This window comes from Simochromis diagramma, unplaced genomic scaffold (genome assembly GCF_900408965.1).
Source record: "Simochromis diagramma unplaced genomic scaffold, fSimDia1.1 OVJJ01000344.1, whole genome shotgun sequence".
Taxonomy (NCBI): Eukaryota; Metazoa; Chordata; class Actinopteri; order Cichliformes; family Cichlidae; genus Simochromis; species Simochromis diagramma.
This window is the reverse complement of record NW_024387375.1, coordinates 5,297,682-5,369,086: the sequence shown is the minus strand read 5'-3', so window position 1 is coordinate 5,369,086 and position 71,405 is coordinate 5,297,682. Positions and strand designations below refer to the sequence as shown.

The 71,405-nt window shown below is 39.4% G+C and overlaps 5 protein-coding genes across 7 annotated transcripts; 4 read left to right on the top strand and 1 right to left on the bottom strand.

The window, feature by feature from the left end:
• Positions 1-5,570: 5,570 nt before the first annotated feature.
• On the top strand, positions 5,571-13,226 carry LOC120719835 (galaxin-like). 2 transcript variants are annotated; one of them, XM_040009354.1, is made up of 9 exons: positions 5,571-5,760; positions 5,847-5,879; positions 8,055-8,085; positions 8,687-8,841; positions 10,412-10,546; positions 11,405-11,602; positions 11,894-11,995; positions 12,167-12,340; positions 12,627-13,226. In XM_040009354.1, exons 1-9 carry the CDS (start codon positions 5,733-5,735, stop codon positions 12,674-12,676), a joined length of 906 nt encoding a protein of 301 aa, XP_039865288.1. In that variant the 5' UTR covers positions 5,571-5,732; the 3' UTR covers positions 12,677-13,226. The 2 variants fall into 2 exon arrangements, with proteins under 2 accessions (XP_039865288.1, XP_039865289.1); XM_040009355.1 differs by lacking the exons at positions 11,405-11,602; positions 11,894-11,995.
• A 2,176-nt stretch (positions 13,227-15,402) lies between these two features.
• Positions 15,403-22,664, top strand: LOC120719830 (galaxin-2-like). The gene is made up of 8 exons (XM_040009347.1): positions 15,403-16,499; positions 16,592-16,692; positions 17,657-17,748; positions 18,277-18,503; positions 19,746-19,905; positions 20,750-20,912; positions 21,034-21,087; positions 21,163-22,664. Exons 1-8 carry the CDS (start codon positions 16,480-16,482, stop codon positions 21,408-21,410), a joined length of 1,065 nt encoding a protein of 354 aa, XP_039865281.1. The 5' UTR covers positions 15,403-16,479; the 3' UTR covers positions 21,411-22,664.
• Positions 22,665-39,472: 16,808 nt separating this feature from the next.
• LOC120719804 lies at positions 39,473-57,050 on the bottom strand. Of its 2 annotated transcripts, none has more exons than XM_040009294.1 (16): positions 56,651-57,050; positions 56,519-56,551; positions 55,794-55,839; positions 53,684-53,838; positions 51,718-51,852; positions 51,290-51,484; positions 50,949-51,011; positions 50,426-50,439; positions 50,046-50,068; positions 49,100-49,200; positions 48,149-48,240; positions 46,874-47,100; positions 42,888-43,047; positions 41,303-41,465; positions 41,124-41,177; positions 39,473-41,029 (listed from the first exon to the last, which is right to left on the bottom strand). In XM_040009294.1, exons 1-16 carry the CDS (start codon positions 56,676-56,678, stop codon positions 40,779-40,781), a joined length of 1,740 nt encoding a protein of 579 aa, XP_039865228.1. In that variant the 5' UTR covers positions 56,679-57,050; the 3' UTR covers positions 39,473-40,778. The 2 variants fall into 2 exon arrangements, with proteins under 2 accessions (XP_039865228.1, XP_039865229.1); XM_040009295.1 differs by having other exon boundaries at positions 46,874-46,953.
• A 6,174-nt stretch (positions 57,051-63,224) lies between these two features.
• LOC120719849 (caspase recruitment domain-containing protein 18-like) lies at positions 63,225-64,654 on the top strand. The gene is made up of 2 exons (XM_040009387.1): positions 63,225-63,355; positions 64,369-64,654. The coding sequence occupies exons 1-2, from the start codon at positions 63,349-63,351 to the stop codon at positions 64,644-64,646; spliced, it is 285 nt and encodes a 94-aa protein (XP_039865321.1). The 5' UTR covers positions 63,225-63,348; the 3' UTR covers positions 64,647-64,654.
• A 943-nt stretch (positions 64,655-65,597) lies between these two features.
• Positions 65,598-70,041, top strand: LOC120719817 (caspase a-like). The gene is made up of 8 exons (XM_040009328.1): positions 65,598-65,725; positions 67,260-67,544; positions 67,662-67,756; positions 67,890-68,066; positions 68,168-68,417; positions 68,513-68,683; positions 68,828-68,937; positions 69,352-70,041. The coding sequence occupies exons 1-8, from the start codon at positions 65,719-65,721 to the stop codon at positions 69,454-69,456; spliced, it is 1,200 nt and encodes a 399-aa protein (XP_039865262.1). The 5' UTR covers positions 65,598-65,718; the 3' UTR covers positions 69,457-70,041.
• The last annotated feature ends 1,364 nt before the right edge of the window (positions 70,042-71,405 follow it).

Below are 71,405 nucleotides of genomic sequence, written 5' to 3'. Positions count from 1 at the left end.
CTAAGGAGAAGGGGGGAGGAAATGTAATGGAGACCAGGGGTTCCATTACCTGGTTGGTATTGTTAATAATAAACTGTTGGATTGGGAATTTAAAATAGGGTAATAAAGAAAACACATTAGTTCTTTTGGAGTCTTTTATTAGGTTATTTGACATATGATTAAATTGACAGCTTGGAACGGAAAAGGGACAGTGGGACTGGCCATCCTACCTGTGTCGGAGAAGAGCCAAAGTTAGAGCTGCTTGCAGTTAATCATGTATCAATAACCTAAACATATGTGGAATGAGAACTTGTAAAGGTACTCACCTGTCGTAGTTGCTTCTTGCAGGATGTGGAGCAAAAGAGTGAAAGCGGCTCAATCACCTGTTTAAGAGCTCTTGGAGCAGACCAGTGTGCCAGGTTAGGTAGTATGGATAAAGAGGGTTTTAATTTAGATAGAAATGGGTGAAGCTTATGTTATTGGTTTGTTTATAGTATGTGTTGGAAATATGTATATGTTTGTGATGTGCTTTAATGTTATTGTATGTTTGTTTGTGTGGAGGGTTATGTGTTCATTTTGATTAGTTAACCCCCATACTTGGGCTATTCCGGATACTCACCTGAAGAGGTAGAGTATAAAAGGAAGCCATTTTGTTTAGTTGTAGTTAGTGTTTGTGCTGTTATCATGCTCCTTCTTTAATAAAGTGCCAATCCATGGATGTCTTTTACGCCATTCTCGCGTCATATTATTGGACAGAACCTATGACCGCCGGCCAAAACTGACACAGGGTAAGACTGTACCACCATGATAAAAGACACCAATAATGGAAAGATAGCAGAGAATTTAATACAATACAATACAATAGGTCAATAGGTCACTGCAAGCAAGCCAGCATTTAACTGGTAGAAAAGGCAAGTTTAAAAAGATATGTTTTTAGCCGTGATTTAAAAGAATGAATAGAATCAGACGCCCGGATGCCAATCAGGAGATTGTTCCACAGCTCCGGTGCAACTAGAGCAAACGATCGATCACCTCTAGATTTCAGTCGAGATCTGGGCTGAACCAACAGTAACTGTGAGGATGACCTTAAAGCCCTAGCAGGAGCATATGGGTTTAAAAGTTCCTTAAGATAGCTTGGTGCAGTGTTATTGGTAATTTTAAAAGTAAACAACAAAATTTTAAATTGAATACGATATTTGACAGGCAACCAGTGCAGATCAGCAAGGACAGGAGTAATGTGGGCAAACTTCTTGGTTTTAGTTAGAATGCGTGCTGCAGCATTCTGAACTGTCTGTAATCTATGTAAAAGGGAAGAGTGGAGACCACAATAAAGTGAATTGCAGTAATCAAGCCTTGACATTACAAAGGCGTGGATGAGCTTTTCTAGGTCTTTATACGGGATATAGTGCCTGGTCTTAGAAATAAGGCGAAGCTGGTAAAAACTGGATCTGACAACAGCAGACACTTGTTTATCAAGTTTAAATGAGCTGTCAAATAAGACACCCAGATTCCTAACAGTGTCAGAGAAAGAACTAGTGAGAAAACCAAAGGCATCCCGAAGTTTGGCACGAAGGGCATTACTACCAAAAATCATAATTTCAGTTTTCTTATCATTGAGGATAAGAGTATTTGCCAAAAGCCATTTCTTGACCTCACACATGCATTCTCGAAAGCTATTCAAAGACAGAGCAAGATCATCGTTTAACTCAAAATAGATCTGGATATCATCCGCATAATAGTGAAAAGCAATGTGGTATTTCTCAAAGATAGCACTTAAGGGAAGCATGTACAATGAGAAAAGGGTAGGGCCTAACACAGATCCCTGGGGGACACCACAGCAAACAGGTACAGCCGAAGAAGAGGATGTGGCCAAATGTACCGAAGAGAGCCGATTGGAGAGGTAAGATTTAAACCAATCCAAGGCAGCGCCCTTAATGCCTACAGTGTGCTCTAGTCTCGCCAATAGGATGTTGTGGTCAACCATGTCAAATGCCGATGAAAGATCCAATAGCACTAGGACAGAGGGGCGTCCATTGTCAGCCATTAGTAAAAGATCATTGAAAACACGAAGCAGCGCTGATTCAGTGCTGTGATGTTGTTTGAAGGCCGATTGAAATTTATCATTTATATTATTCTCATCCAGGAAGGTCTGCAATTGAAGCAGAACCACCTTCTCAAGAATTTTAGCCAGGAAGGGAAGCTTAGAAATCGGCCTATAGTTGGCAAAATCACTATGATCAAGGTTCCTTTTTTTTTAGAACAGGTTGAATTATAGCATGTTTGAGAGCTGAAGGTACATAGCCAGAAAGCAAGGAAAAGTTCAATATGGACAATAAACAAGGTCCAATTGCATTAAAACAATCCTTGACTATACGGGATGGAAGAACATCATGTACAGAATTAGTATTGTTCAGTTTATCAATTAGACGCTTCAGGGTAGAGAGTGAAACGGGTTCAAATTGATAAAGAGTAGCAGAACAATCAGGAATAGACATACTATCAGTCACCAAAGGAAGAGTAGATTTAAGAGATAAAACTTTATCTAAAAAATAGTTTGAAAATTTTTCACAAAGACCCGGGGAGCACGGCAGTGGCATAGAGGGACGGGGGTTCACCACAGAGTTGAAAATTTTAAATAGAATTCGAGGGTTATCACCATTAGTGGTAATAATTTTAGAGAGAAAAGCTGCTTTAGCCATTCTGGCAGCAGTTTGGAACTTCGAGCGGCTAATACGTAAAATGTCATATGATGACTGGAGTCTATCATTCCTCCACTTCCTCTCATCCCGCCGACATATACGTCGTAAAGCACAAACAGAATCATTTAACCAACATTGTGAGTAAGTTCTGGGGCGTTTCATTTTGATAGGTGCAACAATGCTAAGAATCGAGGAACAGGTAGTTAAAAGAGTATTAGTAAAATTCTCAAGCGTGTGTGGAGTAAAACAATCCAGCATAATAAATGGGGAGTTCACAAAAGACGTAGAAAAGTTGACCACAGTATCAGCATTAATAGTACGCATAGGGTAAAGAGGAGCCTCTAAGTATTGTCCAGTGTTGCCCAGGTCAACATCGAAGATAACCGGGGAATGATCAGAAAGTCCAGTATTTCTAATTTCCTTAATGCAAATATCCACATTAAATGAAAAAACCAAATCAAGGGTGTGGCCTTTAACATGGGTAGGCTCATTCACCCACTGAATAAGATTAAAAGAGTCAGTCAGTGCAAGAAAATCTTTAGCCAATTGGTCATCCATACAGCAGACATGAATGTTAAAATCACCAGAAATAATAACAGAACCATATTTAAAAAGAATGGATCCCAAAAAGTCAGCAAATTCAGAGATAAACATCTTATGTTATTTAGGCAGACGATAAGCCACAACACACAGAGTAGTCCGAGAGCCAGTCAATTCCAATAGCTGAGCTTCAAAGCTGGAATAGGTTGGGGAGGGTAGCAGCCGTGCTTCATGTTTATTTTTAAAAACCGAGGCTAAGCCACCACCTCTACCATTTAGCCTAGGTGAGCTAAAGAAGGCACAGTCAGGAGGGAGAAGCTCAGAGAAGGGGATGAACTCACCCGGAGAAGTTCATGTCTCCGTCAGGAATAGAACATCCAGTCCCGTGGTGAGAAAAAAGTCATTTAGGAGGAAGGCCTTATTTGAAAGAGACCTAACATTAAATAAGGCCATCCGAGTCCGAGGAGCCAAGTCCTTAGTAGTAGCCCGTCGCAAGGTGCTAAGGTTGTTATGTTGAACACCACGGCCAGGCGGTGTTATCCAAGATCGAGCAGAGTGGTAAGCCACTGGGCAGGCAGAGTAGGTTTGAAGGCCGACGGAGCATATCCAACGGTGGGTTAGCAATCTAGCCGCAAAGCGGCTACTGAGATAGTGGATGAAACGAGATAGCTCACGGCTTGTAGAAGGGTAATCCGTAGCCATGGCTCTGATATAAGCCTTGAAGCGGACACGGACACCACTCCTTCTACCCCGTTTCCTGAAACGTTTCCTGCGGAGCATGGGAAGGGGTAAGTAGGTCACATTGGTGGGGGAGACAGGCATCAGGGGGATAGCAGCACCCGCGGTCCCAAGGCTGTCCAGTCGTTGAGAACAGGAGAACCGAAGATTCAGGAGCGTGTCTCTATCATAAGTTATTAGCGTACAATCACCTAGAGAACATAAAACCAAAGATAAAACAACAAGGAGTACTACGCCGATGCGCAGACGAGGTCGAGGACGGTCAGCCATGCACACCGGCGCCATCTTGCAGTTTAAGAGATTAGTTCATTACCAGGTCTCTGGAGAACCTCAAGACATGTTGAGAAGGTCATTTAGCCATTTAAATCAGGTTGGATCAAGGGCACATCTAAAACCTGCAGGACACCGGCCCTCGAGGCCTGGAGTTGCCCACCCCTGACCTAAAACTACCAACCAACCAACCACCCAACCAACCATGGAGCACAGAGTTTAAAAAAACACTAACACACATCAAACAATTTATGGTTGGGGGGAGTGAGTTCCTTAGTGTAAACATGTGAAAATCCCCCTTCTTGGTCTATTTTTGCCTCTTTCTCTAAAATATTTGAATTGACTTGTGTCACCTTTAAACAATCAGTATGCTTGATAGGGAATTTAAGGATATTGGCTTGTACAATTGATCCATCCATCCATCCTCTTCCACTTATCCTTGTCAGGGTCATGCAGGGGCTGGAGCCTATCCCAGCTGTCTTAGGGCGAGAGGCATGGTACACCCTAAACATTTCCCCAGTCTAACCAGGCTAACACATAGAGACAGACAACCATTCACATTCACACCTATGGGCACACACACTATGATCTCTTTAAAGAAAAAAAGTATGTGCTAATTGTTTTGTGTCTTCTTGTACACATATGCTACACGACTGGTGTATTGGCGAGTAGTCTTTCAGTCATTAAGTGTGCAGATGGGTTTGTTGGTCATTCCAAAACTTTTGTATTTTATAATTTAGATCGCTTTCTACCCAGATGAACATAATGGACAATTTTAAAACTTGTCTTCATCATATATTTTTTAAAATCAGAGGTAAGTTAGTTACCCTGCTTTGATATTTATTTATTTATTTTTATTTTTTTGTGTCCCGTTTGGATCTTTAGCCATCAGAATTGTTGTCTTAAGGCCAAGAAAGATGCCAAGCGGATTTATTTTACCAAGTGGATCATCATGGCCTTGCCATATTGGTCCATTTGATTGACCTTTAATTTATTTTATTTTCAGTTGCTACAAACGGGACAGACATGACTGCATGACTGGGGGATAGGACAGGGAGAAAGAATGAAAGAAAGAGAGGGAGAGAAAGAAAACCAAAGGGGAGAAGAGACGGTGAGAAGGGGGGGGGGGGGGGAGAAAGAAAAAAAAAACAAAAACAAACAAAACACCTGGATCACCTGTATGGAGAAAACCCTGCTTTGATATTACTGAACCCGTGTTGTAAATGAAGGTTTATGATGGCTGTACATTTTTAAGCAAACGTGTGTGTGTGTGTGTGTGTGTGTGTGTGTGTGTGTGTGTGTGTGTGTGTGTGTGTGTGTGTGTGTGTGTGTGTGTGTGTGTGTGTCTGCATAAGCCACCTTGATTCTGTGTTGACTAATTGCCCATTTTTGGGCAATATCACAGGGGAGGTGTGGTTTTAAAACAGTTTAGACTGAGCTGTTTGCTTCTTTTGCATCTCACTTTTAGAGACAACGTGCGGTCGGAATTTCCTAAAACATTTACAGATGTTCTCGCTTTGGGCTCTAGGCTTTGGTAGGCTACTTCATTCCTTTGCCAAAATTGAATATTTTGAATTAAACATTGTTACGTTAATAATGCTTCCATCTCCCGTCTTTCAGTTTTGCTGATTTTTGGCATCACCACTGTCTGTGGTAAGTAAGGTTTTTTTTTTTCCTGAAAATTAGGGACCACTTGTTCTATACAGCTTATACTGTGCAGATATTGTGTTTCCTGAACTCTGTATGTGTGTGCGTGTGTGTGGACGCAGAGGATGCATGTATTTATTTGTTATTCATTTTTTATCTATCTATCTATCTATCTATCTATATATCTATCTATCGAAAATAGTGTTTATATGTGTGTGTGTCCACTTTAGGCTTTTTCACGTCAATAATTTTAAAATGGGCTTTATGTGAAAAGACAACAGCAGAAGAACTACAGTGGGGCAAAAAAGTATTTAGTCAGCCACCGATTGTGCAAGTTCCCCCACTTAAAATGATGACAGAGGTCAGTAATTTGCACCAGAGGTACACTTCAACTGTGAGAGACAGAATGTGAAAAAAAAATCCATGAATCCACATGGTAGGATTTGTAAAGAATTTATTCGTAAATCAGGGTGGAAAATAAGTATTTGGTCAATAACAAAAATACAACTCAATACTTTGTAACATAACCTTTGTTGGCAATAACAGAGGTCAAACGTTTACTATAGGTCTTTACCAGGTTTGCACACACAGTAGCTGGTATTTTGGCCCATTCCTCCATGCAGATCTTCTCGAGAGCAGTGATGTTTTGGGGCTGTCGCCGAGCAACACGGACTTTCAACTCCCGCCACAGATTTTCTATGGGGTTGAGGTCTGGAGACTGGCTAGGCCACTCCAGGACTTTCAAATGCTTCTTACGGAGCCACTCCTTTGTTGCCCGGGCGGTGTGTTTTGGATCATTGTCATGTTGGAAGACCCAGCCTCGTTTCATCTTCAAAGTTCTCACTGATGGAAGGAGGTTTTGGCTCAAAATCTCACGATACATGGCCCCATTCATTCTGTCCTTAACACGGATCAGTCGCCCTGTCCCCTTGGCAGAAAAACAGCCCCATAGCATGATGTTTCCACCCCCATGCTTCACAGTAGGTATAGTGTTCTTGGGATGCAACTCAGTATTCTTCTTCCTCCAAACACGACGAGTTGAGTTTATACCAAAAAGTTCTACTTTGGTTTCATCTGACCACATGACATTCTCCCAATCCTCTGCTGTATCATCCATGTGCTCTCTGGCAAACTTCAGACGGGCCTGGACATGCACTGGCTTCAGCAGCGGAACACGTCTGGCACTGCGGGATTTGATTCCCTGCCGTTGTAGTGTGTTACTGATGGTGACCTTTGTTACTTTGGTCCCAGCTCTCTGCAGGTCATTCACCAGGTCCCCTCGTGTGGTTCTGGGATCTTTGCTCACCGTTCTCATGATCATTTTGACCCCACGGGATGAGATCTTGCGTGGAGCCCCAGATCGAGGGAGATTATCAGTGGTCTTGTATGTCTTCCATTTTCTGATGATTGCTCCCACAGTTGATTTTTTCACACCAAGCTGCTTGCCTATTGTAGATTCACTCTTCCCAGTCTGGTGCAGGTCTACAATACTTTTCCTGGTGTCCTTCGAAAGCTCTTTGGTCTTGGCCATGGCGGCGTTTGGAGTCTGACTGTTTGAGGCTGTGGACAGGTGTCTTTTATACAGATGATGAGTTCAAACAGGTGCCATTCATACAGGTAACGAGTGGGGGGACAGAAAAGCGTCTTACAGAAGACGTTACAGGTCTGTGACAGCCAGAGATTTTCCTTGTTTGAGGTGACCAAATACTTATTTTCCACCCTGATTTACGAATAAATTCTTTACAAATCCTACCATGTGAATTCATGGATTTTTTTTTCACATTCTGTCTCTCACAGTTGAAGTGTACCTCTGGTGCAAATTACTGACCTCTGTCATCATTTTAAGTGGGGGAACTTGCACAATCGGTGGCTGACTAAATACTTTTTTGCCCCACTGTAGGTTTCTGTTTCCATCTGTACCCTTTCCCCTCCTCTCTCTCTCTGTCTGTGCACTATTCTGTGGTTTTGTCGTGACTAATGTACAGTGGAAAAAGGCAGTCGATTGTTGCTTTTGAACAGATACTTTTGTAATATTTATCAAATTGTATCACGCTAGACAATGACATGGCATAACCTTTGAATTAGGAAATATTGAATCTATTTATTCAGAAAAATAGATTTAACGGGTTTTAGTTTGTTAATACAAATTACTCACAGCTTTGAATGTTTGCTTGTCCACAGAGCCTGCAGGCTCCAATAATAATTGTCATCGGTGAGTCACCTCTGCCTTACTGTGAAAATGTGTGATGCTTATTTTTTACCATTTGATCATCATTGCAAGTTAAGTGCTGTTCAGTGAGTGTCACTGAGGTTCCCTACAAGAAAAGAATTAACAAATGAGGCTGTCATGCCTGTTCAAACAAAAGGCACGAGTTGGATTTGTTGAAATTGGTGTTGCATGCTTGTCCACCTTTGTTTTTTAATGGCTGCATAATGACTAAACATTTGTCCATTCTCTGGTCTCTTGCTGCTTAAGTGTGCATTAACGATTTGACCACATCTGTCAGTTCAGGGTTAACCTCTGCTTTAACCAGTTGATTGGCCGTAGTACCTTCACCATCCACTTCATTAAAGTAATTTATCTTTCCACTTCTGATCATCATATTCACTTCACTCATTAGAGCCCACACTTCTGACACCACTTGTCAGTTTGACCGGCAGTATCTTTTAGGTTCAAACAAAAGGCATCTTCCACAAACTAATAAAATACAATAAAGGTAATGAAACCACTTGTTTTCCCTGCAGAGGAAGATATACTTTTATATCTGACTGCCAGCAATAATGTCCAGGCTTTGGTCATCTATGCTTTTCAGAAAAGACTGTAATGGAACATGGTATGACATCAAAGAGGCTACATGCTGTGAAAACAGACTTCACCCTGGTGCAAGCCTGTCTTGTTGTGGAAATGAGCCTTACAGTCCTGGAACAGCCACTTGTTGTAAACAGCAACACAGACACACTGTCACAGGTAATGAATTTATAAGATAGAAAACTGGAATGTAAAAAAAAAAAGAAAATGAATAGAATAGTAATATTAAAAAGTCATCAGCTGGTATTAAAATAGGTTATATGTTTCCATATATTCAGATCTATACTTGAAGGTCTTTTTCTCACTTCTGAGAACATTTGTGTATCACTCAACCTTGCATTATGGGTATTAAGCAGATAAAGGTTTTTCTTTTTTAGCAAACAAAAAATGCTAGACACCTACAGTGCTGATGTGATGGTTGAGAGGGAAAGCTTACACTATTTTGTTGCAACCATCATAAAGTACGGGGAGATGTGAGGAAACAGAAGTACAGTGCATCAGGAAAGTATTCATAGCGCTTCACTTGTTCCACATTTTGTCATATTGCAATCTTTACCAATAGATTAAATTCATTTTCACCCCAACATTCTACAGCTAACACCCCAAAGTGACAAAGTAGAAAAATAGTTTGCCTGAAATTCTTGCAAATTCATTAAAAATAAATAAAATAAATGATAACATATACATGTACAAGTATTCACATCCTTCACTCAATACATTTGAAGCTCCGTATTGAGTCTTATTGAGTATGATTTTTAGACAGTTTGTCATATTATTCTTCCCAGAAACTCTTAAGCTCCATTGGGTTGGACAGGGACCATATGTACACAGTCATTTTCAGATATGTACAATTAGATTTAAATCTGGTTTCTGACTTTCCTAATTAAAGATATTCACATACTGGTCCCAAAGCCACTCCTTTGCTGTCTTGGCTGTGTGCTTAAGATTGTTGTCCTGTTGGAAAATTAACCATTGCCCCTTCTCCAGTCTCTGCTGCCGAAAAACATCCACACAACGTGATACTGCCACCTCCATGCTTTTCTGTAGTGATGGTGTTAACCAAGTAATTAGTGGTGCCTAGTTTCCTCCAGATATGATGTTTGGCATTCAGGCCAAAGAGGCAAATCTTTGTTTCATCAGACCAGGGAATGGTTTCTCGTGGTCTGAGAGTCCTTCAGGGGACAGCCACTCCAGGCAGGCTGTCATGTGCCTTTTGCTGAGGAGTGGCTTCTGTCTGGTCATTCTACCAGACAGACCCAATCAGTGGAGTGCTGCGGAAATGTTTGTCCTTCTAGAAGGTTCTCCTCTCTCCACACTGCAACACTGGAGCTCTGTGAAAGTGATTATCAGGTTCTTGGTCACCTCCCTAACTAAGGTCCTGACCACTCAGATTGGTGGGGCGGCCAACTTTAAGAAGAGCCCTGGTGATTCCAAACTTCTTCCATTAATGTGCTCATTGGGACCTTCAATGCTGAAGAAATTTTTCTGTACTCTTCCCCATATCTGTGTCTTGATACAATCTTGTTTCATAGGTGTGAATATTTTCCAGATGCACTGTGGCTGTCTCGATGCTGCTCAAGTAAAAGAAGCAAAAGAAAACAAAACAGTTTTTAGATTGAACTGAGTTTCTTTGAAGTTGTGAACTTTCTAATCGTGATTTGATGCACTTGTAATAACACTCTTTCAGCAGTTACATTAAGGTACTGGTGTCTGCATCCTGTTTTTACAGCCAGAGTTACACAGGGTCTTAGTGAAAAGGTATCCAGCTGCTGTGAACTGAAGGCTTACAATCCAGTGAATGAAATATGTTGCCAGTCAACCATCATAGCAAAACCTTCACCAATGGCTGAGTGTTGTGGTAAAGGTGAGTAGATGCACTGATGGAAAGCATTAAATCAATTCTAAAGTATACAATGTAAATATGGAATTATGTTTTCTCCATCACTAAGTTTTGAGTGTCTGTGAATTTGTAGTTGTTTGAGTATTAAATCGTGAGATTCAGTTAAGGTGCAAACTGAAAGACATAGGAAACTGCAAGGTGGTGTCAAGCGAGAATATAACTAGCCACCATCAGATGGCTTTGGAAATCAAGAGAAATGACTGAAGGCAGAGAAAATGATTAAGTGGTGGCTTGATGCATGCTCAATCATTCAGGTAAGGGAATGCCAACATTTTCATTGGGAGAAACTTTTTGTCACTCATCCAAGTGATTTCTTCAGTCTCAGCTGACTGCTGGTTTCCCCAACCTTATAAGTAATACATCTGCATAATGACAGGCACTATCACCACTGACTAACAATGGGTCATGAGGGCGGTTTCATGATCATTATTATGCAAATTGTCATGACCATTAAGTCAAAGGAGCTTGCAAAGAAAAGCGTCTGGACAAGAACCCTAGCAAGTATAAAGCTAATATAACGGTGGAAGTATTACTAAGGGACATAACTAGATTGAATTGAAATCAGTGATTGTCTCTTGAAACAGTCATAATGAGATGCATCAGGGCACTCGTTTGGGAAGTTATTATGAGGCACTTTCTAAATGAACTTTAATTTAAAAGGTCAACAAGACATAAAAACTGAATGTACAGAATATACAGTAAAACATGATTAGAAAACACACACACACTTAAAGGTTTACCAACATTGCAGCAGCTTGACAGCTTAGCTATGGTTAAGGTAAATTAAGAAAGCAAAAAACAAAACATATTTTCTTTTCACAGATGTTTTTGATAGGGTCAAGCAGTTGTGTTGTGGTTCACCTGATATTAAGATGATTCTGATGAGAGATTCCAGTCACCATCAGTGCTGTGGTCACAGCCAGTATGACACCGAGACTCAGTGCTGTTGTTCAAATGAGGAGAAGAGGCTGGAAGTATACCCAAAGATTTCATCCTGCTGTCTCAGGGACTCCACTTCAGGTCAACACAGCATATCGCACTGTGTAGAATAGATTTAATAAAATCTAAATCTGAAATCTGAAAGTTTTTGCAGTTTGCATCATACTTTACATGTTAGACCAAGACAAGAAAGTCATTTGATGGACTAGAAATTTAAAAAAAAAGTCTTATCCCTCAAGACTATCTGCACTAGATATGCCATGTCTTTAATGTTGCATATACTTAAAAAAATCTTTGTGGAAGTATGATAGCTGAAGCCAATGTTAATTACTGTGAGTAATGAAAGCGTGTTGACTGTCTTTTCAACTACAGCTCATTTATGTGGAAATGAGACCTATGACAAAAACACACAACTATGCTGTCAGTCAACTGTTATTGACAAACGTTCACCGAATCACAGATGCTGTGACAAAAGTAAGTGAAGCTGAAAAAACAGAAAAGTATTTCACTGAATATACAGTAGATGATTAGGAAGATTATTCACCAAATGAAGAACATACAGACATCTTTAAAAAGCTCCATATTAGTTTAGCTATGATTAAAGTTCAAGTGTTTCAGTTTTTGATATCTGTATCTTTTCCACAGGGGTGTATGATGTGGAAAAGGAGCTGTGTTGTGGTCCAATTAGTGATAAGAAGATCCTGACAAGGAACTCCCCAGATCACGTGTGCTGTCATCAAGGCCAGTTCAACAGCAAGGCTGAGTGTTGCTGCTGGAAGGATGATGGTGCTGAAATACAACCGAGGAATTCATCTTGCTGTAAGTCGTGTATATTTGAATGGCATAACTTGCCAAAGGCAGCTTAATGCACATCTTAAAATTCGATTTAAAAGTATGCTCTTCATTTTATATTTTATATTTAAATCATGAAAACTGAATACAGTTTTATTTTAGTGTTGGGAACAGTTCCATCATATTTGTAATGAAATCAACTCATAGACCACATCGCTTATCGCATTACATACTTATAATCAGATTAAATGCAATAAAAAATTGTTAATATATTATCATTTTAATCAAAATCCTTTGTGCTTCATGTTCACAGGTATGCAACAAGAGGTAAGTGTTATGTTTTCCAAGGAAGGAAGTTATTAATAATTAAACTGAAAATAACAGACAAGTGCCACTCAAGGGCAAAAAAAGCAAAGAAACACAACAAAACCAAAAAGATGTTCACAAAAAAATGTCTGTTAACCAAAAACATGCTTTTATCCACAGTATGTGGCTATAGAAGGGCTCCCAAAAGTTCTCTTTTGCCTTTGCCTATAGAGTCAGCTTGGCAGTACCCAAGTCCAAAGTCCATACTATTTTATTTAGTGTGTGTGTGTGTGTGTGTGTGTGTGTGTGTGTGTGTGTGTGTGTGTGTGTGTGTGTGTGTGTGTGTGTCCAGGCACCTGTGCTCCAACCCAACTGGTAAGTTAACTGTGGCTTTGACCTATTATTGTCCACTTATCTGTACATACACACATACAAACATTATATACATACATTATATATACAAACATTTTCTTAACCAACCATCCACTGCTTTGTTGACAGCACTACAAATCTTTGGACTTCTCTCAATGAGCTTCATGATGTAGTCACCTGAAATGGTTCTCACTTCACAGTTGTGCCTTGTCAGGGTTCATTTGTGAAATTTCTTGCCTTCTTAATGGGGTTAGGACCATTAGTTATGCTGTGCAGAAGTCAGGTTGGTACACAGCTGACAGCCCTAATTTAAAAACTGTTAGAATTCATATTATGGCAAGAACCAATCAGCTAAGTAAAGAGAAACAACAGTCCATCATTACTTTAAGAACAGAAGGTCAGTCAGTCTGGAAAACTGATAAAACTTTGACTGTGTCCCCAAGTGCAGTCAAAAACCCATCAAATTAGATTACATGAAGACCGCCCCAGGAAAAGAAGACCAAGGGTCACCTCTGCTGCTGAGGAAAAATTCATCCAAGTCGCCAACCTAAGAAATTACAAGTTAACAGCACCTCAGATCAGAGCCCAGATAAATGCCACACAGAGCTCGAGACCCATCTTTACATCACCTGTTCAGAGGACACTGTGCAAATCAGGTCTTTATGGTCAAATAGCTGCTAAAAAACACTACTAAGGAAAGGCAATAAGCAGAAGAGATTTGTGTGGGAAAAGAAAAACAATCAATGGGCATTAGACCAGTGGAAATCTGTGCTTTGGTCTGATGAGTCCAAATTTGAGAGCTTTGGTTCCACTCACCATGTCTTTGTACAATGCGGAAAAGGTCAAAGGCTCCCACCTTGAAGCATGGAGGAGGTATGACGGTGTGGGGGTGCTTTGCTGGTGACACTGTTGGGGATTTATTCAAAGTTGAAGGAACATTGAACCAGCACGGCTACCACAGCATCCTGCAGCGACATGCCATCCCATCCGGTTTGCGTTTAGTTGGGCCATCATTTATTTATCAACAGGACATTGAGTCCAAACACACCTGCATGCTGTGTAAGGGCTATTTGACCAAGAAGGAGAGTGATGTAGTGCTGCAACAGATGGTGTGCCCTCCACAATCACCTGACCTAAACCCAATCGAGATGGTTTAGGCCGAGGTGAACCTCAGAGTCAAGGAAAAAGGGCCAACAAGTGCTCAGCATCTGTGGGAACTCTGTCAAGAATGTTGGAAAACCATTTCAGATGACTACCTCATGAAGCTCATCGAAAGAATGCAATGAGTGTGCAAAGCAGTAATCAAAGTAAAGGGTGGCTATTTTGAAGAATCTAAAATATAAAACATGTTTTGAGTTATTTCACAGTTTTTTGTTTACGACATAATTCCATATGTGTTGATACCACTGTTGGGCAAGTTACTTTGAAAAAGTAATTAATTATAGTTACTAGTTACTTCTTCAAAAAAGTAACTGAGTTAGTAACTGAGTTACAAGATTCTAAAAGTAATTAATTACTTGAAAAGTAATTATTGCGTTACTTTTAAAAATATGTTTAACCCTCTGGGGTCCAGGGTATAACTGGCCATTTTTAACTACTTTTGATGTTTTCTCAACATTTCACCTTTAAAAACTATTTACTTTGCCTTGTTTGGTATCATTGTTTTCAGCACAACCTCACGTGTCTGAATTTACAGTTCTATTTTCATTTGACATACTGTATTAACACAATTGATCTAAAATCAGACAAAAAACATAAAATTCGAGTAGAAAAAAAGTTATCATTTTTACTGTAACAACCACAAACATGTTTAATGAATCATATTTCATAACTTTACATGCAAATATAAATTGTCAAGTTTAAAATCATATGCACAAGTTTTGCAAACAACAAACTTATTTGCAGCCATTTACCTTTTACCCCTTTTTTAAATAACCATTTCAAACTATTTACATAACAATCGGGTGTTCTGCATTCAGTAAGATGCCACAAATTATTTGTGCCACTTCAAAAATTTCTGTCCACTATAAAGGAGAACATCACAGCCTGATACCTGCAGGTCTGACAGCAGCAGGTGTACCACTCCTGTTCTCTACCTGGAGACAGCAATCGCCTTACTGTTCTGACGCACAACACAAAGCAATCCACAACACCACACACTAACTACACACTCCAACCACGCTAAACGTCGCAAATCTCTCACATCTCAAAACTCACTCTCTGTCTTTTTCTGCTGCCTCTCTCTCTCTCTCTCTCGGTCTAAAACTTCCCCCTCTTCCTAAACAACCAAATGTCATGTTGCCATATCATTTTTGATTGGTCGTTTTTTGGGGTCATAAGCAGAGAGTGCTTGCTAGCGCTGACCTTACACAGTAAACATGACAACACAATTTAAAAACTGCTATATATCACCTTTTTGCTTTGTCATCTTGAAGTGATCATGTGATTGGCTTACCACGACTACTTTATTCTTCCTCAGTCAAACAGCAGCACTCATGCGATTGTCTTGCCCCCTAGCTACAGGTGTTGTGCCAGAAAGTGACTGTGGCCCGCGGGAGCCCGCAGAGCTGCTTAAAGCTGTAGAGCCCAGCTTATTTACAGCTACTTCCTTACAACTGATATAAGACGCGATAAGCTGAACACAGCTTCAGCCGTCTGTTTGTTGAAAAATAGTAACGCGACCGCACCGTATTTTCTTGTTAGTAACGGTAACGGCATTGTAACGATAGAAATAGTAATTAGTTAGATTACTTGTTACTGAAAAAAGCAACACCGTTAGTAACGCCGTTACTTGTAACGCAGTTATTCCTATCACTGGTTGATACATAGTTTTGATGCCTTCAGTGAGAATCTACAACGTAACTAGTCATGTAAATTAAAAAAAAAAAACATTAAATGAGAAGGTGTGTCCAAACTTTTGACTGCTAGTGTATCAGGGGCTGCGGGGTCGATGTAGTGCATCTCAGACATCAACTGACAGGTCACCAGCATATCACAGCTTTATTTTTGTCAACAATGATATTTATGACATTTATGACTTAATGCTTTAATATTAAAAATGGCTTTAATCTGTTTATGAGGCACTTTTCATTGGTTAGGAATTTAAGTCCTTTTAGGCACTGAAACTATTTGGTTAGGTTTGGGGTTAAAATACATCTTTGCAATTTCCTGCAAGTTTTAAAGTGATGAGAGGATGGGGAGCAGGTGAGAACACAGCTGGGATGTGACGAGGCGGGGAGGAGACCAAAACTGAAGATAGTGACACAAGACACAGACTGTCATTAGTAAAAAAGTAAATACAAGAGAGACACGGAGACGCAGATTCGACACTTAGACATGGAAACATGAGACGAGGCGAGGTGAGGCACAGGAACAGAACAGAAATCCGGAGGGCTAAATATAATACAACAGAAAACAATAATTCAATGAATAAAACTTAAAAACACTGGGTCACAGACCCACGACAGTGACAATGGCATAGATGCCACATGACACCTTGTGTATATCTGTGAGAGGCTTTGAAAACTTAGCATAGTATTTATGCGATGTTGACTGTTTTTGTGTTTTTGTTTATTTTTACCTGTTTTTGCATATCTGCAGCACTGAACCAAACACACATCTCTGTCGGTCATCATGCTACAATCCAAAAGAGCACCACTGCTGTGAAAGAAACCAAAAGCCTCACTGGTTCTATACCTCAGGTATCACTGTCTGTTTGTTTTGGTTTTGCAGCTGTCGTGTCAGTTACTATCACATAAAAATTACATAACCCTGTGGTTCTAACTTTGCAGCTTTTGGAAGAGAAAGTGGAACTGGATCACAGCCCAAACTCCAACAAAGCAGTTATAACTTAGTGAGCAGTTTATTTTGCTCTACTGGTGTAAAAACAAAGAGTTGTTTTCAGCATAAATTTCCCCTACAGAGCACATTGTGCCATTTGTTCTTGTGATGTTAGCTCACTGTGGAAAACTCTTCAAGTAATAAAGTGTGAAGACATAAAATATGCCCCTAGTAATATCATTTTATATACTGTAATACTAAACTAACTCTTTCTAAAACTGAGAATAATGCCTTGGGAGTTTATCAAATGATGAAACAAAGAAATACTATCTTGTCTTCTATTTGTATTTGTAAAATCCTATATGCTCATTTTTAGTTAAATGTGTGCATTAAAGAGGGTTTTGTGTCATGAACCAGAGGTTCATGCAAGATATGGACCCTATGTAGACTCAAACCCAACTTAACTTTTCACAAGACTTTATTTACACAGCAGAAGAAGAGTGAGGTAAACATGAATATACACCAGCTGAGAGCAGACTATCATGGAGAGCCACTGGCAGAGAATAATTAATCACAGAGAGTCACTAATGGTGAATGACCCTGGAAACCCACCAACACCGGCTGGAAAATCCCAGACACTGCCATGGAACATGACAGTTTTATATTTGGAAAAACATAACGTGAAGCTATAGTTGCAAGGGAACACCCTGACTAATATTTTCTCAAACATGTTCCATGATCTGAGTAAATGTTATTTTCTTTCCTTTCTCAGATCCTTTTTTTTCCTGTTATGTCTTTCCTGATGTAACTGAGTTCAGCATTTATGAGAAGTTTCTAACTCCTGTCCTCTCTCCACCCTTCCAACCCTCACACCTCTATGTTTAGGTCAAATCAAGGCAACACCCACTGTGTATAATCCACACATACAAGTCTGCTGTGATGGATGTATCTCTGCGTGGAAGCCTTGGATGGATCAGGTAATAATCAAATTGTTTTTCCTTGTCTTGTTTGTTTTGTTGTTCTGTCTCTGGGCCTCATTTTTAGTTATAATAGAAAGGTCAAAAGTTTTAATTTGTTTCTCTGGGGGGGAAAAAAATCATTTTCCAATGACAGTAATAGACTTAAAGCAACGTTTTCTTTCAAATAAAAAAAAAAAAATTATATATATATATTAGGAGAATTTTGGAAGAATTTTTAATAAGATTGTTAATGGGTAAAATGATGGGCAACACATTTCATTATTAAATGAAATGTGTTGTGTCACATCCTAATTAGGATGTAGAGCTGACAGCAGTGGAAAAGAGAGATTCTAGGAAAAAATTCTGCTTTACTGACCCTTTGATGAGAGAGCTCAGAGCTCCACCCCGCTCCTTTTATACAATAACTGAGGGTGTTTTTCGATCTGTCTAAAACTCATCGAACGGCCTCAGTATTCGCTACTACTAATGCAAAAGGGCCAAAAGGCATTTCTGAACAATTTACTGTATTATCTCTGATTCTTCAAGTGCTGTGGAGAGACGCTGTACGGCTCGGGACAACGTGGAGTTCTGTGTTGTAATAACACCTTGTACGAGGACAGAGTCGATGGACAGGAATGTTCAGAGATGGGTATTCCTTACAACCCGGCCAAAGGGACTATATGTTGTTCTCAGTTTCACGGCAGCCCAGGACAACACTGCTGTGGGACAGAAATTTACCGGCCTGATGTTGAGATTTGCTGCAATGGACACAGGTGATTTTGTGTGTGTGTGTGTGTGTGTGTGTGTTGCTGATAAAATCTAGATGGACACAGGTGATTTTGTGTGTGTGTGTGTGTGTGTGTGTTGCTGATAAAATCTAGTGAAAATGGATGGGTTTTTTTCCATTCCTTATTCATCAGCTTGGTATGTAACAGTGTTTGATTTTAGGTCAGTGGGCAGTTAATTTTAATGCATCTTGTGCTGGTGGAGGGGAAACCCAGAAGGGAGAGGCAAAGGAAATGTCTTGCATTCCAGTAGAAGGTCTTTTCTTTATAGAAATTCCAGCTGTGCATAACACTGTCCCACCTTTGTTTACTTTCAGGCACCGTTGTGCTCTGGTCTAATGTGATAAAGCATTCTTCTGTATCAGTCCATGTGGTTTCTGACTCGGTTTGGTGCCATATGGGTTAAAGTTTGCAGTTAAACTGTCTGTGTGTTTGCATCATTCAATAGTCTGGATATTCTATGGCCTGAAAACATTTGTGGCAGCTACTTTTCTTTCGGTCTCAGTTTTAGTATTGGTGGAGCAGGTTGTATCCTGAATGCTCTCATTAAGCGTATTTTCAACTGCAGAGTCTGTCAGAGTGTGTGATGACAGCAACACTGGGTATGAATATATTATGTGTGAACAGTGAGAGCTGAAGCTGCAGTTCTGATTCTCTGCTTTCAGTGTACAGCCTGTGTAATAACTGTGTTGAAGAAGTGGATAAATATCTTCCAGGCTGACATCCAACAATATACATAAGGACATGTCTCACTCAGCCTCTTATAAACTTATCTTGCGCTCCTTATTTCAATGAGGAATGATCATTCAGAAGACTTGAATATGATTTACTAAGCTACAGAAATTAATTGATCCTTTTGATTAGTCTCTGATGACACATGATGGCAGAATGGAATTATGGTGAAGATAGAGGCTTGGATGGAGCTTTAAGTGACTTGAGGGACACAGAGATGGGTTCCTGGAAAGAAAAATAATGGAAAAGCCCACAGATTTAAAGCACATAGGGGTGGAGTCTGATTGGCTCAAAGAAGGCAGGGTAAGAAGAGCACTGGACTAGTGTAATGATGTCAGTATTGAATTTGACAGCGTGGGAAATTGGAAGTCATGCAAAGAATTGACTAGCAGGCAAACACCCAGAAAACCAGAGAGATCTTGTAATTGCAGATCTTCATTATTTAACTTATGCATAAGCTTCATTTGATATTAATGTGTCCCTCTGTTTTCCAACCAGACATCCCAAATCAGAAAACATTCACTGCTGTGGGGTCAAAGCCTACAACATTAAAGACCCACAGATGAAGTGCTGTGCAGGAACACTGTACACGCTGACATCATTACATAAGCATGGAGGGGACCTGCAGTGCTGCGGATCCACTCTGCAAGAGCCACAGGTAGTTTATCAGTAATGATGTATATAATATAATTATCATGTTATCTGACCATTTTTCGTGCATCCTATTCATGCCATGAGAACTTATTTGAGATAAACTATATGAATTTCAGGGGCAGGACGACACGTCACACGCTCCACTTCAGGTTATATCTCTATAAATGGCTCACATGCTTGTTTGTTCTCATTTCCATGCCCCACCGTCCATCCATCAGTTTTTCACACCCTCTCATCATTATCAGGGGATCTGTGAGGTTCAGAAGCCACTGAGAATCTGTCACTGAGCCGTTCTCTGCACTGCAGTCTTTAATTTTGACACTTTGTTTTTTATTCTCTTTTTTTTTTTCTCCAAAAGCATTTTGAATTTCCTTTCTTACTTGTGACACCTCTCAATAACCAGTTAAGCATTAAATCTAGAATATATGCCTACTCTACAGTGAAGGAAAACAACACCTTGTAATGCATTGGCTCCCAAGGCTGCTTTCATGGACACAGCTTGTCCGGCTGTCACACAAATAGTTGATAAATGCATCCAGGAGAAGATTACTGTACTTTATAAAAGTCAGTCCAAAGAATCCTTTACAGATCATTTAAAAAAAAAAAAAGAGGATCTCCAGTCTGAACCTAAACACAACAATTTATAATTCAATATAACCAAACCATCATTATTAGGCTTTGCAAGCCAAACTATGCAGTTGCTGCCAAGGCCCCAGTAAGACCAATACTAAAACATTTTTTATATTTAGTGATATATTTAGTGTATATCTGACAGTCAGAATACCTTCAGCATAAGGAATATTACACCTGTCTTTAGAAACTTAACTAACATCTCTTTTCACTACCAGGACATTTGCTGCTCAAGTGAGGAGGAAGAGGTGATCTACTCTGCCAAGACAGGGTTTAGATGCTGTGGTCACCTCTATTACAACACCACCCTGTGGTCATGCTGTGCTGGGAGGCTGAGATCAATCCATGAACCAGGACAGGGTCAAAGAAAGATGATTAATGGTTTGTTTTGTCTGCTTAGATGTCCTTTCCATGCAGTAGAACTTCATTTGACGTCATTTTAATTTGATGGCAAAGCCCAGATCCTGCATTTTACCAATAACATGTATAATGTTGTTTTCAGAATCCAGAGTCCTATCTGTGAATAACCTGAACAAAACAGATCTTTGCCAAAAAAAGTAAGTCTTTTTTTAACATAAAAAATGCTGATGTTTTGTTTTGTAATGCCATGGCTTTATGCATCTTTGTTTAGTGCACATTGGGACTGTGGAAAGTGTGTCTCAGCAGAGCGTTGTGTTTGGGAATGTGCTGACGGTTCATGGTATGGAGGTCGAAGCTCTGCCTTTTCCTTACGTCCTGGAAACAGATGATCGCTGCAGCTTCCCTAAACTGATTCTTGGGAAGACCTACTTCTTTAACAAAGTTAATGTTTTCACTGATTTCAATCATGACTCTGTTCTTCAGTCACTCCATTTCATTATTTCAAAATGTTCACCTTAAGTCACCATTGGCTGATTTATACATGGGCAGTCCTGATGAGTTACTCTATTCTCTGACAAAGTACTAATTTTGTATTTTTATTTTGTGCTTGCAATATTGGGTTTTTCACTCTCTTGAATGTATTACATATTACTGCATTGTTATACATTGGTCTGTTAGCAATAGTGATGCTATCCTAAAAAGAAAGACATATACCTAATCTGTCCTTTGTTTTTTGTGTATTATTAGAGCCATTAGTAATGGTTGATTCTCACAATTAAATCAAAAAACTCCTTATGTACCGTCTGTAACCGTAATGTCTTTACCTGATTTAGAAACAGTAATGCATTACAGAAAAATGCCATTACAGAATGCATTACTTTTTAAATTGTTACACTTAACACTGCTTACTTATGCATTTAAAATAATTACATACATAATATTACTAAAACTGCAGCATCAGTTACATGTGACTCTGCACATAACTAGCCAAACCCTGCCATTCCTCCACTCTCAGAAAATCTGTTCACTGAGATGACTAAGTAAAATTTTTGAAATCACTGAGAACATTGTAGCTTTTTACTGAAATATTTACTGAGTTTCACATTGTACTCACTCACATAACTTAAGACAGTTATTACTACTGTGACACAGCCCAGTTGGTACATATTTAAGTATACAGTGTATGCAATAATACGATGAAACTATTAACTTCAGAAGTCTAAAAAAAAAAAAAAAAGCTTAAGTTTCTTCTTGATTCTTGTTAGCATGGAATCAACAGTTGCTGACTTCTTACAGCACTATAAAATGTAGCTTCATAAAATATTAGCATATGGCTCATTTTTTATTTTTAAGCTATTTTCTTGCACTGAAACAAATTATAATACATAATTTAAATGTTTGACCTTGACCCACATAATCAAATGTATGCATATACTGTAAATGGCATAATTTATTTTGATAGCTAAAGCTAGTGAATGTTAACCACTGAGTTGCCAATGCCATGAATGCTACTATGCTGTACCACCCAGAGGTCCCACTGAAAAGACCATGAAAGTATTTTCTTTTCAGAAACAGCTGTTTTTATTCTTACTTTTTCTATTGGAATGTAATTTCTATAAGGCCTCAGTGCACAGACACAGTAGTGGTAATGGCAGATGTTTGGGTTTGTAGTACTGTCTCGATACTGCATGTTTGACTTTGCATGTTTGTGTTTATTTTGTGGCCTAATGTTCTTATGATTTAAGCTTTAAATAAATAACATATTTTGCTTTATCCTATTGAGTTGATGATCTTGAGGCTGGGCTTGCCATTGGCAGAGGGGTTTTTTTTTTGTTTTTTTTTTTACTAAAAAAGTGCTTTCATTATAGACTTTATGTTTAACATGCAATGTTTGCAAAAAAGTTGAAACATTTATTTTAACTAGTTTTGAACTTTTAAATAGTCCACAATAAATGTTAAAGAGGATTCTGCACCTTTCTCAGATCAGATTCATTAAAAACATGGGACTTTGGGACTGTGCAAAACAAGAGGAATTTGAATACACAGCAGTATATTCACAGTTTAAACCAGATATTTACATACACTTTATGGAAAACACAAGAACATTTTTTTACTGTACATCATCAATTTAGAGTAAACTTGTTTTGTTTTGGTTAAATAAATATTGAAATATCTTTTGAATTAGTTAAATGTCAGAATAAAGAGAGACAGAGCTGTCTATTTTTATCACTTTCATCAAATTTAGGAGCACATATACACTAAGTTTATTGTTAATTAATAAGAAAACTTCAGACGATTCCATTCTGAGCTGAAGAAGCTTCTGATAGGTTAGTAGAGTCCATGTGAGTAAATTGGTGGCACACCTGTGGATGCATATAAGGCAAAACACAGAGCCTGTTTCTTTGAAATGGGAAAAATCAAGAGATGTCAACAAAAACACCAGGAAAAGAACTGTGGAGCTCCATAAGTGTGGCTCAATTTTGAATACAATTTGGTGCCATTTGCAATTAAGAAATACAGATAGTTTCTCTCTTTACTCTTAATGTTAACAAATATGTTTTTTATATTTATCAATCTAAAAAAAAATAAACATTTAGTCTGATTTGATGTTACAATTAAAAAAGTGTTTTTATCTGAAGAGTAAGTAAATATCTGGTTTCAACTGTATATTTGATGATTGTCAGCACAAAGAGGGAGAGAGAGGAGAATGAGGACAGGACAGAGATGGAACAAGAGCAGGTGAGACACACATGTTAGTCAAATGGTCGTTTACCAAAAGTATCACCGTATCATAGGTCCTCATGTATCTCGTACCTAGTGTTTCTTTTTAGGTTTGTTATTTTTCAAATTCTATATTTATTAAGTTATGCAGGCTTGTTTGCACAACAAGGCTAAATAATTATATAAACTTTTCTCAATCTAAATAGTGGACTTTGGTAGAATTAAAAAATAAGTGTAGTGCAGGTCTATGATGATTTTTAGTGCTAGTATCATCTAGTTCTGATTCTGGTTCTGTCTTGGTTAAGTCCTCAGTAGTCCTGATTTTGAACTGTTGTAGTCCTGTTTTAATTCCGGATCAGTTCTGGGTCTGGTTGAATTGGGGTTTAGTCCTCGTGTCTTGATGCAGCCCCGACTTTGCTCTGCCTTGCTGCTTAATTAAAAAACTAGTTTAAGGTGTCCTGCATATGTGATATATTTTTTTCCTATATGAAGTCATTCTTTTTTGAACAAAACTCAAAACAGAGCCAATTAATCTTTTTCATTCATTTCTACCCCCCCCAAAATAATAATAAAAATTCCCACATGCATACTACCCTTTATGGCTAAGCCCCGGGTGTTTCAAATATCTGGCTCCGCCTCTGGTGTACACCCATTTAGACTGCTTAACCTCCTAGGACCTGGCGTCCACATATGTGGACATCACATTTTTGATTATTTAGCCCAAAATACTCAATTTTGCTCTACAAGGGCCTGATATCCACTTACGAGGACATTATGCTGCTACTGTTCTATCAAAATTTTAAATATTCTCATGTGTGGCTCTTATTTGTCTTAGAAACAAAAATAAGGTAAAAAAAAAAAAATCTGGTAATTCTTTGTTTTTACATTCATCAGGTCCCAATCAGCCCAAATATCAAAGAGAAATTAAAAATGCATGCCGTGGAAGAGCTCAGGTCCTACGAGGTTAATTGATAACTTGATATCCCAAGACTATTGTAAAAAAAATTTCTGACATTAAGTTCTAGATAGATTAAGACTATCTGGTAGCTTCATAAGGTACCAGATTACTCTAAAGTAATATTAGGCTGCTTTGTACCCTTTAAAAATCAGATAATTTAAAAAATATTCATATCTAATAGCTTTGTTTAAAAAATAAACTTAATTATACACCTGACACATCAAAATATGAAAAAGCAAAAACAATGCAACACAGGAGCACCTAACACATTTCATGAAAATCAATAAGGTTAGCCCTTTCTGTTATTATTCTTCGTACATTACAAGGTCATTAAATTACACCTTGTAAGAATGAGCAGAAAAGGCCCTCTTCTTCTCTTGTACTAGAGAGGTTTGGCTTGATAGAAAAAAAAAACTGTGCAAAACAAAATCCAGAATGACTGACCTCCTCTAGGGTACAAAGGAAAGTGTATGAATGCAATTTTGCTTGAACTGACACTCAGTCTTTTATTTTGTTTTGGTCCTGTTAATCCTTCTCATGGGAATATTACAGAGCAGAATATAAAAAGAAAGGGGACTTTTCAATAACACAGGAAGCTTTTAGAAATACCAAAATATTCAACTGACGTCATTTGGATGCAACCAAAACAAATGAAGTGATGTTATTACCAACTTACGCAAACTTAAAAAGAACCCAGAAATAAACTAATGAGGTGTGCTAATCCCTAAGATCAGTGGTGTAGGGTGTGCCTGAGTGTGAGGATGTGAGTGAATGCTGTAAATCCAAAAAGTAAAACCTAACTAAAGGCTTTTGAAGACTAATGACTTTGCAACACAACACTATGTAAACAATGGTATGAACCTAATCAGATTATTTAATTAGGAGGCATATATTTGCACTGGTTCCCATCTGAATGTTACACAGTCAGTCTTTTTATTTGAACCTATACATATACCTTTAGGTTCAAATAAAACCTATACACCATATACATAAGATTATATAATATAATATATATATATATATATATATATATATATATATATATATATATTATGCACAGTTGTCAGCTATGTAGAAAAGGATCCTGGTGTTATTTGTCTCTCAGAAACAGTTCATAACTTCCCTTCAGCTAGGGTGTTTGAATTTGTTTGCTCACAAGATGGAGCCAAAGTGCTTCAAATTTGCAAAGTCATCGTTCAGTGAAAAGAGACGTGGGTTGGCAACCAGAGGAGTGAATCCAAAGGTGTAACATTAAGTAAATAATTTCCCACACCCAAAGCACTTGTAGCCAAATCTCATTTGCAAATCCTGAAGCTTTTTTTTTTTCCAACTTTGTTTTATGGATTTCAACGATGACATACAAAGTTAGCAACAGCAAAGTCAATCTTGATTTCAGAACAGTTGTATGTCCATTATACCCTCCAACCCCCCCAACCCAAATTCTCCCCCTACCAGGTCCACACTAGACAAGACACCGCAGAGAACCAGTCTCTGCCCACACACACACACACACACACACACAAAAAACCAATATCGCAAGACCCATACACATAACAAGCATAACCCCCAAAAAACAACAACACCCCCCCCCCCTGCAAACAAACAAACAAACAAACAAACAAAACAAAAACAGAGAAGGGACCAAACAAAACAAAAGGAAAAACAAATAGATAAGGTATAAATAAGATTTAAAAAACAAACAAACAAAAAAAACCACTTTATAATGTAGCTTCGCTCAGTTCACTTCAGACCAGGAAGATCGTGAAGGACCTCAGCCGTCCCAGTAATGGACTGTTCTCTCTGTTGAGGTCAGGAAAGCGATTCCGCTCCCTGAAGACCAACACAGATAGACTGAGGAGGAGCTTCTTCCTGCAGGCGATACGGTCTCTCAATCACACCACATCACACATAGTATGGTATGGTTTTTACACACACACTGGACATTCTGGACATTTGTTTACACTAGTGGCCACTGCACAACTACACTGCGTGGTCATCTAATCAAATCACTTTATCACAAGTGACTTAAATAAATCACTTTAAGCATATTTGCACTGCACAAGACACTTACACGTGGATTGCAAAACCCTGGACATTATATTTCTTCATACCATTTAGTACTTGTACAGCTGCTGTTATTGTTCTATATTTCTTCATATATTCTTATATATTTCTATATTGTGTATTTTGTTGTACAGTTATTTTATTTTTAACTTAAATTTTTATATTTTATTTTATTCCTTCTTAGCTAAATTTACCCTTCATTTTAATTTTCATATTGATTTCCTATCCTATTCATAGTCTTTTTTTCTTTAGGCCACGAGCAGTTGTCTAAGCATTTCACTGCATATCGTACTGTGTATGACTGTGTATGTGACAAATGAAATTTGAATTTGATTTGTTCCCTATTAATGATCTACGGTAATTTGTGATATTGCCCCCGTAAAATAAAATGGCTTTAATGAAATCATTCTGATACAGAGATTTGGATTCTTGTGCATGCATTGGATAAAAACTAATTTTGTCAAGACTGAATGTAGTTTACCAACTGCTCCTCAGTCCAAACTGACTTTATGGTTCATACGTGTCAACTCAGGGAACTCCTGTCGTAACCTCCCTTCTGTGTGAGCACACACACACACACACACACACACACACACACGCAAAAAGAGAGAAACAGAAAGATCATTAATGCAGAGGATTGCAGCAGCTCTTGGATTTTCACTCTCTGCCGGATTTCAGAAGAACGGTCACATGAATTTCATTACAAATTTTTCGCCTTTGCTTCAATGTGTCTTTAAACCCTTGCTTGTTTAAATTGTTTATTCACATAGTAAAGAAGTAGCTAGGGAACTCAGTAAGTAGGAACAGCGATAGTTTAAAGATATTTTCTAAAATACAGAGGATTTCATCATCCGCAGTTTGTGAAAACTGCAGTTAAAAAAAAACACAGTAAATTCACAAATGATGGACTCTTTTCAGAGGTACGCTTCATGTACTGATTAACATACAATTAAAAGATGTACATTAGGGTGCACACTGGTTATGCCTACGGATTCTGCTCAAGAATCTGTTTGAGCTAAAAACTTGAAATATATATATGTATATTTTAAATCAGCTTGCCTCCACCCGGCACTATTGATCGATCTATCTATCTATCTATCTATCTATCTATCTATCTATCTATCTATCTATATATGTGTGTGTGTGTGTGTGTGTGTGTGTGTGTGTGTGTGTGTGTGTGTGTGTGTGTGTGTGTTAAATCTTTTATTTTATTTTTCAGATATTCAAGCTCCAACCCAAATGGTAAGTTAATGAAAACGTTTGGTTGTGGTTCCTCGTTTTTCTTTTGTTTTGTTTTGTTTATTTGTCTCTTTTAATTCTATGTTGTTGTACTTTTTCAACATGTTCAAAATAAAGATTCAATCAATCAATATAGTTCCACTTTATATACCGTCAGTGCACTTTACATAGTTAAGAACCTTATACAGATAGAAACTCAGCAATCCCTTTTGAGCAAGCTTTAGTGTGAATGAAACACTCCACTGAAAGATGTACAATCATGCAGGTAACTTACAGACATAACACAAAATACGACTATTTTACAAAGTAGCAAAGGATTGTTTTGACTATTCATTTAATTTTCTTTATATTCTCAAACGGTCAAAAAATTTAAGTTCAGGTTTTTTGGAGTTAAGAAAGTTAAGAAGTTTTCTGTTTTCCACATTGTTTCGCTTTGTTTTTGCTCCCTGATTACTTTCACTTATACATGATGGTTAAGTTTAGACACTAAAATATTTGGTTAGTTTTGGGAATACATTTTTTGTTTGTTTGTTTCGGTCAGAATGTATGTCTTTACAATAACCTGAAAGATTAAAAATAATGCTTAGGACACTTAGGAGATCCTTTCCATTTCCACTGACTCCCAGAAAAATATAACTATAGCATGATTGGAGGTCAAGGATTAGAAACCAACCAAACTTCTAGAAAATCATTGTGGTGGGGCGTGGTCTGCGGTGCCGTGCAGGGAGGGCGGACACACCTGCACGGCATCCTTAATCACGCCCGCCTAGTTAAAAACACGGGGAATCAGGGGTTTGGGAATGTGTTGTGGTGAGATGTAAATAAAGATGGCTCTGAATGATACTCCGTGGTCCCGCCGTGCCTTATTCTCGCCACAGTGGTGCCGAAACCCTGTGTCCAGCCGGCGTGGGGATGTCCGACCCACAGGCTGCGCCGCCCGCCCAGCCTTTGCAGTTTCTGGCGCAGATGCTGGCGGAGCTGGCGAAGATGAGCCAGGACCAGGCGGCGGCCCAGCGGGCTCACCTGGCTGCGCTGCAGGAGCAGATGGACCGGCAGATGCTGGTTCTGGAGCGGCTGGTTGGTGCCGCTGCTCCGCCGAAACCTCCACCGCTGTCGGTGGCGATGCCCCGGATGGGGGACGGGGACGACCCCCAGGTTTTCCTGGAGACTTTTCGTGCCACGGCGGAGGCCTGCCAGTGGCCGCAGGTGGAGTGGGCTCCGCGTTTGCTTCCTCTGCTGTTGGGGGAGGCTCAGACGGCGGCCCTGAGTCTGCCGCCGACCTCGAGGAGCAGCTTCCAGGACGTGAGCCGGGCGGTGGTGGACAGGTTGGGGCTCACCGCTGAGGATCATCGCCGGCGGTTCCGGGCCTGTCGGCTAGCCGCGGCGGATCGACCGTTCGCTTGGGCCCGACAGCTGCACGACGCGGCGGTGCGCTGGCTGCAGCCGGGATCGTCGGAGGGCGAGACGCTGCTGGTGGACAAGGTGGTGCTGGAGCAGTTCGTGGAGGGGCTGCCTGCGGAGACGGCGAGATGGGTCCGGTGCCACCGTCCCGCGAGTCTGGAGGTGGCGGTGACGTTGGCGGAGGACCACCTTGCCGCTAGAGCGGGGGAGCCCGGGGACAGCGGCCGGAGGCCGAGCAAACAAGCCCCAGTGCCGGCACCGAGGCGCCGGGTACCTGCGCCAGGGCAGGCAGAGCGGGCGCCGGCGCTGAGCCCCACTAATCCTTTTGCTGCGTTTGTGCCTTCCCGGGGATCAGACATGAGTAGTGCCGCCCCTGAGCCACGGAGAGCAGCACAGACGCCGGGGCAGGAGTGCTGGAAGTGCGGGCAACTGGGACACCTGAGGAGGGACTGTCCTCTGATGGAAGTGGGGCAGGTGTTCCGCGTTGCCGGTGCCCCAGCACCCTCTCCCGGTCCAGGAGGGACATACAGCATTCCGGTAAGGACTCGAGGGGGTATACGCCATGCTTTGGTGGACACGGGCTGCACGCAGACCCTCGTGCTTGGTTCGCCCCGGGGCATTGCTGGAGGCGGAATGGGTGGAGGTGAAGTGTGTTCATGGTGATGTTCACAGGTATCCCATAGTGCCGCTGTTATTAAAGTATAAGGGCAAAACGCATAGAGTAACGGCTGCGGTTAGCCCGCGCCTGTCGCATCCCCTAATTCTGGGCACGAATTGGCCGGGGTTTCGGCACCACTTGTGAAATGCACTATACACAGGTACACCCACACACAGGTCTTTATCACCAGGTTCCACATTTATTTACAATTTTCCCCGGTTATGACTGAACACAGTCTGACAGCTGTCAGTCCCAGCTGATTTCCGTCTCACTATAAAAAGGGAAGGAAACCATTATCAGTCCAAATCGCCATCAGCTGTTCTCACCGGCATCTCCAGCACCGCCCCGTTGAGCCCACTGCACCACTCCTCCCCTGCAGCCGCGCCCGGGACCACACCTCCGCCACAATCATTAAACCCATTACTGCACTGAAATGTGCATAAAATTTAAATATAAGTTGTGCGGCCTACATTATAAAACAAATTGTTTCCATACTACTTTTTTTAAAATTTAATGTGATATGGACTGTTTTGTGTTGATTGCCTGTTTTACACACATCCACAGCACTGAACCAAACACACATCTCTGTGGGTCGTCGTGTTACAATCCAAAGCAAAATCGCTGCTGTGAGAGTAACCACAAGCCTCACTCACTCAACAATTCAGGTGTCACTATCTATTTGTTTGTTTGCCTTAGTTTTGTAGTTGTTTTGGTTGTTACTACTGTATTACATCACTCTGTGGTGTATGTAGCTATGTAGTAGAGTAAGTTGAACAAGTAACCTCACCCCAACAAGGCAGTTAGAGCTGAGTGAGCAATTGTTTCTTTGTCATGTTTGTCTTATGTGTATCATTGTAAAAAAACAAAGAATTACTTGAACGCGTCATTTGTTTCTGTGGTACTTATAATTTTGGAAAATACCTCTAGAGGTAAACAGTTAAAACAAAAGAATGTTTTAAAGAACCTTTAGTGGAATGTAGTATTGAGAATGCAAATATTGTCATGATCATTCTTGTAGGAACTTGCATTGATAGTCATGAAACATTAATATGTTATTGTAGCAACAACAGGAAGAAGAAATTGCTCATATAATTATCAGTTATTATACACATTCTTGAGCTTATCTCAGCTCTTGACAGGTCACGGGTCTAATGGTAAATTAAGAGATGATGAGATCATGACTATGCAAGAAATAAAAGGGGGGAAATCAGAAGAAGTCTGGGTGTCTGTCTGAACTCGTTCATTGTTAGCTGAAATCAAAAAGTGTAACAATGTTTCTACATCACTTGAAATTCAGGACTGTTCAAAGGATGTGAAAACACATAAGCTCTGACTTCAAAGAGTGAATGAGTTAAAACTTGCTCGCTATATCTCCTTTCTCCTCTTTCTATTCTCTAAACCACCCTGTTTAGGTCAAAGGAAGGCCACAGCTACAGTGTATAACCCACATACTCAGGTCTGCTGCGATGGACGTGTATCTCCGTGGAAGCCTTGGATCGATCAGGTAATGTACTAATTGCTCCCCAGCCCCTACTGGGGAAAAATGATCAAACCACCATTTCCACTGAAAGTTGAAAATCTAAAGCACTGTTTTACTGAAGCAGAAAAATGTTTGAAAGCATACATACCTTTTATTATTAAATTCAATCATATAGCTTTACAATGTAGAAAGTTGGCAAAAGTGCTACTCTTTGACAACAGAATTCAGAGGTCCAGGCCACTGCTTTCACACAGTGCCAGAGGCTGGATTCTATCTCTGTTTTCTACGTGTAAAATTCCCTTAACACCGTCCGTGTCACAAGCAATGATGGGAACTCAAGCGCAGAGCAGAGTTCAGTCCCAAAAACAGAGTTTTATTTGCACAATCACCAGGTGCAGAATATTTACAGTGGAGGAAATGCGGGGTTCCTAGGGTCCAGGGGGAAAATCCGGGAAGGGGAAGCTCTCTCACACACGCTCTCTTCTTCACACACGTCCACACAGTGGGTAGTTTATGGGTCCGGGAAAACTATTCATAAGAGAGATTGGTTAAGCAAAATCACAGATTTACACACAAGTTCACTGAGGCTAGAGTCTCACTAACGTGTCTTGCACAATCATCCAGTGATGAGACTGTCTGCGTCCTGGCTTTAAATGGCAAATACATAATGGCAGCCTGATGGGCAATAGGTGTGTGGACCAAGGTGTGTGGAGCCCGCAGAGAGCTCCGCCCATGCAGCAGGGCGAGAGAAAGAGAGAGTAAACAAAAACACATGTAGCCTTGCGGGGCCGGCCGGGCAGACACGGGGACCATGATAGTCCGTATTCATTACTGCCAATGCAAAAGGATCAAAAGTCTGGTAAGGCTAAAGGACTGTAGAAACATAATGCATGGATGTTACATGTATGTAATGCAGAATTTTCGCAAGTGTTTTATGTTCTTAATTTGCATTTTTCATCTGTTTTTTTTTTTCTTCATAAATCATGCATTTCTCTGTTTAGCTTTGAATGTGTAAACTAGAGAGTCTGGTTGTGTCTGCTTGCACAGTTTACTGTATTATGTCTGATTCTTCAAGTGCTGTGGAGAGACGCCGTATGGCTCGGCACAACGTGGAGTTCTGTGTTGTAATAAGAGCTTGTACGAGGGCAGAGATGATGGAGAGGAATGTTCAGAGATGGGTATTCCTTACAACCCGGCTAAAGGGACCATGTGTTGTTCTCAGTTTCACGGCAGCCCAGGACAACACTGCTGTGGGATAGAAATTTACCAGCCTCATACTGAGATCTGCTGCAATGGACACAGGTGATTGTGTACTGTTTACTTGCTTTACATTGCTGATAAAATCCATCTCCCCTCTGAAATCCACATAAAAAAACAAAACAAAACACAATCACAAATCCCAAACCTCAAATCTCAGTAAGTCATGTTTGTATTATTTTATTTAAATATTCTTCTGCCAAAGTTGAATGCTGGTGAAAAGGAAACTCTTACAAATACATATGCCAAACACCCATGTGACATCTTTGAGTAGCCAAGCTGCCTTTTGTTGAAATCAGTCCACAATACACACAATTTGTTTTTTTCTCACTATATATATAATATTAAAAATCTGCCTAAATGCTGCAAATGAGGGGAGACACCTCATAAATATCTTAGATTAATGTCTGAATCTTAACGATGACGTTAATAAATACTTAGCATCACATGGCACTCACGATAAGAACAAAAAAGAAAAGAGAGAGAAAAATCAATAGTGATGTGTAGAGATGGGCAGTTACGCATTACTGTAATCTGATTACTTTTTTCAGGTAACGAGTAAAGTAAGGGATTACTGTTGCAAAAACGGTAATTAGATTACCGTTACTTTCCCTTAGGAATGCTGCGTTACTAAAACAGTGGGTTTTTTTTGTTTTGTTTTTTTTGTTTTGTTTTGTTTTTTTGCGAGAATGTCTCACGACAGTGACGTAAGCAAGTGCGAGGTTCGTGACAACAGCTGTGTGCAGATCAACAGTGGATAATATATAGAGTGCGGGAGAGAGTATGAGCGTGCAGCGTTTAAAGCGTGGAAGTACTGACCTTTGAGTTTGATTCCATAAAAAGTGACAAAAACATTAGCGTCCATCGTGCGTGGGAAGAAGACTTCTTTTTACAGCGAAAAAAACCCTAAACTTCCAAGCAAGCACCGAGTGCGCAACGACGTAATGGGAAATTCACAGAGAAAGTCGCGGATTCTTCAACTGACCGCGGCACACCTGCACCAGGGTAAACCTCCCGCCTACCGCAGTCCTGCTTTACAGGTGAAAATAGAGCAACAGGACTGCTGAGTCTTTGACTTTATTTATGTTCTGCTGTGTTTTACTTGCATCTATTTGAAAGAGTGAGTGTAAACACAAAAAATATTTGATTTTATGTGCTGGAATGTGTAGAAAATAGCTTTAAATGTTAAACTAATTTATTCAAGTCAGAGAATGTTGCATATAATTAAATTTTTGCTTGATGCATAAAGTTAAAAGGTTAAAACTGATAAAACAAGTTAAAAAAGACTTTTCCATTTGATTACATTTTGTATGATGGATTATGTAGAAAAAGTAGAATTGGGCTGAAAGATCTATTGCTTTATCACCTCTTCAGGTTGTAAATTGTGTTTTTTAAAAAGTAACTGAGTAATTAATTACTTTTGAAAATAAGTAATCAGTAAAGTAACAGGATTACTTTTTTGGGGAAGTAATTAGTTACTGATTACTTAAGTAATCAGTAATTAGTTACTGATTACTTTTTTCAAGTAACTTGACCAACACTGGTTGTTAATAATAAATTAATTAAAGCAACGAAACAACCTGAAGATCCGGTTGGGAGCCGAAAGAGCCGGTTCTCTTTAGTGAGCCGAGCCGAAAGAGCCAGTTCTCTAAAAAGAGTCGGAAATCACATCACTACTAACTTGATTAATGACAGTTTTTCGAAGAAACATCAGGTGAAATTTGTGATTGCATAACTGTCACAGTGGTTTTGCAGATGTACGTCACGCTCTCTCAACCGTTGAACAAACAGTAATTAAGTTTTGGCTTGAACGGAAACAAAAATTTCACTACGAAAAATTCCTAAATGAATTTTCTAAAGATTATTTTTATTTTTACCTTTTGTACTGGATGCCAAAGTAGGGACGATTTATAAAAAAGAAAAAAAAAAAAGAAATGCATATTTTGTGTGCAACTTTTAGAAAGACAAATCTTCACCTTCAGAGAGTCTCTATAATAAAATTTCATTTATTTTTGTCCGGGACGACGTTAAATTCATGTGTTAAATTGTTTTTTACATGTAAGATTACATTTATTTTCCAGTTGTAACCCTCTCAAGGTTATCCACTGCTGTTCAAGGCAGTGATTTAATGTTTAATGTGTGCAGTACTAATTCTATCCAACAGGGGGCAGTGATGGCGCTATAGTTTTCCTGCGCTGCGTTATGCAGCAAGAAGAAGAGCTGCAGCGGGGCAGATAGCCAGCAAGCTAGAAGAAGAACACACAGAGCGCATAGAGTACCGAAGAGAATAAAAACCTTTTTTTCTAAGTGTTAAGGTTTTTATAGTTATAGACTATTAGGATTGCTTACCACGCATCCTTTTTTTCCCAGTTGTTTTTTACTGTGTTGAGACATAGTGCAAGAGACAGTTGCTGGATACTCGATCGGCGATTGGAAGGCGATTCCAGTGGGGTTTTTTCCAGAGACGTATCGCTCCACCCAGAAGGACGGCAAACGAGGATCTTACTCATCTTTGCAGATAAGCACTGGGCTTATCCACACACACACACACACACACACACTACCCGGGTAGATTGACAAAGTTTTTCTCAGAACTCTGAATTTATTTTATTATTATTCTTTTTTACTTCAACACCATATTTTACTTTTTTTCCCCTTTTCTCACCAAACCAGAGTGGTTGGTGGAGGTAGAACTGTGACAAGAGACATAAATGGACTAATATGGAAACTGAACTGACTGATTGAAGGGGGGGATTATATTGGGTTTTTGTCTCATAAGTGTTGTTAACATTCTGCATATTATTGAAGTTGCTGATGAGACTATTATGTGTTGTGTTGTAATAAATGCCATAGAGTGTTCTCTATAAGACAGCATAAGGAAGTGTTCTAGTTTTCTTGTTCCTCTTCTCCTCATTGAAAGTACCTAGAATATCCATGTCCCTAAATTAATCAATTAAGGGATCGATTACACAGTCAAGAACAACAACAGTAGGAAACATATCTCTCGCTGTAAATTTCTTCCCGCTTTTGTTCTGCATTTAAAAATTTCAAATCACAATAACGTTGCAGCATTGGTATTTAAGGATTAAGTGAAAATAAATAGGCGTAATTTGTCCGAGCAGCCCCCAGTTCTCAGGACCACAGACTGTCCCCAGCAATTTCGAACAAAGTGTTTCATCTTTATATCAGAAACACAATTATCCTTCAGCTGCCTCTCATTGATATGAATTGCGAGGCTTTTCAGATCAATGGGAGGCAGAAAGAAACTCGCTTCTTCGTTGATATAGAAACCAGGACTTTAATGATGTTAAATAGCGTGTTTGGAAGTTAATTTAAGAGAGTTTAAGTAATATTCAATTTCAATCAAAAACAAATCAAATGATGGGGTTGAGTTTTGAAATTTACATTTATGTGTATGGAATTTCCCTAATAAGATGGAGCGGCCGAAGAGTGAACTGTCAAAAGTACTGAATATGACGTCACTTATTTATGTGCGAATGTTTAATAATTAAAGTCAGTCATATATCCACAAACACAACAAGCTGAAAGTCAGTGATATATATATATATATATATATATATATATATATATATATATATATATATATATATACACACACACACACACACACACACACAAAGCTGTATGTAACGTGTCTCGCGGTTAGTATCATGGTTGCTAGGCAACCTGAACAGCGTGACGAAGCGTATACCGTCCCATTTCACAAGCCTCTCACTTCCGCACTTCTCGTACTTATAGTACGCACCGTACGTAGTGCGCGTACTTCAAGCGTGCAGACCCTGAATTGGGACACAGCTAAAGAGTGACATCAGCCCACAACTTCTGCATATGACAATGAAGAAAGACTCATACTCTGCCTATCCCAGAGCCTGAGCAGGGAAACTGCTTGTTTCTACCCGCTTTGTGTCCTTATTGCTCTTTACATGATAGAGCCTGCATTTTATCTTCTTTGGAAAATGCTAGTTGCGTAAGCCAGGACTGAAGATGTTAGGGCGTAATGACACAGAGGCCAATACGGAATGCAGCAGGCAATTTCTGCTATGTGGTACCTGTAGGCTAAGACTCCGGTGAGTCAAGAGACAATTTGTAATCTGATAACAGTTTTGGTAATGTCACACGACATACCTGATTACCTTATTGACTTTATTTGACAAATATACCAGATTTAACCAAGAAGTTGATATGAATGTAATAGTTTAAGAAGTAGCCACAGTATTAAAGTGTCTTCATTCTGAATGCTGCACCTTTTTTGTGCTTTTTTTCTGAGACACAACATAATAATAAACAGAGCTCTTATGTTTAGCATATCTATATAACGCAATTAAATGGTTAGGCGCAAATGTGTTGTACATTCGCACTATTTAACCAAAGATATGAACCTAATTAGCTAGGATGCATGAAGCCATACTGTTTTGATAAAGTTCAGAGGAAACAAAGAAGTCTATATAAAAAGATAAACCAGCTGAGAATCCATTTTCCTATTCTATTTATATCATTATGAAAACTGAGGGATGTGAGGCAATATAATCCTCTTTTCTAGAACTGCTTCTGTATTTGCTTTTTGTCATCACTTCATTATGTAATACACCTTAGTGACACAGTGTTCCCCAACACCCAGATATGACTGTTGCGTTTTACTGCTTCATGCGCTACAGTGTACCAAAGTGTCTACCAAATGTTATGGATTTTTTATTAACAAAGTCTGCAGACATGATGAGCAGTAGCTAACACTTTTTAATTCCCAAGAGCTTAAGAGAGCGAGAGCATTGAGCAGGGCACGAGTCTCTCCAGATCCCAGCACAGCACTTGCTTAAATACAGTCAAACAGTACAAAAACATTCCACAGCTGCTGTTTACACCCTTCACCCCCATCAACAGGAAATAATTTACACCCCCCCCCCCCCCCTCCTTACAGGGTCACCTAAAGATTGCTTCCTCCCTCCCACACTTCCTGAGATAAGATCATCGGGCCCCACCATCTTTAACTGTGTGAAACAGATGTATAAAACCAAGTGATACAAAAGCACTATTACTAAAACATGTGACCAATACATCAAATAAAAAAAAGTTCCATCACACAAAGCAAGTTTTTCCCCCCCTTTCTTTCTTCCTTTCTATTCGGGTGTCAAAAGTGTTCAGTTTTAGTTGAGCATACACATATACATTTGTATCATGCTTTAAAAAAAAGTGACTTTGCATGATTAAAAAAGACCGTATGAATACGATTCCAAAAGTGTTTAGCACTGTTGCCTCATGTTGTACAAACCTCCTAAATGGCTGACACCTTTCTACCCCTGTGTGGGTTTCTGTCAAAGTCCTGTTCTCTATATGGAACACAATGATCTAAAAAACATGTTCTGTTGTGGGTCCTAACTGTAAATGATTAGCAACATGAACTATGAAATCAAATTAACCTTATAAAAATAAAAGACATTGGAAAATTTGTATTTGTGATAAACTTCACCCTCACTTCAAATAGGTACATAGCCATAAATTAAAAAACAGGACACACATGGGAAACACGACTGAACACAATCAAATGAGGAGACAGGGGAAGCAAAGCTGAACATGGAACACACAGGGCAAGAGCCTGTCAAACTAAAACAGGAAGTATGGTGCAGACAGACGAAACCCAGGGAACAGAAGGAGAAGAGAGAGGGAAAGGAAGCAAGGGACAGATAGAGCGAGAAAGAGAGAGACCAGACCCCAAATACGAATGTATACAAATATAATTATATATTATTGTTGTTATATAAAGGGACATGTGTATGAAATGTAAGTGGCACACTAATTTCAGAAAGTAATAATAATAATAGTTATTATTATTGTTATTATTATTATAAAGTGAAATAATAGTCTTAGTTATAACATAATATAAACAGAAAGTGATACCTAAATTTCTGTTGTCAGCTCCTTTAAATGCAAGTCCGAAAATAAATGAATAAATAAATAAATAAGCTATTATAATTATTATTTATTCATTTGGCTTGAAAAAAGTTTTTGGTACAACAGAGCATCAGCTTGATCCTAGATCTGCAAAACCTGATCTTACACTTACACCAACTGCGCTATCGTGGGGTTCTCGTTTGTAACTCATTAATCAAAGTCAGTTTTGGTAGATTACACAGATGACTATTAAAACAAACTGGCTATGTTTTCGTACATCAAGTCAATCCCATGATGAGGCTGAAGGAGCGAGTTTCTTTCTGCCTCCCATTGATTTGAAAAGCCTCACAATTCAAACCAGTGAGAGGCAGCTGAAGGAGAATCGTGCTTCTGATATAAAGACGGAACACGTTGTTAGAAATTGCTGAGGACAGTCTGTGGTCCTGAGAACTGGGGGCTGCTCTAAAACAACCATCTTTATAGAGAAAGAAAAAACAGTGCTAAAAGAGAGTGGATCATTTCAATATAGAGACTGTCTGAAGGTGAACATATTTGTCTTTCTAAAAGTTGCACACAAAATATGCATTAATTTATTTATAAATCGTTTCTACTTTGGCATCCAGTACAAAAAGTAAAATAAAAATAATCTTTAAAAAATGTATTTAGGAATTTTAGGAATCTTTTAGAAAAAAAAATCTTGTGAAGTAAGACACACAGAGTAGTGAATTTCAACACGTATATATTTTACTTGCAAGGAAGGAAAAACATACACAGTGAACGTCTATGCAATTACTCATTGGGGCAATCCCGCCAGTTGTATTTATACACTTAACAACTTTATGCCAAGATTCAGCTGTGTGCAGGCAGGAGAAGGAGCCAAACGCAGACACGAGGGATAAACTCAAAATGCCACAGCTTTATTGGCAGACATTGGGAAAGCATACACAACTACAATGAAACTAAAATGGGAAAAAGCTAAACTGATACTGAAGGAGACACACAGGGTTGTGTAGATCATTTTAGACCTTTTAGATTGCTTGCTCACATTGCTTTTTAGTAACAGGAAGCTATTTGAATACAAGAGAAAACACAGCAGGTTAAATAAATGTTTGTATTTATTTATTTGAATCCTTAAAGGACAATAGGTCCGGTCAAATATTAAACATTTACAATATAACTATGCAATATATTATACTAACAACAAGGCACTAAATCAAGCAGGCAGTGTTTATGTTTGCTTATAGCTTAAATGTCCCTCAAATCCTTACTAAATTCCTTACCATTCTTAAATTCCCATACCTATCCTTACCATTTCCACAACTATTTTACATGAATCACATTCAAAGAAACAGAAATTCATGGAATTTTTAGTGGGTCCTTCTAACATATTTGTATTCTTGATATTGGCACTAAGTGTTTATCATTCATTAGAATTAACAATCACAGTACATCATGGACTTTACTGCAAGTATTCAGTTGTATGGTTCAAGGACGTGCAAACAGTTGTCACTTATATTTTAGTTCAGTGCAAGAACCAAAGTTACATTTAGATTTTGTTCAAATTTAGATTTGAGCAACAACATTGTGCACCAGCTTGCTGTGTTACAGTATTGATTATTGTCAAGTTGTGTGAATCACTACAATGTGAATCCCCGTAAAACTGAAGTGAAAAGCTACGTTGTCTTTTGTTTTCTTTACTTAAAGTACCTAAATTCTGTCTGTGATACGACATCTTGGGATGTGTTAAACAACAGAGCAACATGGTTTGGCTGGACACAGGCAGAGTAATGTATAAACAACACATCATGTGAAGTATTGTATACTACTGATAAATGGACAGGTTCTTCTATACAACACTTTTCTACCCTACCTGAGCACTCAAAGCGCTTTATATAGCGTCCCTCATTCACACATTCATACAACGACTTCTTCCTGTGTTTAAGTTCGAGCTAACATTCACACTGTGATGGGTGCATCAGAGAGCGATTTGGGGTTAGTATATTAGGTTGCAATGCAACATAATAAATATGGTAACAAATTACTTTGTAAAATAATGTTAACCAGTGTAATGTAATTTGTAATTAATTACTTTTTTGAGTGATAAAGCCAACACTGTGAGTAAATATGTGGGAAAAAAAGAACTTCAAAGAAGAGAGTAACAGATCCACACTGACCACGTATACATCAGCCAGTGGTGACTAGTCATGAACATTTGGAAATAATGAAATGGAGTGACTGAAGAACAGAGTCATGATTGAAATCAATGAAAACATTAACTTTGTTAAAGTAGTAGGTCTTCCCAGCAATCAGTTTAGGGAAGCTGCAGCGATCATCTCTTTCCAGGATGTAAGGCAAAGGCAGAGCTTTCACTTTGGCCTCCATCCCATGGACCTTCAGCACACTCCTGAACACAATGCTCTGCAGCGACACACTTTCCACAGTCCCAATGTGCACTAAACAATGAGACACACAAGTACTTTACATATACTTGTAAACAGCATTTGTTCTGATATTTAAAAAAAATCTAAATAACAGATGATATCTTACTTTCTTTGCAAAGATCGATTTTGTTCAGATTATCCACAGATAGAAGTCTGGATCCTAAAAAAAAGAACATTGTAGGTGCATTATTGGTTAAATACAGAATCTGGGCTGAGGCATTGAGATAATATGACATACACTGAAGATAAACTTTGTGAGAGAACATCTCATCAGACACAACAGACCATTAATCATCTTTCTCTGATCCTGTCCTGGTTCATGGATTCTTCTCAGCGCCCCAGCACAGCATGACCACAGGGTGGTGTTATAGTAAAGGTGACCACAGCATCTGAACCCTGTCATGGCAGAGTAGAGCACCTCTTTGTCCTCATTTGAGCAGCAAATGTCCTGGTTTTTGAAAAGATATATAGCATTTTATGTTAAATAAAAGCATGATTGATTGGACTCATTGAACACTGTGTTAGTTCAGGCAAGCCAGTAATGTTGATACAAAGCTGGTATCAGATAAGATAAGATAAGATAAAACTTTATTAATCCCTCGGGTGGGTTCCTCTGGGAAATTCGGTTTCCAAAAGCACAGCACCGACAGAAGTTACAGTTACAGAATATTATATACACACACACACACACATATATAAATACACAGACATATATAAATAAAATATACAAAGGGGATAAATAGAATAAATAGGAATAAAAATAAAAATACAAGTGAATTGCACATTTCAAGTATTGAGGTCTATTGCACCATTGACTATTAACAAAAGTATTGCACAAAAGGTATTGCACAGTGAAGTGAAGAGGCACTACAGCTTAGTTGTTCCCCCCTCCTTTGTCCTCCTGTTTCCCCTCCCTCTCCCCTCCAGAGAGGAGTTAAACAGTTTGATGGCATATGGGACAAAGGAGTTTTTAAGTCTGTTAGTTCTTGTCTTGGGGAGAAGCAACCTGTCACTGAACAGACTCTTCTGGTTGTTAATGGCCGTGTGCAGAGGCACATTTTTGGAGATTAATAGAAAATATTACTTTGACTAAAGTCAGTCTGACTGTCAAATATACAGTAAATACCTCCAGCAAACAGTTTCAAGATAGAGAGATGAAGCATTTGAAAGGAAGTGATTAGAATGGTTCATCAACCCTGATAATTATTGCTGGTTCAGATTAGAATGGCTTCTTTTGCTAATAATCTCTACCGAATTGTTGTGAATCTAGCTTTTGCAGAAGGAATCATAAAATGTACACAGAAGATGATTAATCTGCTTTAAAAAAGCCTCTAAATGTTTATGAAAAGTTTTTAACAGTTGGCCAAGTAGCTCCAGTGATGAGTCACTTGTTACATCATGCTGTTTTCATTCACTTTATGCTGACTGTGCTTAAGTTAAATATATTTTGGATTTGTAGTTCAGTTATGCAGTTAGAGAGAGAGTTGCGGTTTCCTGTTTACCCCTCAGGCCCATATCAGTTTCTCTACTTTACCAGTGTTATTCATGTTGCTTCAAAATTACAGACAGGACTCTGAGATAGTTAAAAAGCTCAAGAAATCTAACTTTTCAACAGTTGTTTATTTTTTCCATTTTCATATTGGTCAAATCATGGTTTATGCGTCATTTTGATATGACACCAAGAGGCAGAAGGCACCAGTCAGAAAGAGGCGCTTTAACAATGATAGGCCACTGTAAACAAAACACACAGTGTGAAAAGTTATGGGACAGGGAGGCCAACTTAGCTGTGTTAAATCTAATGACATAATACAGTGGAATACACGAATAAGATGAACAAACAACAGATTTTCATCATCATTACTAATTCTACCTGTGGCTTTTGCAGAATGGATCCGCAGCACTGCGCATCCCCTCCATGCTTGTCTAATAATGTCAGATTGTACAGTGTTCCTGCACAGCACTTCATCTGTGGGTCTTTAATGTTGTAGGCTTTGACCCCACAGCAGTGAATGTTTTCTGATTTCAGATGTCTGGTTGGAAAACAGAGGGACACATTAATATCAAATAAGGACAAAAATAAATAATTATGTTTGTAAGAGGCTGAGTTAGATGAGTCTGTAAGGAGGCAACAGATGAAATGGAGGAAACACACTTTGAGGCCGGAATTCTTGCATGCAGTTCATTTACAAAAAAATGTGATTACCAGGTTAGTGGAATGAACAACCAATGAAGAAACTTGTGCCAACAAACTTAAGATTTAAAAAAAAAAAAAAAAAAAAAAAACTATGGAAAACTATAAATCAACTACATGAAACTCTAAAAGGCTTACCTGGTAAGATCCCAATCCCCCCTACTATAAAGGGGCTTGGAACTTATCATTGCCTGTTTGGCAGTCTGGATCTCCAAAGTGGATTGCATTATGGAACAGAGTAAACCTGTTTACTGTTTTCCTGTTTGAGGTTTACTCTGTAAACCTCAAACATCCCAGATAAGTTGAATTGTCAATACTGACAATTTAACTTTGCAATAAATAGTTTTGAATGCATAGGCCCCCTGCACAATTATGTTATAGTATGAAGATGATGACTTGGGAAATGCTAACATTACCAGAAATATGTATTTTATCTAACCTACTTGCCACTTGAAACAAACTAATAAAGAAGTGGTTCACAGCAGCATTAGTGTCACATTCACTGAGACAACTCTATTCTTTCGGCTAGATATAAAACAATAGAAATTGCCATCTTAGTGTTTTGTGGGCCATACTCAGTCTTAGTCCTCCAGAGGCATGGGTTATCCTGTGACAGAGTCTTTATGTATAGTGTTGGATGTCATTCTGGAAGCTAACTTCTTCATTTAACAGTCTTTACACAAGCTGTGCACTGAAAGCAGAACATCAGAGCTGCACTTTAAGCTCTCAGTCATTGTCTACATAGAATGCATTTATACCAAATGCACTTTGACAGCTACTGCAACTGGAAACAGACTCAAGAGCAGCCAAAAAGTCAACCAGTTCAACTCCAACAGACATAACCATAAAAGTGAATCCTGAGTAAAAATACCTGGTGAGTTGGGCAATAATCTATATATTAAATTCAAATGTGTCACTTCAAATTGCAAAATACTTAATGATGCAATAGCTAAATACTTTAGCTCTAAGATGAGTCATGACCACACAGAAACAAGACACGGAACACAATGAGACACCACACAGACTGAAAGAAATGTATTTTAAGAGTCCTGGGAACCAAACGAAAGCAGGGAAAAGTTTGTTACGCAACTGTCTGTGTGTCTTAGAAACCATATGAAATCATCAGCTATGAAAAATGTTTCATTCTACTTCTCTTCTCTCTCTCTCTCACTCAGAAGATAATACATTAAACTAGTTTCCATGCTCCCAGCTGCTCTGACTGACTAAATTCAAAACGGGAGCCATTAGATACTAATCAGATAAAACAAAAGAAGAAATCCCTTTTCAGTGGATTTTATCAGCAATGTAAAGCAATATGTCTGTGAAGGTTCTCAGTCATCCAGGTCATCGTAGTCAAAGTAGCTTGCAAAGAAAAGCGTCTGGACTTCTTTAAGTTGCTTGAAGACGTTTCACCTCTCATCCGAGAAGCTTCTTCAGTTCTAAGGTCAAATGGTGGAGAGTCCCAGATATAAACCTAGTGGGAGTTTCCCCCCACAGAGGGACAAAAGGACCCCCTGATGATCCTCTAATCGCCTGAGCCAAGGTGTGAAACTGGGTGTGGGTCCCAATCAGCCAGATTTTTGGGTGAGCTCATTGTGAAACCTGACCCCACCTTATCATGCGAATTCCTGAGGTCAGATGGCCCAGGATGTGAGTGGGCGTTAAGGCGTCTGGGAAGGGATCTCAAAACTGGATTATAGATGGCAGAGAGTTGGTGTCGTAAACCACCGCCTCTGTTCAAAGATGGTCGCTCACAGTGGCTTCTTTCACTCCTCTTTCAAACCATCTGTCCTCTCTGTCCAAAATGTGAACGTTAGCATCCTCGAAAGAGTGTCCTTTATCCTTAAGATGCAGATGGACTGCTGAGTCTTGTCCTGTGGAGGTGGCTCTTCTATGTTGTGCCATGCGCTTGTGAAGTGGCTGTTTGGTCTCTCCAATGTAGAGGTCTGGGCATTCCTCGCTGCACTGTACAGCATACACCACATTGTTAAGTTTGTGTCTTGGCGTTTTGTCTTTCGGGTGAACCAGTTTTTGTCTGAGCGTGTTGCTGGGTCTGAAATAGACTGGGATGTCGTGCTTGGAGAAAACTCTCCTGAGTTTCTCTGATACACCAGCTACATAGGGGATGACAATGTTGTTGCGTCTGTCTTTCTTATCCTCCCTCGCTGGTGTCTGATCTTCTTTTCTGTGCCTCTTTGCTGACTTTAAGAACGCCCATTTAGGATAGCCGCACGTTTTGAGTGCTTCCTTTACATGTGTGTGTTCCTTCTTTTTTCCTTCACGCTTAGAGGGAACATGTTCTGCCCAGTGGTGTAGGGTCCTAATTACTCCACATTTGTGTTCCAGAGGGTGATGGGAGTCGAACAGGAGGTACTGGTCCGTGTGTATGGGCTTCCGGTAAACTTCGATGTTGAGGTTGCCATTCTCTTCAATGTGCACAGCGCAGTCCAGGAAAGGCAAACAGTTATCCTTTGTGTCTTCCCTGGTGAACTTGATGTTTTTATCCACAGCATTAATGTGCACAGTGAAGGATTCCACTTCTTGTGTCTTGATTTTGACCCAGGTGTCGTCTACATATCTGTACCAGTGGCTGGGTACTCTTCCTTTGAAAGAGCCAAGAGCCTTCCTTTCCACTTCCTCCATGTAAAGGTTGGCTACAATAGGTGACACGGGGGAGCCCATGGCACAGCCATGTTTTTGTCTGTAAAAGCCTTCGTTGTATTTGAAATATGTAGTGGTGAGGCAGAGGTCTAACAGTGTGCAAATCTGATCGGGTGTGAAGTTGGTCCTGTCCTCCAAGGAGCTGTCTTCTTGTAGTCGTTTTCTGACAGTCTCCACGGCCTCCGTGGTGGGCATGCAAGTGAAGAGAGAGACTACATCAAAGGACACCATGGTTTCATCTGGATCCAGGGTAAGTTTCTGGACCTTGTCGGTGAAGTCGGTGGAGTTCTTGATGTGGTGTGGGGTGTTCCCCACGAGAGGAGCAAGGATGGTAGCAAGGTGTTTAGCAATGTTATAAGTGGCTGAGTTTATGCTACTGACTATGGGTCTGAGTGGGACAGCTTTCTTGTGGATTTTAGGAAGTCCGTAAATGCAGGGTATGGCATCCCCTGGGTAAAGGCGGTGATATGTAAGGCGGTCAATAATTCACATGTTCACATTTTGGACAGAGAGGACAGATGGTTTGAAAGAGGAGTGAAAGAAGCCATCTATGTCCACTGTGAGCGACCATCTTTGAACAGAGGTGGTGGTTTACGACACCAACTCTCTGCCATCTATAATCCAGTTTTGAGATCCCTTCCCAGACGCCTTAACACCCACTCACATCCTGGGCCATCTGATCTCAGGAATTCGCATGATAAGGTGGGGCCAGGTTTCACAATGAGCTCACCCAAAAATCTGGCTGATTGTTACCCACACCCAGTTTCACACCTTGGCTCAGGCGATTAGAGGATCATCAGGGGGTCCTTTTGTCCCTCTGTGGGGGGATACTCCCACTAGGTTTATATCTGGGACTCTCCACCATTTGACCTTAGAACTGAAGAAGCTTCTCGGATGAGAGGTGAAACGTCTTCAAGCAACTTAAAAAAGTCCAGACGCTTTTCTTTGCAAGCTCCTTTGACCCCAATGTAAAGCAAGTAAACAGAACACATGCACACAATCACCTGTGTCCATTGCAGCAGATCTCAGTATGAGGCTGGTAAATTTCTATCCCACAGCAGTGTTGTCCTGGGCTGCCGTGAAACTGAGAACAACACATGGTCCCTTTAGCCGGGTTGTAAGGAATACCCATCTCTGAACATTCCTCTCCATCATCTCTGCCCTCGTACAAGCTCTTATTACAACACAGAACTCCACGTTGTGCCGAGCCATACGGCGTCTCTCCACAGCACTGGAAGAATCAGACATAATACAGTAAACTGTGCAAGCAGACACAACCAGACTCTCTAGTTTACACATTCAAAGCTAAACAGAGAAATGCATGATTTATGAAGAAAAAACAGATGAAAAATGCAAATTAAGAACATAAAACACTTGCGAAAATTCTGCATTACATACATGTAACATCCATGCATTATGTTTCTACAGTCCTTTAGCCTTACCAGACTTTTGATCCTTTTGCATTGGCAGTAATGAATACGGACTATCATGGTCCCCGTGTCTGCCCGGCCGGCCCCGCAAGGCTACATGTGTTTTTGTTTACTCTCTCTTTCTCTCGCCCTGCTGCATGGGCGGAGCTCTCTGCGGGCTCCACACACCTTGGTCCACACACCTATTGCCCATCAGGCTGCCATTATGTGTTTGCCATTTAAAGCCAGGACGCAGACAGTCTCATCACTGGATGATTGTGCAAGACACGTTAGTGAGACTCTAGCCTCAGTGAACTTGTGTGTAAATCTGTGATTTTGCTTAACCAATCTCTCTTATGAATAGTTTTCCCGGACCCATAAACTACCCGCTGTGTGGACGTGTGTGAAGAAGAGAGCGTGTGTGAGAGAGCTTCCCCTTTCCGGATTTTCCCCCTGGACCCTAGGAACCCCGCATTTCCTCCACTGTAAATATTCTGCACCTGGTGATTGTGTAAAATCAAAAACTCTGTTTTTGGGACTGAACTCTGCTCTGCGCTTGAGTTCCCATCATTGCTTGTGACACGGACGGTGTTAAGGGAATTTTACATGTAGAAAACAGAGATAGAATCCAGCCTCTGGCACTGTGTGAAAGCAGTGGCCTGGACCTCTGAATTCTGTTGTCAAAGAGTAGCACTCTTGCCAACTTTCTACATTGTAAAGCTATATGATTGAATTTAATAATAAAAGGTATGTATGCTTTCAAACATTTTTCTGCTTCAGTAAAACAGTGCTTTAGATTTTCAACTTTCAGTGGAAATGGTGGTTTGATCATTTTTCCCAGTAGGGGCTGGGGAGCAATTAGTACATTACCTGATCGATCCAAGGCTTCCACGGAGATACACGTCCATCGCAGCAGACCTGAGTATGTGGGTTATACACTGTAGCTGTGGCCTTCCTTTGACCTAAACAGGGTGGTTTAGAGAATAGAAAGAGGAGAAAGGAGATATAGCGAGCAAGTTTTAACTCATTCACTCTTTGAAGTCAGAGCTTATGTGTTTTCACATCCTTTGAACAGTCCTGAATTTCAAGTGATGTAAAAACATTGTTACACTTTTTGATTTCCGCTAACAATGAATGAGTTCAGACAGACACCCAGACTTCTTCTGATTTCCCCCTCTTATTTCTTGCATAGTCATGATCTCATCATCTCTTAATTTACCATTAGACCCGTGACCTGTCAAGAGCTGGAATAAGCTCAAGAATGTGTATAATAACTGATAATTATATGAGCAATTTCTTCTTCCTGTTGTTGCTACAATAACATATTAATGTTTCATGACTATCAATGCAAGTTCCTACAAGAATGATCATGACAAAATCACATTATTGTGATCTCATAGTTTGTTTGGTAGGAAGGTAAAATCCTTCTTTTTATGTTTTGCTGCTACTGCTTCTTTGGGTATCATGTCGGTTTGCATTCTCAATACTACATTCCACTAAATCCACTAAAGGTTCTTTAAAACAATCTTCTTTCTTTTGTTTTAACTGTTTACCTCTAGAGGTATTTTCCAAAATTATAAGTACCACAGAAACAAATGACGCGTTCAAGTAATTCTTTGTTTTTTACAATGATACACAAGACAAACATGACAAAGAAACAATTGCTCACTCAGCTCTAACTGCCTTGTTGGGGTGAGGTTACTTGTTCAACTTACTCTACTACATAGCTACATACTACATACACCACAGAGTGATGTAATACAGTAGTAACAACCAAAACAACTACAAAACTAAGGCAAACAAACAAATAGATAGTGACACCTGAGTTGTCGAGTGAGTGAGGCTTATGGTTACTCTCACAGCAGCGATTTTGCTTTGGATTGTAACATGACGACCCACAGAGATGTGTGTTTGGTTCAGTGCTGTGGATGTGTGTAAAACAGGCAACAATCAACACAAAACAGTCCATATCACATTAAATTTTAAAAAAAGAAGTATGGAAACAATTTGTTTTATAATGTAGGCTGCACAACTTATATTTAAATTTTATGCACATTTCAGTGCAGTAATGGGTTTAATGATTTTCTAGAAGTTTGGTTGGTTTCTAATCCTTGACCTCCAATCATGCTATAGTTATATTTTTTCTGGGAGTCAGTGGAAATGGAAAGGATCTCCTAAGTGTCCTAAGCATTATTTTTAATCTTTCAGGTTATTGTAAAGACATACATTCTGACCGAAACAAACAAACAAAAAATGTATTCCCAAAACTAACCAAATATTTTAGTGTCTAAACTTAACCATCATGTATAAGTGAAAGTAATCAGGGAGCAAAAACAAAGCGAAACAATGTGGAAAACAGAAAACTTCTTAACTTTCTTAACTCCAAAAAACCTGAACTTAAATTTTTTGACCGTTTGAGAATATAAAGAAAATTAAATGAATAGTCAAAACAATCCTTTGCTACTTTGTAAAATAGTCATGCTTTGTGTTATGTCTGTAAGTTACCTGCATGATTGTACATCTTTCAGTGGAGTGTTTCATTCACACTAAAGCTTGCTCAAAAGGGATTGCTGAGTTTCTATCTGTATAAGGTTCTTAACTATGTAAAGTGCACTGACGGTATATAAAGTGGAACTATATTGATTGATTGAATCTTTATTTTGAACATGTTGAAAAAGTACAACAACATAGAATTAAAAGAGACAAATAAACAAAACAAAACAAAAGAAAAACGAGGAACCACAACCAAACGTTTTCATTAACTTACCATTTGGGTTGGAGCTTGAATATCTGAAAAATAAAATAAAAGATTTAACACACACACACACACACACAAAGAGAGAGAGAGAGTCTTGTTTTCATATCTTCGTGGGGTATCTCGTTGACATAATGCTTTCCCTAGCCGCTTACCCTAATCATCAAAAATAAACGCCTAATCATAACCCTTAGTCTAAACTTAACCATAACCTAATTGTAACCCTGACACTAATTGTACCCCCCCCCCCACAAACAGATTTTTGTTTAATAATTAATTTTAAAATATGGGATTTTATTCCTGATTTGCCTCCTTGTCCCTTTTTTCAAACTTGACATTTTTATTGTTACTTCCAGAGGTCCCCTGGACTTCCCAAGAAACACAACACCTACCTTCTGTTTCATACCTGTGGATATAAAGCACAAAGAGTTTTCATTAACCAAAACAAACAAACAAAAACCCCTATAAAACCCCTATAAAAGTACTATACTTAATTTGAGAATCACAGTGTGGTATGATAAGTGTTTAGGTTTTTATTTTGTTAAAAATAAATGACAAGTTCTGATATTAAAATATAGTTGACTCACAGCAAGACAAATTCGTCAACTGTACTTCAGCACTATGATTCTTATAACAGCAGCACTCAGTTTTGATGTTAAACTGGCCGTGATGACAGCAGAAATGATCTCTGGACTTCCTTGTCAGGATCTTTTTATCATTATTTGGACCACAACACAACTTATTTTCCATATTGTAAATCTCTGTGGAATCTCTGTTTTTTAGATTAAATATTTTAATCTCAGTAAATGATCAGCTCTTTAAACTAAATGCTCGGTTTACATGTTTTTCATAAATGATATCCATTAAAGACTGCTTTTTCATTCAGGATTATAAGGTCTTATCAGCTCTACTCACCTTCACCACAACTTCCATTCTTTGGTGATGGTTTGTTGAAGTTGGTATTTCCACTTGAAAGGCCTGTAGAGGGAAAGACAAAGTCAACATACAGGCTTCACTCACAGTAATTAGCATAAGCTTCCTTTAACCATCCAAAGGAAAATGGAAAAAGGGAAATTTGCTGCAAGCAAACTAATCGAAAGCTCTTTTTTTTTTTTTTTTTTTTTTTTTAGCAAATGTAACCATACATACAGTTTGACATACCTAAAGACTGATATGTAAAGTTGGACTCAAACTACAAAAAAATGTCATGAAATCCATTCAGCAAAGAATGACATGCTATTATGTACTGAGCTGACCTGGAGTGAAATTCCTGACACAGCAGGGTGAATCCTTCGATTGTATCTCCAACTTCTCCTCATTTGAACAGCAGCACTGAGTCTCAGTGTCATACTGGCTGTGACCACAGCACTCATGGTGACGGGAATTCCTCACCAGAATTGTCTTATTATCAGCTGGACCACAACACAACTGCTTGTCCTTATCAAAAACATCTGTGGAAAAGATCATTGTCATTTTTAAAATTTTTACTTCAAATATAACTCAACTGAGAAGCTGCTCCAGTATCCTCAAAATGTTTGAATGGAGTACATTTCACAGAATTATAAAATTGTTCTACTGAAAAAACAATAATGTTTCTGTGTTTAATTAATAACATTTCACTGACAGCAATGATTTGTAATGAAGATGTAATTTAGTCTTCTTTTCCAACTGTGTGTCTGCTCACCTTTACCACAGCATTCAGCCATTGGTCCAGGTTTTGATATGATGGATGATTGACAACATATTTCATTGACTGGGTTGTAGGCCTTCAGGTCACAGCACTTGGACGCCTTCTCACTCAGACCCTGAGTAATACTGGCTGTAAAAACAAGATAACTTATTGTAAACAACAGAAAATTTGTTATGGCGAGTGGTTTATGGTAATGAAATCACTGCAAGGAAGTTCAGAAGTTTAAAGAAGCAAACAGTTGAATCTAAAAGTATCTGTCTGTGAAGGTTCTCAGTCATCCAGGTCATTGTAGTCTGAGGAGCTTGGAAAGAAAAGCGTCTGGACTTCTTTGAGTTGCTTGAAGACGTTTCACCTCTCATCTGAGAAGCTTCTTCAGTTCTAAGGTCAAATGGTGGAGAGTCCCAGATTTAAACTCAGTGGGAGTTTTCCCCCCAAAGAGGGACAAAAGGACCCCCTGATGATCCTCTACCTAATCACATGAGCCAAGGTGTGAAAGCGGGTGTTGGTCACAATCAGCAAAGATGCACAGAAAAGAAGATCAGACACCAGCGAGGGAGGATAAGAAAGACAGACGCAACAACATTGTCATCCCCTATGTAGCTGGTGTATCTGAGAAACTCAGGAGAGTTTTCTCCAAGCACGACATCCCAGTCTACTTCAGACCCAGCAACACGCTCAGACAAAAACTGGTTCACCCGAAAGACAAAACTCCTAAACACAAACGTAACAATGTGGTGTATGCTGTACAGTGCAGCGAGGAATGCCCAGACCTCTACATTGGAGAGACCAAACAGCCACTTCACAAGCGCATGGCACAACACAGAAGAGCCACCTCCACAGGACAAGACTCAGCTGTCCATCTGCATCTTAAGGATAAAGGACACTCTTTCGAGGATGCTAACGTTCACATTTTGGACAGAGAGGACAGATGGTTTGAAAGAGGAGTGAAAGAAGACATTTACGTCCACTGTGAGCGACCATCTTTGAACAGAGGCGGTGGTTTACGACACCAACTTTCTGCCATCTTTAATCCAGTTTTGAGTTCCCTTCCCAGACGCCTTAACGCCCACTCACATCCTGGGCCATCTGACCTCAAGAAATCACATGATAGGATGGGGCTAGGTTTCACAATGAGCTCACCCGAAACCCTGGCTGATTGTGACCCACACCCATTTTCACACCTTGGCTCATGTGATTAGGTAGAGGATCATCAGGGGTCCTTTTGTCCCTCTGTCCAGACGCTTTTCTTTCCAAGCTCCTTAGTCTAAACGTATCCCGGTAGGTTTTTCTTATATTTGAGCTTAAAATCTCTTGCTTGGAATAAATTATGGGCTGGATGAAAACTGTGACGATAAATTTTTGATCTTTTGTTGTATTTCTTCATGTACTGCAACCATTATAAGAAAGAAATGGAAGAATGCAAGAATGACTTAACGAAAAACTAAAATAAACTTCTTCTGCCGAACCCTAACCCCGTAAATAAATTGAAACATCTAACACTACAGTCTAGCAGATGGATCGTTCAATGATGAATATTTTTTTGGCAGACTCTTAAAATTTAGATGTGGTTGTCTTCTCTATTTGGATGTTTCTTGTCTTATAAATCACAATATATATGCTTCAAGTTGAATCAAAGTCATTGCTGATTGGGTAAGGGGGTTAAACGTAATGTAGCTTTTCAAACCAAAGTAGGAAGTTTATACAATCATCTGCAAGTTTAATTTGTAAAGTATTAATATTAACCTTTTTAACCTCAAGCAGTGCAATTTAACATCTCTGCAAACTGCAGCTACCAAAACAGGAGTTTAAAGAGACCGTCCTGATTCCCGAAGCGTAAATGAAAACAACAAACCAGTAAAACACTGAAGCTGCTTCTTTACATTCAGGCACTCTGTTTCTTTCACATTTACAAAATCAAATTAACATTGGCTTTTAGTTAGCTAATTCACAAATTCATTACCTGTGAGGATCTTTCCATGTTGAACTTTACAACAAGTGGCTGTAGCAGGATTGTAAGGCTCCTTTCCACAACAAAACAGATTTGAACCTGGATGAAGTTTGTTTTCACAGCAAGCAGCCTCCTGGATGTCATACTGTGTTCCATTGCAGTCTTTTCTAAAAAAGCACAGATAACAAAACCCAGGATATTATCCCTGTCACTCATTTCTATTCCACATACATAACATTATAACATAAGAGTAGATTTGGTGAAGGTAAACAAGTTTAAATGAAAAGCAATAGACAGTGCAGGTGGTGGAGGTGAAGAAGAGAATGCACGCAGGATATATTGGACAAAGGATAAAGAATGTTAAATATGAAGCTGTCAGGCAAGAGGAAAAGATCCCAGATTAGATTTGTGAATATATTGAAGGAGGACATGCAGAAGGCTGGTGTGATAGAAGAGGATGCAAGAGATAGGGTGAGATGGAGGAAGATGATCAGTTTTTGCAACTCCTAAAGGGAGCTGTCAAAAAAAGAAAAAGAATCTATAACTGTATGTCAACAGCAGTGCATTTACACTCACTATCTATTTCATTAAGTATACTCGTTCTGCTCCTTTTTAATGCTAATATCCAATCACCTAATTAAAAGGGAGCGACTCAGAGCATTTAGACATGTAGACATGCTCAAGAAAACCTGCTGACAGTTGAAACTGAAGTGACTATGAACATGGAATGGTTGTTGATGCTGGAGAGTCTGTTCTGACTATTTCAGAAACTGAAATCACAACTTGTTACAACCAAGAAACAAGATATGCAGAAAAACATCTCTGAACATAACATGTCAAACCTTTAAGCAGAGCACGCCTGCTCCTCCTGTCAGCTAGGAACAGGAAACTGAAACTAGAATTCAGGACTCACTAAAATTGGAAAACAGAAGACTGACAAAATATTCTGATGAGTCTCAAACCATATCAAACTGGTTTTTTGAACATGACAAGCTCACTGTACTTAGATGACTAGCGCAGTCACCAGTTCTCAATCCAACAGAGCACCTTTGGGATGTGATTGAAAGAGATCTCTTTCAAAGAGATATCTGCAGCAAATGTTTGACGTTATCAAGTCATTATTCACCAAAATCTCTGAAGAATGTTCCCAGCAACTTGCTGAATGTATACCATGAAGGATTAAGTCAATAATCCAGAAAACAAACTTTACATAAATGTCATAAATTGATTTACATAATATTAAGTGAAATTAGTATTTGATGCCCCACAACCTGCCCATAATTCTAGCTTCTCAGGAAGCCCGAAAATCCTATAAAAAAGGCAGCTTTTTTATAGGATGTGAGCTAGGAAGAGTAGGTGCTTGGTTGCTCAACCATTTGCAGAACTTCAAAGTAATTTGAAATGTGAAATGACCTTTAAATTCTGTATGTATATATGACATGTCTGCTTCATTTTGACAAGTAAATGATCATTTTAGGATTATTTGTGAAAACTAATCTTCTTTGTTTTTCTTTCCTCCTCTCTGGAGGGATTCTGTCATAGGCCAGTTTGAATTGAGAAGGCGTGGTCTAAGAGTATATAAAGGTGGACTGCTGGATGAGAGGTGGATAGGTTGCCATGTTGGAAGTTGCTGTGTGTGTGTAAAAGATTGCCCAATAAACTAAGGTTGCTCTCTGTTCAGTCAGGTGAGTTTGATGCCTGTGGGTTTCATAACACACATCTCTGCCTGTTCTGATAGTTTCCTATTTCCAGTGTCTTGTGTTTAGATTACTTTAGTTTACTGAAATGTGCTCCAGAGAAATTTTCAGAAATACTTTATGAACCAGTCCTGGTCCAACGGTCACTTTACACCAATGTGATGTGAAATGTATAATTTACTTGTTTGTCTATTTAGTAGTTAAACTTTTAACTTGAACACTATATATTTATTGATGCTGGACTCCCCCCGCCCCCTCACCCCCCTTATTTGTTTATCCTATTCTTCTGAGGAACATCATAATCGTCATGGGTTCCCTGAGCCGCCAGGTCAGTGCTTGACCTAATAATGGTCGAAATACATCACTTTTTGGGGGGGTTGTTTTAACACAACTTTTGAGAAACAATTGAGAAAGAGTCGACTTACCGGGAACAGTGCTTTTTGGAGGCTGCATTCGCTCCAACTGCAGGCTCTGCCAACAGATGCAAAGTCAAAGCTGTGAGTCATGGCATTAACAAGCTAAAACGTGTTAATATGTCAGCAGGTGTTCTAAACGAATATAATACATTCAGCACTGTTCAGACCTTAAAAGGTGAAAAACAAAATCCCCCCCCAGTTCTTCTTTAGAGACGAGTACAGTATCAGTGTACCGCATACACGCATAACTCTGCCAAATCAATTACCTTTCACTTTTCTATAACGCCCCTGTAAATTATTATCTTATGACGAAACACAGGCAGCGCATTCCTGACAAAGGTTTGCAAACACAGCTGAAAGTGAAAAACACAAAGCAAAAACCCAACAATAATAATAGTTTGGTACCTGGCTATGGAAACCTTTTCTGTGTACTTTCATGAAATTCTTTCATAAAAAAAGAAAAACAGCCCCCTCTAAGCATCCACTCACCGCTTACTCAGATTTAGTTAAATTAATATTTCAAATAGATTAAATAGGCTTTACACATAAACAAAGAGCATTTATTTTTAAAATAATAATGCTTTAATTTAATGAGTATATGATTTACATTTTAAATTACACATGGTTCTTTGTTTTATCTCCACTTTCTTTAACACAGGCAAGCTCACAACAAACATCAGTGGCCCTTTATTCTGAGCTCATTAAATAAATAAATAAAAATAAAACCTACTTACCATGAGCAGTGCTGAAGTCAATAATTAAACAAACTGAAAGAACAGGCAGATAAGAATTACTGTAAAGTTAAGAAAAATAAATTATTCAAATTATTCAAAATCTATTTCAGTAAAGGTGGGAAATTCGCCTACCAAATCCGAGAGTCCAAAACGGAATCATCTGGGAGCCTTTTGGTTATCTGACACTGACCTTTTGGTTATCTGATGCAGAAGAAGAGGCAAACAGCTGCTTAAATACTTTTAAGACCACGCCTCCCTTGTGACTAAAAATAACCCTGACATCATGCTGATTAAAAGAAAAGAAAAGAAAAGGGGAAAAAAAGAACCTCCACTGCAATATTCATTTGTAAAACTTCTGAAAGTGCAGCATGATTGGGGAAAATATGCATTTTTTTTACTCCCGCTCATTTGCTGCGAGTAAGGGCACCCTCCGTTTCTGAGGTGCGCCTGTTGCTTGCTGCACAGATCAAACCCCTTATGTCAAACAAGTGATTTATGACCCCCAATAAAAGTATTTATGACCACGGAAGTAATAAAGGAAGCAATAAAACATATGGTAGCCATAAAAATATCATATTAATAAACAATATCATATTAATAAAAATTATCATATTTCATAACTCTTTAATTTTCAAAAAAATATCTGATTGTTATAAATATATAATTTTTTATCATCAATAACACTTTTCTCATTTTAAGCAAAAGAAAAAAGTTTTTACTTGTTTTTATGGCCAAAAAATGCCATTTGTTCTGGTCCACGGGTGTGTGCGCGCCTGCGCCCGTGCACGCGCCTATGTGTGTATGTGAGTGTGTATACGTGAAAAATCTGTTAAACCTTACTAATGTGCTTAGTTAAACTTGTGCTTTTGTAACGTTCAGTATGGCGAGTCATACAGGCTGCATAATCTAACATTTAGGCTTAAATTTAACTGATAAATTAGTTATCAACCCTAGCTCTTTTTTTTCCAGAAAAAGAAAAAAGGACTTTCTCTCTTTTCTTTAAGAACATGGATCCCAGACCTGCCCACCTCATCCTGCTCGCCCAGACCCCTGTAACCAGCTACAGGGGTTCTGCGACTCCAGCGCAAGTCACACAAATGCATCTTTGTAGGGTTCAGCCAGCATCCGTTAACCCCTTGGAAGAGAGATTCCAACTCAGCTCTGGCAGATTTTGGGGCTACGCCTTCAACCTCAGAGAGAGTGATCTCTATTTCTACCAGCTGCCAGTGAAAGTTTTGGCCCTCTATGTTCATATCACTCTTTATAGCCTATTAGTTTTATTTGCGAAGGAAATTAGAACAAACATCCTAATGAGTGATTTGGCAGAACTATGTTGTATTTATAGAGTTGCTAATTATTTGGCATTATTGCAGGCAAACCAGCCTATGAAATGGATTAAACACATCATGACTGGGTTCCAGCGCTACACAATGAGCACTCCGAAATCCCTGCTTCAAACATACCACCATGCCAATCAGATTACTTATTCCGTGTGAGGGTGAAGAGGTGACCATTCTGGATAAGATGGTGAAGGTTTGCTGCATTTTGGTGAACAGTGTGGTAGTAAAACCAGGGAAAATGAAACTTGCTCTTGTTAAATATTCTTAAGTCTTGTGCTGTATAAATAGCGGTAATTTTTCAAAAGATACAGTAAATTAAGTAGTGTTAGTAGTGGGTGATATCGTGTAAACGCTGTCATGATTTTGTGTAAACATTTTGTCATTTTCTATAAAGTGGTTTTAATTTTTAAAAAAAGGCAAAAATTGGTTTGTTTCTTTATTCAACTTTTGAACAGTGGTACTCAGTCAGTACATATTCAGTAAATGCAAATTATTTATATGGCAGTGCACTTCAGGCATAAATCTAGACCCCTAGATAAAACATTATGGGTCATTCCCACAACCCACAGCTTTACTGCGTTCCAGCAAAGTATCCAATAGCAGTGACAACTCCTCCACAGTAGCAGGTGGGATTTTTCTTTTTTGAGGACGTCTCCTTTTACCTTTCAATACGGATGGTCTGTTTATGTTTTGATCGAGAGCCTTTTTTTGGGCAGCTGAAGAGGAGAAGTCTATCTTATGGCCAACCTCTGGCTGTATCTTGGTCATATTATCAATCAATCTTTATTTATAAAGCACTTTTCATACAGAAAAAATGTAGCACAAAGTGCTTTACATAGTTAAAAGCAGCCCACCCCACCCTCCAACTCACTCCCCACACTCTCAATACACATATATCCCCCCACCCCCACCCACACACACATACACACACGCTCACACTTAAAGAGTAAAAATTGGGCTGGGCTCGCATGAGCCAGGTGAGGAAACATTATAACAGAGAGCCGTCTGCACCGGGAGCCGGTCACAGACCGCAGCCTCCGGGCTGGGCACACAGCAGGAGGGAGGCCAAGGAGCCCCCCAACCAGGCTGAGAGGACCCCAGAGACCCAGCAGCCACGGTCAATAACAGCCCCGGTGCAGAGAGCGCCCTCCGAGGAAACACTGGAGATATGACGCAATACGATATATACAGGGTAAAATGATAAAATAAATAAGAACAGGATACAATATAAATATAAATAGAGTAAGAAGATTAAAAAATGAATAAGAATAAAATCAAAAAATATTAGGTAAATCCTAAATTAATAATAGAATAACAGGATAGAATAAATAAGCATAAAAAATAAATAAACGTTAAGTAAAAGCTAAATTAAAAAGGTGGGTCTTGAGCCTGTTCTTAAAAACATGTACGTTCTCTCCGGCCCTGAGCTCCTCCGGCAGGCTGTTCCACAGACGAGGACCATACCACTGAAAAGCTGCCTCTCCGTGAGTATGTGTCCCGACTTTAGGGACAATCAAAAGGCCAGTACCAGAGGACCTCAGGGTCCGCGAGGGTTCGTATGGTAAAAGCAGATCTGAGAGATAAGAAGGCCCAAGACCATTAAGACATTTAAAAACCAATAAAAGAACTTTAAAATCGATCCTGAAACACACGGGGAGCCAATGCAGCGATTCTAAAACCGGTGTAATGTGGGCCCGCCCTCTGGTCTTCGTCAGCACACGAGCTGCCGAGTTTTGCAAGAGTTGTAAAGTTGAAATATTCTTCTTAGGAAGACCAGAGAGCAGGGCATTACAGTAATCAATGCGACTGGTAATAAAAGCATGCATCAGCATCTCCGTGTTGGCCCGAGAGAGAATAGGGCGGACTCTGGCTATATTTTTTAGATGATAAAATCCAATTTTGGTTACATGTTTAACATGTGGGATAAAACAAAGCTCAGAGTCAAAAATAACACCCAGGTTTTTCACTTGTAGCGAAGGACATAGTGAAAATGCCTCTAATTTAGACAAGAGTTTCTCTCTCTGAGCCTCAGGACCGACAATTAAAACTTCAGTTTTGTCCTGGTTAAGCTGTAAAAAGTTTTCTGCCATCCAAGATCTTATATCCAAGATACAGTTAAAAAGGGCATCCATTGGTCTGGTGTCATCAGGAGACACGGAGATGTACAGCTGCGTGTCATCAGCGTAACTGTGGAAGTTCACTCCATGCCTCCTGATGACACTGCCGAGAGGCAACATATACAAATTAAAAAGTACAGGGCCTAGAACCGACCCTTGAGGCACACCACATGTCATTTTATGGATCTTTTATGGATATTACCAGGCAAAACCCAGTATGCAGGTTCATCTGTAACAGTCCTTGTGCCACGGATCAACACTGTTGCTTCTACTTTAAACAGAAGAGCAGTGACATGGCTGCAGGTCTCCACGACTCCGGCCTTACAGGTGCAGTGGGCGGCTTCAACCTTCCCTGTGATGCTCACAATGACCCATGGCTGCAATGCTGGTTCATTCAGTCTTTGAGAGTGCAGTACCTGAAACACACAAAGTTAATTTAAAGACAAGGACTTTAATGAGCCAAGGCCGACATAAATGTGTTTTATCTACTTTCTAATCCATTTATCATAAATGTAACAAAGTGTTTAGAAAGTGAGCACATACATGTAATTTCTTTTTTTTTTTTTTTATGCATCCATCTATTGAACGCTGCATGTTATATTCTAAATCTGCCTGTTCTCTTTCAGAAACCTGCCTGCAGAAAATGAACCTAAAGTATGTAATGCAAGGATGTAATCACTTGCACTTCCCAGCCACCGTAGTATACAGACAAAGATAATACAAAACCAAGAAAGACTACCATACAAGCTATACCACAGGCACAACATACCTTTGCATCAATGAGGTAACCACTGGCTTCTCTGAAATATAATACTATACAACACAGTTACTTATTAAAATTTCTTCAATCTGGATGGAATGAGGTTAAAAAAAAAAAAGTCCTGAGGACTGTGATGCTGTGATGTCCACTCCTGGCAAGATTTTGTTGACGCACACTTGAATGCGCCAGAATAGCAAATGTCTGTCTTTATAGATGTGCTCAGACTTACTGATGATCAATCAAGTGAATCTGATTAAGAGCACCTGACTGCTACATATCCTCTGAATTCATATGGAAGTAAGGGTGTACTGTGAGTAATCTTGTGAAAATCTTCTTTTTCCCATGAGTGTAAATAATTTGTGCTTTGTGTCTATACAGGGAGTGCAGAATTATTAGGCAAATGAGTATTTTGTCCACATCATCCTCTTCATGCATGTTGTCTTACTCCAAGCTGTATAGGCTCGAAAGCCTACTACCAGTTAAGCATATTAGGTGATGTGCATCTCTGTAATGAGAAGGGGTGTGGTCTAATGACATCAACACCCTATATCAGGTGTGCATAATTATTAGGCAACGTCCTTTCCTTTGGCAAAATGGGTCAAAAGAAGGACTTGACAGGCTCAGAAAAGTCAAAAATAGTGAGATATCTTGCAGAGGGATGCAGCAGTCTCAAAATTGCAAAGCTTCTGAAGCGTGATCATCGAACAATCAAGCGTTTCATTCAAATTAGTCAACAGGGTCGCAAGAAGCGTGTGGAAAAACCAAGGCGCAAAATAACTGCCCATGAACTGAGAAAAGTCAAGCGTGCAGCTGCCAAGATGCCACTTGCCACCAGTTTGGCCATATTTCAGAGCTGCAACATCACTGGAGTGCCCAAAAGCACAAGGTGTGCAATACTCAGAGACATGGCCAAGGTAAGAAAGGCTGAAAGACGACCACCACTGAACAAGACACACAAGCTGAAACGTCAAGACTGGGCCAAGAAATATCTCAAGACTGATTTTTCTAAGGTTTTATGGACTGATGAAATGAGAGTGAGTCTTGATGGGCCAGATGGATGGGCCCGTGGCTGGATTGGTAAAGGGCAGAGAGCTCCAGTCCGACTCAGACGCCAGCAAGGTGGAGGTGGAGTACTGGTTTGGGCTGGTATCATCAAAGATGAGCTTGTGGGGCCTTTTCGGGTTGAGGATGGAGTCAAGCTCAACTCCCAGTCCTACTGCCAGTTTCTGGAAGACACCTTCTTCAAGCAGTGGTACAGGAAGAAGTCTGCATCCTTCAAGAAAAACATGATTTTCATGCAGGACAATGCTCCATCACACGCGTCCAAGTACTCCACAGCGTGGCTGGCAAGAAAGGGTATAAAAGAAGAAAAACTAATGACATGGCCTCCTTGTTCACCTGATCTGAACCCCATTGAGAACCTGTGGTCCATCATCAAATGTGAGATTTACAAGGAGGGAAAACAGTACACCTCTCTGAACAGTGTCTGGGAGGCTGTGGTTGCTGCTGCACGCAATGTTGATGGTGAACAGATCAAAACACTGACAGAATCCATGGATGGCAGGCTTTTGAGTGTCCTTGCAAAGAAAGGTGGCTATGTTGGTCGCTGATTTGTTTTTGTTTTGTTTTTGAATGTCAGAAATGTATATTTGTGAATGTGGAGATGTTATATTGGTTTCACTGGTAAAAATAAATAATTGAAATGGGTATATATTTGTTTTTTGTTAAGTTGCCTAATAATTATGCACAGTAATAGTCACCTGCACACACAGATATCCCCCTAAAATAGCTAAAACTAAAAACAAACTAAAAACTACTTCCAAAAACATTCAGCTTTGATATTAATGAGTTTTTTGGGTTCATTGAGAACATGGTTGTTGTTCAATAATAACATTATTCCTCAAAAATACAACTTGCCTAATAATTCTGCACTCCCTGTAGTCTTTGTGTGAAGCTGCTTCATTAGCAAAAGAAAATATTTTTACTTTTTGTTTTAATGAATACTTAAAAAACAAACAGACAAACAAACAAAAACTTAGCTTTAACCAGTTCAAAATGTAGAAATGTATTCCTTTAAGGTCATTTCGATGTTTTGAATGTATTTGTCCACTAGATGGAGCCAAAATACTTCAAACCCGTGTTGTCACCATTTGAGTGAAAAGAAATGGTGGCTTGTTTGACTTGTGGAATCAGTTGTTTCGTTATTAAAATCATCTCACACGTAAATTAAACATCTCTATCCATTTAAAAAAAAAAAAAAAAAAAAAAAAACAACTCCACGCCTGCCTCCAAAAAGTTTTTGAATATGTCAAATGTTCACCAAAATAGAAAGCAAACAGCCATGCGAGGTGTACCAAATGAAGTGGTCAGTGTATATGCTGCATTTATGAATAGGTACCAGTAGAAAGGTAGGGATGTGACCGGATGCAACGTTGCGCCAACATACACTACTGTAAAATGTAACGTATGTGAGGAAGAACGCTAGGCTTTGGCGACCTCTTGAGGCAAAAAAGCACTCGAAAGAAGTTGTATTGACTCGTACTATACCTATGCGTGCTGGGACGCCGCTCATTTGTCTGGAGGTTAACTCGAGTGATTTGAGGTTCTGGCGCAATGGCAGGTAAGGCGATTTGTCATCTAAAGCAAGTTGTAGCTACTCAAATGTGAACACATGAACACATAACTGAAGTTTTAAATCACTAATACAAACAAGCAGCACGGGTTGAGGAAGTTGGAGAATGGCTATAGCGATAAACACGGATCTGACTGCTAATTGAAAACTTCATTTTTTTTCTCTCTTTTTTCTTCTCTCTCTCTTAGTCATTAATTATTCGTTGCCAGAGCTCAGGATGAAATCAAACTTGACCTGGTAGTAAGGCAAACCACCGGTTAAAAGCTCTGCTGTCATTTTTTGGCACAGCTGCAGAGTGAAAAGCAAAGGAGATCCTCCTCCGATCTAAATCCTGTTGCAGAGATTGTGTTTTCACAAAACGCATTGGCCCAAGTGATGCCCTTAGAGGAAATGACGTGATACTGTTAATTGTTCTGCTTTTTATTTTATTTGTATTCTTTTCCCTCCTTTTTTCAGCGCGAAATCGTTTGTAGTTTCACTTTTGTACTGCCCACCCACTTTTTTTAATAATCGGTTTACATATCCACACAGCGCGGGATGAAGATCACTGGCCAGAATATATCAACACAGATTTTAAAAGTTACATTTAGTTATAAATTAGCTGCATTTATCTCGAAAAGGAAATATTTTTAGAAATATCTTATGTTTTCAGATGGGAAGCACGCCACTGGAGTGCTTTTAATATGCAGCACTAAAATATTAATTAAATCTCAAATCAGATACACCTGTAAAATCTAATGCAAACCAAACAGAGCTTTATAAAGAGATCACTGCTCAAACTTGCAGTTTTCCAAAAAATTCAAACAAACACTGGTCAGACAGCTGAGAACTGAGCTTTCTAAATCACAGATGTGTTTCAATCTGTGTACAAGCGTGTTGACTAATTTTTCACCACTTGAAGTCACCTTAAGAAGTCAAAATGAGAGCAAATTATTCAAGTTGTTACGTGAGTTTGTGTTGAATCATCTTAAACCTGATAAATGGGATTTTCTTTCTCCTAGAAAGCGCAAGCTCGATGCTTGTGCGGGTGAGGAGTAAGTTTGTTGAAAAGACCTCCAACCCTCTTCTTGACCAGCTCCTGGATGACATTTTGGAGGATGGCATCTTGAATGATGGAGAGAGAGAGTCAATAGTTGAGGAGAACAAGAACCGAGCCGACAAGGCGCGCTGCCTCATTGACACTGTGAGGAAAAAAGGAGATCTAGCCAGCAACAAGTTGATTCGTCACCTTCAAAAAAGAGATCCTATGCTTTCCGCTGAGCTGGGTCTGACTGTCTGACCAGGTGAGATGGGATACATCAGTGGAGCTTATCAACACATATGAGCAAAAGGAGGCTTTAACCCTGATTTTATGACATAGTGTCACAAACTGATGTTGTACTTTGACACTGAAATACAGAAATAGGATCTATCAGGCTTTGACTTTGGTTGATGCCACTTAGGTTATGTTTAATCTCTACGCATTGTTGTTTGGCACCATGTTTTGTTTTGTTTTTACCGTTACCTGATTTTTGGTATTTATGTTTTTATCCACAGGAGGAAACGAAAACCTCGTGAACACTCATCCCTACTGCCGAGACTTTGTGAAATAAAGAGATGTGGAGTGAACATGCTCATCTTTCATCATCATTACTTTTCAAAGCAATAATATCAACATGAATGATCACATCTAAAGATACAATACTGTATCTTAATTATTTTTTTTACACTCTAGAGCACTATTATATGATGCTTTTATATTTTGCCAACGTGACAATCAGAAAAACAATCTATTTGTGCTCTCAAATGTGCATGAACATAAAACTGTAATGTTTCCAGGTTCCTCTGTACATTATTTTTTGCATGTGATGGATGAGAATTACAGAAATTACAATCTGTTTACATTAAAATCATGTTATAATCTAGTTGAATTAAATCTCAACGACAGTAAATGAGCTTGTGTGTTTATTATATAGTATGATTCATTTGCATGTACAATGACATGTGGACCTTTATAGCGCATGACGGTTTTTTGTTTATGTTTTTTGTTTGTTCGTTTTTTTTTTTTGTTTGTTATGGCTCCCAAGTGAATGGTTAGCATGGGTGCCACGGTGTTTTATAATGTTACAGTATAGTTTTAGCCATTATAAGGTACAGTTTAATGATCCGGGTTACTCACATCAAAGTAGGAGCACCACAGGCCTGCTCTGACTTTTAAACACAAATTTATGCACTGTGCGGTACTACTATGTAGGTCATATGCAGAAAGGAGGAGCCTTATATCGTTCATCTCTGATAGCAAACATTACGCAAGCATAATCAGGTTAAAGTCAGCAGCAATTTAAGCAGGTTGGCCACACAAGTTTTGAGCAATGGCAGGTAAGAGCACACGGACTAAATGCATTTTGTTCTACGTTGTCATATATGAGTTTAGCCAGCGAGCAGGAATGCAGCACAATAAAGTGTTTACCACCACTGGATTGTGTTACGAACGTTTTGCGGAAGACAGCGGCGGAAAATATGTATTCTTACACTTTCGATAGTTTTGCAACAAAAGTGTTTGTCAGAGAAAAGTTTGAATAGTGTGATTCGACATTTGTTATTTTCATACTATGTTTATGCCAGGTTGGCATAGGCCTACTTTCGTTTTGCACCCCGGAAAACTATTCCCGCCCGGATGTCTGTTGTTGAAAAAATCTTCTAGTGGAAGGGTTTCAGAGATGAGAGAGCGAGAGTTTAAGTTTCTTTGTTGACAACTATTTGCGTTATTTATACACACTGAATCCACGGAGGCTGTTCTTTAAGTACAACTTCTAAAGATGGGAGGTCCAAAGTGCGACAGGATAGCATATGAAGTTTGTTTTGTTTTGTTTGTTTTTTATTAAAATATCCAAATTTGTATGTTGACGACAGGCATCGGTAATGGTTTCGTTATGCACTAAAACAGTAGCTTCGTTTTTACTCCGCACTTTATGAGGAAGAAGGACATATCAGCCATTTCCTCCGTCAATCCGAAGAATACCGGGCGTTATAACAAGGCAGGATGTCCTACGTAGTGCGCAAACATTCACTCTTTGTACGGGACCAGCGTTAGAAATGCTGAAGTGATTCGTGCACATGAAATGTTGTAGATTAATAATAATAATAATAGATTGGATTTATACAGCGCTTTTCAAGGCACCCAAAGCGCTTTACAATGCCACTATTCATTCACTCTCACATTCACACACTGGTGGAGGCAAGCTACAGTTGTAGCCACAGCTGCCCTGGGGCAGACTGACAGAAGCGAGGCTGCCATATCGCGCCATCGGCCCCTCTGGCCAACACCAGTAGGCAAGTAGGGTAAAGTGTCTTGCCCAAGGACACAACGACCAGGACAGAGAGCCCAGGGATCGAACCGGCGACCTTCCGGTTACAGATGCGATTCCCAACCCCCTGAGCCACGGTCGCCCATGGCTCAGGGGGTTGGATTAGATTAGCGCTAATCTCTCAGGGGATCGTTCTGTAAATGTGGGTCTTTCACCGTTAACTGCATTAAGATGCCGGATTATTAGATACAACTAATATATTTTACTTTGTTACAAAGCAATGAATCTGTACATAGATCACAATGTTTGCTTTTAATTTAAAAAAAAAAGACTATTCAACTTTTAGAGTCATTGTGAAAACCACAGTTTGTAGTGATGCTGACATGTGTTATGCGTTACTGCTCCCCACCACAAAGTGAAGCGTCCAAAGACGATAATACAGCTGAAAAGGCTCAAACCGAGCAACCCCCCCCCCCCCCCACGTATTCGATATATTAAATAAAAACAGCAAAATGTATACATCGCCCATTTAGTTTGAGACGAAAAGTTTTGAAAGGTCAGCAATCTTTCTAAACATTTCTAAAATGACATATTCTCTATTCTAGATAAGGAGCTTGGCAGGGTACGGTCAGACTTTGTGACGAGTGTGTCCAAAGCGGTTATAAAGCTGCTGCTTGACGACCTCGTAGAAGATGGTGTGCTGAATGATATGGAGAGCGAGTCAATACTTGAAGAGAATGACAGCAGGGCTGATAAGGCGCGCTGTCTCATCGACATTGTTAAGAAAAAAGGAGACCCAGCCAGCAGCAAGATGATCGTTCACCTTAAAAGTAGAGACTCTTCACTTTACGAAAAGCTTGGTTTGTCTTGCAGTCAGCCTTCTCAGGCAGGTGAGAAACCTTAAAAAATATTTTTATTAAAAAATATAGCGCAGAAGATAATGTAATGATCACACAGGTACAAACAGAATAAAATACATTATTTCAAGCAATAATCTGTTTTGTCAGCCCCAGCTCCAGATCCTCGAGAGCCACCAGAAAGGTCAGATACTCTGATCCACACGACTGAGCAATTCTGGAAGATGAAAATGGATGATAAAAGTGTGAGTCATTCACAAAACGCATGCAAAATATCTCAGTTTGATTATAAGAAATAAAGTGTTTTCTTATTAAAGTTAATGTTGAGACACAAGATAGATTTTTCAACTTTTTTTTCCCTTTATTTTTGTTTTGCAGATTTACCATGTGACCAAAGACGCCTTTAAAAATCGCGTAGCTCTGCTGATCACTAACATGAAGTTTACTGATGGGAAATTCAATAGAAATGGAGCTGAGAAAGATGAGGAGAACATGAGGAAGCTGCTCTCTGCTCTGGGTTATGAAGTGGTGAAATACACAAATCTCACGGGAAAGGTATTTTTATTAAAAGGGAAAATCTGGGGAAAATTTTTATGTCTGGTTTGTTTTGAGATACAGTAAGTTATGCCTTGACTTTTTTTGTTATGTTCTTACAGGCAATTAATGAGGCTCTAATTGACTTCTCCAAACATCCAAAACTCAAAGATACAGACAGCGTGTTGGTGGTTATAATGTCTCACGGGAAGCTAGGAGCAGTCCTTGGTGTCGACTGCAAAGAACCCCTTTGTGATAATGAGGAACAAGACGCGTATGAGGTGAACAACATTTACAAGCAGTTGAGCTCAGACAAGTGTCCTGCACTTCTGAACAAACCCAAGATCATCATCATCCAGGCCTGCAGAGGAGGTGATCACCTTCTGTTCTTACAGTTACAAAAAAAGGCTTAAGTTATAGATTTGCTGGAGTCTTCTTATCTTACAAGTACATTGCATATGTTTCAGAGGAGAGAGGAGGTGTGCTTGTTAGTGACTGTGCAAAGCCAGATCTGGTCTGTGATGACTTGAAACAGCCAAGTCCATCCCTATGTGCTGATGAAGAGGGCTTAGAAGACGACACTCTACGATGTGTACACAAGGAAAAAGACTTCATTTGTCTTCTCTCCTGCACTCCAGGTCAGTGTAGCTAGGCAATTATTAAAACTTAGTGACACACACAGTGATGACACACATGAATCTGTAATGATAACCCCCCCCCCACCCCCCCAAAAAAAAAAAAAAACTGTATCCAATTTCTGTCTCTGAATTTTCTTCCTGCAGATACTGTGTCATATAGAGACAGGAATCAAGGGTCTATCCTCATACAGTACATTGTTCAGGTTTTCAACACCTTTGCACATCAAGACGACGTCGAGGAGCTCTTTAGAAAAGTAAGCGCTGCAAGTGTAAATTGTTTTATACTTCTTGGAAGCAAGTCTCATTACTTCACAACCATGTTGATACTGCTTGTGACATTTATGTGGACAGTTACATTAAAGCAATATTTAAATTACACTTCAATTATCACTGGGAAATAGTGCATGTACAGTATTAAAAGTAAAATAACAAAAGGTTAAAAAGTTTGCAGAGTATGGCCCAAAAGAAGGTTTTCAAAGCATTTTTCATCTCCTGGAAGTTAGGCTTACAGGAATCAATGAGTGCCATATCTGTCACTTATGTTTCTGGTACATGTGGAAAGTTGTATTGCTATAGTCAAGCAGTAATTACTTTGTTCTCGTGTCATTAGTGTGATAATGTTGTACATTATTACTGTGATAATGTCGTACATCATTTTAATCATACAGGTGATGCAACGCTTTGAAGACTTCACTGTTCAAAACAGGAGACAGATGCCAACAAAAGACAGATGCACACTGACAAGACGCTTCTACTTCTTTCCAGGCCTCTGAGATATTTTTACAGTTATTTAACTCAACTTTGCTGCCATTTCAATTGATGTTTTTAGTGCTCAGAGTTAGGTCATTTTATCATTTCCAAAGAACTACAAAGAGATGCAAACCTAGAAGCAAAAAGATGATATGATCTCACAGTTAGACAAAAATGGCCACAATAAGATGCAAAATAGCTACAAACAGATGGAAAATACAATGATAATAAAAATTTTAAAAGAATGAAACAAAGCTGCCATCTGTCTGTCTCCTTTGTTAAGAAAAAACCCTGATGACATTTTAAGCTTCATGTGAGACCCATGCACACAAAACACATCAACATGAAATATCCTCTATGTGGCAATTGGAGATGGTTGGATGGACGAACTGGAAGAGACATCCAGCAGAAACAGGGTCAGAGAGGGACAGTCATACTCTCTTCCACAGCATGTCTTTGTCCTATCTTCCTCCCTTCACACCATCTTTGCAGAAGATGGACACCCCTCCCTCAACCTGGTTCTGCTAGGGCTTTCTTCCTGTTATAAAGGAGTTTTTCCTTCCCACTGTCGCTAAACCTCTTGCTTGCATAGGAGTCCATATGACTGTTAGCTTTTCTCTGTTTTCTTTGTATTATTTTTTTTCTATTATTCTAGAGTAACATGTAAAGTATCCTGTAAAGTAAAGTATCCTGACATAACTGTTGCTGTGTTTTCATGCTATACAAAAATAAAGAAATAAAAATAAAATGCGCTTTGCTTTTATTTTCCACTCACTGCCTTTCTCTCTCTTTGGATTCATACACCACTGCTGCATTTAACTTAAGGAGTTACTACACTCTGCCTCTCTCTCCTACAGAGTGTCTTGCTCTCAATTCTTCTCATCTCTGCCCTTGTCGCCACATCTTCCTGTTAAAAAATAATCCACTGGTGTTAAGTGCTTGTTCAAAGGGGGTCATCTGACTGTAATTGTGCTTGTTTGTTTGTTTATATCATAGGACCTTTAGCCTACAATATAAATTGCCCTGAGGTGACAACTGGTATACTGGTTTAGGGCTTTTGCTATACTGGTCCACTTGATGGTCATAGCTTAGAAGATTTTTTTAAAGGATTTATTTTAATTTTCAGTCCTTACAATGCCCCAGCAGGTAGGGGCACCAGCCACTGACAGGGAGTGTGGTGGGGGAAATAAGCCCCCACACCTGGGGATGCCCGAGACTTTCAGAAAGAGGTGAAGCCTAAGACCCAGCCTGACACATACAGGTCCTTCTCAAAAAATTAGCATATTGTGATAAAGTTCATTATTTTCTGTAATGTACTGATAAACAGTAGACTTTCATATATTTTAGATTCATTACACACAACTGAAGTAGTTCAAGCCTTTTATTGTTTTAATATTGATGATTTTGGCATACAGCTCATGAAAACCCAAAATTCCTATCTCAAAAAAGTAGCATATTTCATCTGACCAATAAAAGAAAAGTGTTTTTAATACAAAAAAAAGTCAACCTTCAAATAATTATGTTCAGTTATGCACTCAATACTTGGTCGGGAATCCTTTTGCAGAAATGACTGCTTCAATGCGGCGTGGCATGGAGGCAATCAGCCTGTAGCACTGCTGAGGTGTTATGGAGGCTAAGGATGCTTCGATAGCGGCCTTAAGCTCATCCAGAGTGTTGGGTCTTGCATCTCTCAACTTTCTCTTCACAATATCCCACAGATTCTCTATGGGGTTCAGGTCAGGAGAGTGGGCAGGCCAATTGAGCACAGTAATACCATGGTCAGTAAACCATTTACCAGTGGTTTTGGCACTGTGAGCAGGTGCGAGGTCGTGCTGAAAAATGAAATCTTCATCTCCATAAAGCTTTTCAGCAGATGGAAGCATGAAGTGCTCCAAAATCTCCTGATAGCTAGCTGCATTGACCCTGCCCTTGATAAAACACAGTGGACCAACACCAGCAGCTGACATGGCAC

Bases quoted from the DNA above. Each gene is read 5' to 3' on its own strand.
- LOC120719835 (XM_040009354.1), top strand. From the start codon at position 5,733: ATGTTCTCGCTTTGGGCTCTAGGCTTTG. The intron at 10,547-11,404 runs GTGAGTAGATGC...TTCTTTTCACAG, and splicing joins GGCTGAGTGTTGTGGTAAAG to ATGTTTTTGATAGGGTCAAG. The intron at 12,341-12,626 runs GTAAGTCGTGTA...TCATGTTCACAG, and splicing joins ACCGAGGAATTCATCTTGCT to GTATGCAACAAGAGGTAAGT.
- LOC120719830 (XM_040009347.1), top strand. From the start codon at position 16,480: ATGACACCTTGTGTATATCT. The intron at 16,693-17,656 runs GTATCACTGTCT...CTCTATGTTTAG, and splicing joins TCACTGGTTCTATACCTCAG to GTCAAATCAAGGCAACACCC. The intron at 20,913-21,033 runs GTTTGTTTTGTC...TGTTGTTTTCAG, and splicing joins TCAAAGAAAGATGATTAATG to AATCCAGAGTCCTATCTGTG.
- LOC120719804 (XM_040009294.1), bottom strand. From the start codon at position 56,678: ATGATTCCGTTTTGGACTCTCGGATTTG. The intron at 56,552-56,650 runs GTAGGCGAATTT...CTGTTCTTTCAG, and splicing joins GTTTTGGACTCTCGGATTTG to TTTGTTTAATTATTGACTTC. The intron at 53,839-55,793 runs GTAAGTCGACTC...GTGCTTTTTTAG, and splicing joins TCCAAAAAGCACTGTTCCCG to AAAAGACTGCAATGGAACAC.
- LOC120719817 (XM_040009328.1), top strand. The intron at 67,545-67,661 runs GTGAGAAACCTT...CTGTTTTGTCAG, and splicing joins CAGTCAGCCTTCTCAGGCAG to CCCCAGCTCCAGATCCTCGA. The intron at 68,684-68,827 runs GTCAGTGTAGCT...TTCTTCCTGCAG, and splicing joins TCTTCTCTCCTGCACTCCAG to ATACTGTGTCATATAGAGAC.